This window comes from Nilaparvata lugens, chromosome 3 (genome assembly GCF_014356525.2).
Source record: "Nilaparvata lugens isolate BPH chromosome 3, ASM1435652v1, whole genome shotgun sequence".
In the NCBI taxonomy this organism is placed as follows: domain Eukaryota; kingdom Metazoa; phylum Arthropoda; class Insecta; order Hemiptera; family Delphacidae; genus Nilaparvata; species Nilaparvata lugens.
Genome location: NC_052506.1, coordinates 53,618,610 through 53,690,698, shown reverse-complemented (window position 1 = coordinate 53,690,698; position 72,089 = coordinate 53,618,610). Strand labels below are relative to the sequence as shown.

General features: G+C 35.7%; 4 protein-coding genes across 11 annotated transcripts in view; all 4 read right to left on the bottom strand.

Annotated features, from left to right (window-relative positions):
- Positions 1–2,383: 2,383 nt before the first annotated feature.
- On the bottom strand, positions 2,384–10,479 carry LOC120350248. The gene is made up of 3 exons (XM_039422830.1): positions 10,342–10,479; positions 6,027–6,239; positions 2,384–2,439 (listed from the first exon to the last, which is right to left on the bottom strand). The coding sequence occupies exons 1-3, from the start codon at positions 10,412–10,414 to the stop codon at positions 2,384–2,386; spliced, it is 342 nt and encodes a 113-aa protein (XP_039278764.1). The 5' UTR covers positions 10,415–10,479.
- A 6,553-nt stretch (positions 10,480–17,032) lies between these two features.
- LOC120350247 (hepatoma-derived growth factor-related protein 2-like) lies at positions 17,033–43,655 on the bottom strand. Its single transcript, XM_039422829.1, has 7 exons — positions 43,490–43,655; positions 41,745–41,873; positions 30,865–31,075; positions 27,261–27,477; positions 23,101–23,226; positions 18,778–18,849; positions 17,033–17,068 (listed from the first exon to the last, which is right to left on the bottom strand). The coding sequence occupies exons 1-7, from the start codon at positions 43,617–43,619 to the stop codon at positions 17,033–17,035; spliced, it is 921 nt and encodes a 306-aa protein (XP_039278763.1). The 5' UTR covers positions 43,620–43,655.
- A 19,698-nt stretch (positions 43,656–63,353) lies between these two features.
- LOC120350246 lies at positions 63,354–67,910 on the bottom strand. Its single transcript, XM_039422828.1, has 2 exons — positions 64,690–67,910; positions 63,354–64,623 (listed from the first exon to the last, which is right to left on the bottom strand). Exons 1-2 carry the CDS (start codon positions 67,908–67,910, stop codon positions 63,354–63,356), a joined length of 4,491 nt encoding a protein of 1,496 aa, XP_039278762.1.
- Positions 67,911–70,926: 3,016 nt separating this feature from the next.
- LOC111046895 (cytochrome b5) overlaps positions 70,927–72,089 on the bottom strand; it is a 105,096-nt gene continuing 103,933 nt past the window's right edge. For all 8 annotated transcript variants that reach the window (XM_039424017.1, XM_039424015.1, XM_022332541.2 and 5 more), the window contains exon 3: positions 70,927–71,334. In XM_039424017.1, coding sequence (XP_039279951.1) covers positions 71,188–71,334 — 147 coding nt within the window. In that variant the 3' untranslated portion in view covers positions 70,927–71,187. The remainder of the gene's footprint in view (positions 71,335–72,089) is intronic.

The window sequence follows — 72,089 nt, the reverse complement described above, 5'->3', positions numbered from 1 at the left end:
CTACTTCAGCTATGTGAGTAAATTCACTGTGGGATAGTCAAAACTACTTAAAGAAACTAACTTGACATTATACCAATGAAATAATTGGATGTTCCTTGAATTTTGTTGCAATAAACAACTTTTCTCACATTTATTAACAAAAGCTTCTTCAACAGTAAATTTGATATGGTACACAGTGGGACGTCCCACAGTGTACCACCAATTAATGTCCCACTGTGTACAACCTGTTGTTTTTATGATTCATGGACTGTATTGAAATAACCCTTCATCTGAAGGAAAGAACTCATACATGATTTTGTACCTTAGATAATGCCCATCATTACTAGAATACCAACTAGGAGTCAGGGCACTCCCATAGTAAATTAAAACAATTGAAAATAGGCAGAAAAATTAACTTTTATATGACTAAAATACATACCTCAGGATAGCGAATGCTTGTCTTGTGTTACAACAATGATCTCCAATATGGAGGAGGCCTAGACCAAACTGCATTATGGGTACAGCTGATGAATCAGCTGTGAGCAATACAGCGCGATATTTGAACAGTGTCCCACTGTGTACGGTGGCCCACTGTGTACTGGTCTCCCCTACAATATCCGAAAGATTTATCTAATTCCAAGAACTTTCACCATGATGAATATAACTTCAAACTCTTGAAATCAGGGGAAATCATATAGGAATGATGCAACACTGTAAAGCTGGGTTTTTTTACACCAAAGTTATTAACAAAATGTTAGTAACATAATCCTTATAGATTTTATTAGATTGAACGGAACTTGACAAACACATATGTTCATCATGTGTATGCTCAGTTATGATCAATTTAATAGAATCTATAAGAATGATGTTATTAACATTTTGTTAATAAACTTTGGTGTAAACCCAGCTTCAGCATAATTAGCAGCTTGAGACTTCATGAAGCAATAGAAAAATGACTCATTATTGTTAAAAACATGAATATTGAATGCATAAAGCCATAGAAGTATTTTGTAAAATTGGCTGTTTTCACTGAGTTGGGGATCTGTATAATTTTGGGCATAGTCAAACTCACATACTAAAAACGTTTGATCATTTTCTGCCTTCTTAATAAAAACATTTTTAACCTCTATTCTTTTTTGGTATTTCCTCTGGTGGATCTGGAACAGCACTTTACATGCATCATTTGGATTAATCAAAAGTTTTCCTTTACACTCTGTGCAAAAATCACGTACCTACTTGTACATCACTTTTTGGTCTTCTCACACAGAACTCCCCACCAAACTCTGATTTGAAGTTTTTGAAATAATGAGCATAGATCATTTCAAATTTTGTATTAGTTTTGGACTGGTAGAACTCTTGAAACATAGTGTATAAAGTTCTAATGTTTAGCTCAGGATTGTCAAAGTATTGTAAATATGTTTTATTACCACTATTATGACTAAGTCTATAAGGAAATGATTCCAGTTGTGTCCTCATTAAATCAAATACATTGGATTCCAATTTGTGAGGACGGTATGCATGATGACCCCTTTGTTTCTTACAGTCCTTGTCATTCAGCACTTTTTGCTTTATTGCCCTTATCCGTTTTGGTGTAATATGAAGTATTTGTTTCAAAAATCCCAAACAAACTTTGACACTCAAACCCCCAATTTCAAGGCTATAGCTCCAAATATTATTATGTACCTTTTTAGGCTGAATTGTATGAGTTTTTAGTTCACTTCTTGTCATAGACTCACTTCTTGGAGAGAAATGAGTCCTGAAGTTCTTTACTTTTTTTTTAAATCTAAAAACCTTTCTTCCTGAAGTTCTCTGGGAAACAAATCACCACATTTCCCATTGCAACACTGGGTAACTAAATTAAACTTCTTCTTCATTATTATCTTCCCTGAACGGTTCATAAATTCTTCACCTTTTTGTCTTTTTATTTTAGCACTGTCTCGTTTCACATTTGTGTGATTGTATATTTTATGTTTTTGTTTTTGTTCTACTTTGTTTTAGTACTTCCATGATGATTTCATAAAAACTATGAAATAATAATCTCATGAACATAACACATACCGTAACCTAACAGTTCATAAGCTCACAGAAATATCTGAACAGTGAACGAGGAAACTATTTCAAAGAACATCAGCTGTCACCACTCTAATCAAGTTTATGTAAAACATCAAAGGAAAAAGATATCTATGTGAAAGTTGGCAATCATGTACAGGAAATCATGGCGGTTCGTTTGAAACAATTGCCAGAAAAAGGGCACATGGGTCTAATATGCCCTATGTCAGGCAAGGTCCTCAATCATTTCATGTTTATATTGCTTTTTTTATTGAATATATTTACAATCTTAATTAAAAATTATTCCAGTTGAAAAAGAGTGAAAAGAATGTAGAAATGGATATTTTTTATTAATTTATGGTTGGGTCATGGGGTATGTTCTCTTGCCAATGTGCGGCATATCCTGGATATCTGTAACATACATACCCAGATTCAGCTGTATTCATAAAGAATCCAGCCGATGTAGATGGTTGATTGTATGCCAATGAAGTTTGAGCAGGTTGATTGAACTCCTGTTTTTTTTTTAAATTCTATCTCATTTTTGTTCTCTAAATTGAAAATATCTCTTTTCAATTCAGCCTGGTCCAATTCTGAGAATCTCAGCATGCTTTCACTGATGTCTTTCAAGAAAGTCATCAGTTTTCTCTTCTTTAACATTTCAGGAGTCTTTTCATTTCTCGATTTCCTCTCTTCAATGAAATTTGTTGGAGCTTGACCCAAATGCACAGTTGGAATTTTTCTATTTATTACAGAACAAAGAAGACTACAGGCATTAAATAATTGACATGGTTAAGAGGAAGAACAAATGTGCACGAAACAGCGATCTTCAGTTGGTTACAAAGATGAATTTGTGAGGCTGAGAAGAGAATTAAAGTTTTTGATTGCAGTTGCCAATCAGAATTATTTGCTGAAAGTTGAGTCTGACTTCGGTTCCACTTTTTTAGAAACTCTCCTCACAATAGATGGTCAAGGAATGAAGCATCGACTAGAACTGGATGATGGTAGTAGGTTGAATGCTGATAAATATCTGCAAGCCAGAACAGCTGGCAGGTGTACACGGAAACAGCCGCACAGGGCCAGCAACCCACAGGGCATGAGACCATGGCCTTGAAGAGCTCTCAAATGACATGGTCACAACACCAACCTGGTACGACACCAGCACAGTCCCCTATGTGTGAATGACTGTGCTAATAAAAAGACTTATTGAAAAATAGTAAATAATTTGACCAATACAAAGATTAATAAAGACTGATTCATGAGTTAAACAAATTGATTACAGAAAGCAATGTCAAATTGAAATTAATCTGTACCTAAATAGGCAAGACAAATATTGTAAAAAGGTATTCAAATATGTGGATTGCTGATGGCAATAACTAAAAAGGTTGACAATTAAATGATAATAATGTTACCTAAATAGGCCTCAACCAGCACCTAGAAAATTCTGATAAGAATTGCAATATTAATACAGTTGAACAAGTTTGGTAAAAAGTACAATCTATGTAATAAAACAATATTCAAATTGAAGGATAAAAATCACTTGAAATTGATTCAAAGAATGACTGAATCCTTGAAAGATCTGAATTAAATCATAATGAACTTAAATCAGATAAAAGATTTCAATACATGAATCTTGAAACAAGTGTTCAAGTTAAAGATGTCAATGAGTAAATGATAAGTTATCAAACATTTCAAGGAACAAATAAAGGTTCGAACCCACTAGAACGTACCAGACACAGACCGTGTCAGACCATGCCAGGCACGTAAAATAACAACTATGCCCACTACAACGGATCAACAGCGTTCTATGCCAGTACATTACGTGTATGGTACGCGTATGATACATGTATGATGCCCGGTCAGAAGTTGTTGGGAACGCGTCAGTTAGCAAGAGAATGTAGCGGTGAACTGGTTACCAACGCGGTGCATGCGCGGTTACAACGGGGTTTGCAGGCGTCACGTGCCATGCAAGGAGCGTTCCGTCTCAGACAAAATATACTGGCCGACAAATGTTGACCTGGACGTGCATGGCACACTCTGTGCTTGGCCGGTGACGGAACGGTCTAATGGGTGTATTACATATCAAATGATGCAAAGAATATTTTTTTGCATGTGTCGGTACGGGCACGGTCATGATATGATACGTTCTAGTGGGTTCGAACCTTAAGTATTCACAATGACACAATACTGAAGAGCCTTATTCATTCTCTATTAACACTTTGAGCGCCATTTATGCGAAAACAATAAATAACATTGGTAGGCCACACAATTTTTTACAAACTACAGTGGTAATTATAGTTTTTGAAGTGTGATAAGACATCATCTCCCTCTTTTTACCTTTTTTGAATACAAAATGGCGTATGTATCAAATTGATACATGTGGCCTCATTTTGTGAATGACATGTGTATCAAAATTATACACATGGATTTGTCATGTAAATTTAGTGTACATTCAAGGCAAAGTGAATGAAAAATATATAGAAAAAATCTTGCTTTATTTGAAAAGGGTAAATAGTTATAAAAATTCATTTCAGCTCACAATTGTGGATTTTGAAAAAACATTCCTTACACATGTATTTATATTTTTCACATCAAACACAAGACGATTTTACTTGACTACTTTTTTAGAGCTTATCCTCTGTCAAATTTACTCACTAGGGACTCATAGCAAACACTGCACCTTCCTCTCTTTTCCATGTTCTCCACTAGACAGTGATGCTGTCTTTGAACCCTTCGAGGTATATCTCGTTGTTGAACTTGCTGTTCTTCCAGGACAGCCTGAACAATAGACTGCCTGAAATTGGTGATTGACATTTTATCCTCACCACCCATCAAATACAATCTATGGCTGTTCACCACTGACGTATTAGTCAACAGCCAAAATGCCACTTTCCTGAACCATTTTATACCTTGGCGCAGTGAATTTGAATAGGAAGAAGCCTGATTGGACAGATCAACAAAGCCCTTTGCAGAATTATACTCTAAAATTGTAGATTGTTTCATAACCACTCTGCCCCCAATTGTATTTACTTCTACCATCTCTGGTGTGGCTTTTGTGGAAAGAAATAGAACTTCCCTTTTGTCCATCCACTTACTAATAACAACCTTGCCACACTGTTGGAACTTCATCTCTCCTCTTCTCAGTTTTGCTTTTGTGATAGCAGGAGGGTTTCTTTTTCTGTTCATTCTGAGAGTTCCCACCAAGTGGGTCCTCTTTTTCAACAGTTCTTCTGCCAACTTGATGCTACTATAAGAGTTGTCAGTGTATAATGTTCTTCCACTATTCAATAATGGCTCCATTACCACTTGTGTAGTCTTTGACACTTCACCATGTGGCTCATGATCTTCCTTTCCAGTATAAATTTTGGTGCACCAAGTGTAGCCACTTGCCAAACACAACTTATAAACTTTTACCCCATACCTATGTCGCTTGTTTGGGATATACTGCCGGAATCGTAGGCGACCTCTAAAAGGAATCATCGATTCATCAATCGTCACCATCTCACCTGGATCGTACATAAGCTTGAATTTTGTATTCAAAACATTCACAAGATTTTCAATTTTATGCAATCTATTACCAGGAGGGCATTGCAAATTATCGGAGAAATGGATGAATTTCAATAGAATTTCAAATCTGTTCCTGCTCATAAACTTACTGACCTCATTTTTGAATAGAATATTTTTTGACCAGTATAGTCTGAGTGAAGGCTTTCTGTCAAACCCCATCCACATTACCAAAGCTAAGAATAAACGCATCTCTTCTATACTTGTATCAAACCATGCATTGGTTCTACTGCAAGGGCCTATCTCTTCTAAAACTATCTTATCAACAAAGTATTGGTTAGCATATACATTTGTGTATGTTACAATAATGTTCATAATTTTGTCATCAACGAAACGTATGTAGAAATCAATTGACTTCCCGTCAGTATTCTCAAGCAGATTTTGGCAGTCCAAAGAAATTGCACTTCTCTCTCCACAATCAAATTGAAGAAGGTTACCTTGTCTTACATCAGTGTTTTCATCTTCCTCAAATTCATTGTTGGAATATTTATTTGGATCTGGATCTTCAACATGAGCAGCAGCATTCACGTCTTCAAAATCATCTGCAATAATATTGTTGGGATATCCATCTGGATCTGGATCTTCAACATCAGCAGCATTCACCTCTTCTTCAAAATTATCTGCAATATCTTCATCATTTTCAAGATCTTCTGTAACAATGAAAATGAAGCAAACTATTTTATGTACTACAGAAATTATGAAAAATAATAAATCATTATATTACTTGAAAAAACAGATTATGTAGATGCCTAATTTTTATAACATACAACTCCCTTATTCAAACAAAATGCCCAATTTTCATAACATAATAGCATACAACTCCCTTATTCAAACAAAATGCAACCTACTGTAGCCGAAAAAAAAACAATCAAATCTGTTATTATAACCTACTAACATGTGTTCCCACTTTCGAATTTTTATGAAGGCTAAGAAGAACCAAATAACAAGAAGATGTAGATAAGGCTACCAGATATGTCTAATCTTTGCAAACTAAAAAACATAAAATATCACTATTTCAAACTAACAACAATACAATATGAAATGAAATATGAAACGATGCTGCCGTGGAAAAACCTCCCATGTGCTGGAGAGGCAATTTTTCAGGAGACACAAAAAACGTTCCTGCTGGTATTTTTTCAGGTTCCAGTTTATAAAATTCAGAAATTGTTAATATTTGCTTCTAAACAATCATTTATAATACAAAATTACATAGATAATAATTTAATTTTTAATGCTAATTCATTTTTTTGTATGTAGCTTACACATAGGAGGTTTTGTATGTCATAAATATAACACATAGGAGGTTTCTGAACATAAAGTCAACATTTGAAAATCATCATCACTTTTAATCAAAATATTAAGATGAATAAAAAATATTGTTCAATCATTAAAAAAGGTAAAGCTATTGTTGAATATAACATTTAATATTTGTACCGATTGATAATGTGAAAAATTGTTCATGAACTGTTTTAATGATGTGGTAAGGATTCATAAAAATTGTGATGATCCTTTGGAATGACTTCCTTTAAGTCTTGGAGGCATTTCCATTTTGATGATGTCAATTGAATTGGTTTGTTGTACAAATTTCCAAGTGTAGTGTTTTCATTCCTCTTCTTCCTCCGCTGTGGCAAGTTTTCAAACTCCTCACTGTGTCGCATTTTGAAGAGAATGTCTCCATTGCAACAATAACGTAGACAACAAATGTTTGTAACTGTTGGATCTCCTGCTTTTTTCCTGGGCGCAATGAAGTAAAAGTTGCTGTGGGTTCATAATTTTTGAAAAATGTGTAATCCACAACATGGATGTTGTAGGGTTGTTTTGGTTTTGCCAGCCTCATTTGTGCTATGTAGTCACTTGGAGCATTCAATGGTGGAACAAAAAGTTTTTCCAAAGTCGCATGAACACTGTCGCATTCCATCATGGTATGCCCTTTTTCTAAATACAACTGCTCTACTACGATTGAATGTTGTATTGCAAAATCACTCAGTGCACTGGCCAAAACTTGGTTTCTGTTCTGGTAACAGCATCCATCCGATATTATGGTAACCTTTTGGTAGCTAGTCACATTGAATCCACAGCAGACATCGCATTGATCTTTTCTAGGTTTGTGGATTTTTATTTTTTCTTTGATCAAAACATTGGTGAAAAATGTTCGTTCCACTGGCTTCATACCCTGTTCATCACACCATATTTTATAAATTTCATGCATGTGACTCACTGACCTAAAAGTAGATTCCAAATATATTTGTTTGGAAGAGCTTCTGCAATAATGGCTTGGTACTTTAGGCAGTAGCTCTAACCATTTTCCAACACTCTTTGTCATTGCTTCATTTTTTTCTTTTTTGCATTAGTAGTACAACCACTCTCTGAGTTCTTCTTCTTTTTTACTGTTTTTTCTTCATCAAAATTATCAGTACTGTCATCACTATCACTATTCTGACCTTCATCATCTCGTTTCACCCACCTTTTGAATGTATCTTCACCCAAACATAGTGTGTTGATGAAAAATGTCCTGCATACACATATCCTATCACCATTTGATTTTGACATAAAGATGTCATGCCCTTCACCTTTCACCAACTTTTCTTTGTGATTGTCAGGCAACTTCCTCCTGCGTCGAACATTACTTGTGACTACTAATCTCTTGATGTATGCTTTTTTCTCAGGCCATGATTGAATTTTCCAAAACTTTTTGAAAGAAATTTCACGTTCCTCATCAGAAATCAAACCACACATAAATGACCTTTCAGACTTCTTCTCCACAGTTGTATGATTACAACGAGCTCTCATCTTTCTAGGCTCTTTTAACTCATTGTGTATTATCTTATTTCCTGTTCTCTTGAAACCTATGTATGCAAGTCCAGACTGTCTCTTTTTTTCATTTTTCAATCGATGTTTTGATGTTCTGCTAGGATTCTTCTGTGAATAGTCACTACTTTCACTATCTATTAGCTGAGATTCCAATTGCTGTTGATAAGTCTCTTCATTTTCGGTCGAATTGTGAGATTAAACTGCAATGTCAATGTTGTCTTGATTCATAGTTCCCATTTCTTCAGCAATCTCAATGCCATCTTCATTGATAATCCCTATTTCTTCTGCTATGTTATCTTGATTGATAATTTCCATGTCTTCTGTGATGCCATCTTCATTGATAATCCCTATTTCTTCTGCAATGTCATCTTGATTGATATTCCTTATTTCTTCTGCTGTGCCATCTTGATTGATTATTCCCATGTCTTCTATGATGTCATCTTGATTAACAATCCCTATTTTTCCTACTATGTCATCTTGATCAATAATCCCCTTGTCTTCTGCGATGTCATCTTGATTAATAGTCTCCATTCCCCCTGGCAAATGACCAACACTTACCAGATTACCATCAGATTCAACAATAAAATCGTTCCACACCGGAGAATCTGAGATGAGTGTTCTTTCTTCATTATTTGAAAAGTCTGGATTTGCCTTCTCATTCAATAATTTCAGCGCCAAATCTTGTATTTTCTCACCTCTTGAAGCCATTCTGAGAAAGAAATCAGAACACTATTGTTAGATAATTATGAATTAGTTAATTTCAATTATAATTTTTTTTCAAGAGGCAGAGGTGAATCTAATGTTTGCACTAAGTGAAATTCCATCAAGTACTGTAGGTTGCATTACTTTGAGATTACAAATTGATTTTATTAGGTAGTTAAAATTTGTATTAAAAGCTATAATGTTTATAATTTGAATATTAGGTTTATAGGCAAACTGGTAAGGATGAAGAGTTTCAATGGTTAGGCTAGTCAGTGAATAGAGCAGGTACTTATATAAACAAACATTATCATTTTTAAGCAATTCAAACAATGCTTGACAGATCTAATAGGTGCTGATCTGTTGAATAAGAATAATCTCTATAAAATACAGAAATGAGAACCACTCTATTATGAATGCACATAGAATATTATTTTATTATGAATTTGAATTTGTGTTTATAGTTTGAGACTGCATTATCATGTAAGCTAGTCTAGTGCCTATGAATTGAATTCAAAACCACAATCATAATTTTTGCTGCAGTTGAAATTTGGAATTTATACCTGCCTAAAGCATTCATTATAATTTGACAAGTGCATTCTCATTTAAACCTTTTTTTTAATTGTCACAATTACAAAGCTGAGAGAAAAGTAGGCTATCTGAATAGGTTCAGTGGGTTATAGTGTTGCTTTGGCAACATTCATAAAGATTTTAGAGCAGTGAAGTTAATTATTCCATACATAATACTTCAAAACAATAAACTTACCTTGATCATTTGTAGTATGAATTGATAATAGAAACTCTAATGATGATGAATATAATAATAAAATGAAAACTTCTTTTAAATTACGAGAGCAAGAGACTAGAGAAAGCTCTTCTGCAAAACCTACCACGTGCTCAGTTCGCGGAATTGTTGGAACGGTAATACCAACCATATGTTTCCGAAACACATGAGAGGTTTCACCACGACAGTTTTTTCTTCTGACACATAGGAGGCAGTGGTTTTTATTAAATTGAGAATAAACCGTGGACTTGTCACATAGGAGCTTTTGCCAGTTGATAGAGGATTAGATTAGGCCTTTAACAAGTAAAATAACTCATTTTCGAAAAAAGGTGCACATAGGAGGTGCACTTATGGTGCATTATGAACTTATGATTGCTTGAATAACAATCTTATTACAACCTAGTCCTAAGTCTACATGTTGGGTGAATTTCCATAAATGTTATGAATGAGATACTCACCATCACTAGAAAGGTCCAATTCATCTTCCAAAAGTCTCCTCAATTCTTCATCTGTATAGTATTTCCGCGACATTATAATCTTATATAATAATTATCATAACATCAATCCAACAGATTCGATTTTGTTTCATAACCAAAACAAGCCTCTTGGAACAGTAAACAGCTAGAAACCATCTGATCCGGCTGGTGTATATTGACGTCATGATTATTGAGCTGTGCTGTCCCCTGGTGAGAAAAAAATTGTTGGCCAAGAGTGAAGTAGTACACTAGGAGGCCAGCACAATATCCATGGTTTTAGAGGAAAGATTGTGCATTGAAAGTATACACAAGCCTCAAACAAGTCTATGCACTATGTATCAAACTTATACACATGGCCCAGGTGACCACACTTTATGAGTATCAGAATACTTACAGAATACTATGTTAACATTCAACAAATTGATGATAATACTCAATAAAACTTAAAGGAAAATAGTGTCATTACACAAATATGTGTTAAGAAATAATCATATGTAAATTGAATTGACACTGAATTGAGCAACAATAATTCATACAAGGTGTACTCTTCAATACAATAAATTGAAAAATGATGGTTGAATAAAATGTAGATAAACAAGAAATCAATAGGCTAGATAAACACTTAACTTATTCCCCCTGAGAGAATCACAATGTAATCCAGCCTGTCATAGGCTGCATCAAAAGGAGAGGTCCAAGCTTATGGCCAAGCCGGACTGCACTGGGGCAGGTTAAAAAGACGCCGGTTAGGTGTAGTGGAGGTTGAAGATGTGAGAGACCCCAGTTAGGTCTAGTGGAGCTTGAAGAAACCCTCAGCAGGATTCATCCAGAGAGGTAAGTGATATGTGCACGAATCCACAGTGCATTAAAATGATGGGAAAAGTTCATACACTGAAGTTGAAGATTTATTGGGCTTGATTAATCAAATCTTTGAATAATTTTGATTGAGTGTTCAACAGTTGAAAGAAACGTTGATATATGTTCAAAAGTTGATACAAGTATTTGAGCCAAAATGGTAGTAACATGTTAAAGCTTTCAAATCAAATTCTTTATTCTGCCTGACATTTTTTACAATGTATAAGCTCGTCAAAAAAATACAGTGTACATAATAAGATTACATAACACAATATCAAGAATATATAACAATAGCTCAGAGTATGTATATACAAGTAGGCTAACAGTGAGATTGACAAGAATAGTAACAGTATTCACATGATGATACACCTTACAGTACACAACTTAGTCCAAAATGAGGTGCAGCCCTTATATTGAACATTCAAAGTATTCAGTCAATGAATAATATGCTCTCTCCATCAATTTATTCTTCACAACTTTCTTGAATTTCATTTTAGACAGCTCTTTAACAGCTGAGGAAAGACTGTTGTAAATTTTTATCTGCTGAAATAGGTGGCTGTCCCTTGTTTTAGAAAGCCTTACCTGTGGGATTGAAATATAATTTCTATGCCGGGTTGTGTATTCATGTTTGTTTCCCTGACATGAGTAAGATTCAAAATTAGTTTTGACATGCAGCAAGCTACTCATTATGAAAATAGAAGGGAATGTCAATATCTTCAATCTTCGAAAGCTTTCTCTACATGACTCTCTGTTTCTCAAGTTTTCTAACACTCTTATTGCCTTTTTTGCCATATGAAAACTTTTGAAGCATAGGCGAATACCATAGGATATGAGGGAATGAAAAAGTCCATAGTAAGCAAGTACCAAAGAATCAGAGTTCAATGATAACTTAAGTCTTCTAAGTAGAAAGACAACAAGAGAGAGTCTCTTACACAATTCTATGATGTGAGGCACCCACTCAAACTTCTCTCAAAAGTGAAACCCAACATTCTGACCTGATGCTTAATATCATTGTCTTCTGGAATATTCCTTAAAGAGAAGCAGATACATTCAGTTTTGCTCTCATTGATAATTAGATTATTCGACTCAAACCATGATTTAGCAGAGGCAAGAGCCTCTGACAACTTATATCTAACATCATCATAGTTCGAGTCAGAGCAGATTAAAGATGTATCATCGGCGTAGAGAACAGACAATGTTGGAATATTACAATAAAGGTCGTTAACAAAAATTAAATACAGGAAAGGGCCAAAAACAGAACCTTGTGGGACGCCAGCAACAACATCCTCAGAATTTGAGCACTCATTAGCAACAACTACCCTCTGTTTTCGGTTTGACAGATATGACTTAATTAGTTTGAGTTCAGTTCCTCTAATTCCATAGAAAAAGAGCTTATCATACAAGATATCAAAAGGTAGGCAATCAAAAGCTTTTGTAAGGTCAATTAAGTTAGCTGCTACTATGTTTCTACTTTCAAAGCTGTGAAGAATAAATTCAACAATAGTCTCAACAGCCATTACAGTGCTATGTTCAGGATGGAAGCCGTGCTGATTTTCATACAGTAACTCATTATTTATGAAATATTCATACAACTGCAAGACTAAACATGATTCAATTACTTTTCCAATAATAGGGACAATAGCAATGGGTCTAAAGTTCTCAGGCTTACTTGAGTCTCCCTTCTTGAAAATTTGTATAATATTGTGAATTTGGAACAATCAGGAAAAATACCATCATCGAGCACTCTGTTAATAAGGAAAGTCATTGGATCAATCAAGCTGTCAGAGACTGTTTTTATAATTTTGTTGGAGAGTCCAAAAATATCCTCGCTTCTTGAGAGACTGAGATTGACAATAACTTGTCGAACCATTCTACAATTGACTGACTTCCATTTGAAACCGGCGACAGGAATAGATCTATTAAGGTTCACCAACAAGGCAGAGTGCTGCACCACTCCATTTTGCAGGCTAGAATTACTATCAGAAGATTTTATTGTTTTTGAGACATTTACAAAATAATTATTGAGAACGTTGGGGGCTATTTGAATTTCTGTAAACGGCTTGGAAGTTCCAGATTCTTTTCTGACAATTTTCCAAGCCATTTTACATTTATTTTTTGCCATTTTGATGAGTTCGTCATTTTTGTTGATCTCTTAGACCTATCTATCTCTTCATTGTACTCTTCTTTGTAATTTAAATATCTTAGTTTGTCTTCTAAATCCTCCATACATTTCCATTTATCATACAGAAGTAGTAGATAGCATCGCATCGATTTTTTGAACAAGAGTTAGGTCTGGAATTTTGTTTTTTAAATATTTTATAAGTAAGTGACATAATACCCCATGGGCAAGTAAACTGTCAAGACAAATCTGCTATTGATTCTCCCGGTAGAGACAGGAACTCATAAAGTTCCCAATGTCTGAATGGTATTTGTACCTCAGTTCAGTTGTAATTGGCACTATAGATTACATTGCTTGGACATAATTCCCCATGAGCATGTAAACTGACTAGACAAACCTACTATTGATTTTCCTCTTAGAAAGAGGAACAACCCCAGTTCAGTTGAGAATTGGCAGTATTAATTACATTGCCGGGACTATTCCCCCACAAGTAATGTAAATCCACTCCACCCAAACAGCTATCAATTTACCTACAGCTATTGATTTCCATAGGTATAAGTTTAGTCATTTTTTCATTAGCTTATCCCATTTGGATAAGTTAAAGGTATTTTCCAATTGCAGCAGTAACTATAACAATTTTTCAATATTAGACTATTATTAACACTCTAACCGAAACATGGTCAGAACTGACCTGAACCGAAACATCTGGTCTCACAGACCGGGTCTAAAGTGTTATAGTGCTATATTTGCTATATTTTCCACTAAATATGAATTTAAATATTTTTCATTGATGAATTTCATTATAGTAAAGTATAATGTAGATTTTAGTTGCAAATTAAGTGATGGAAGAATAGAAAAAATTGAAAACATTGATATGTTGGATGTAAGAAAACACACAATACAAAAATCCATGTAAGATATACTATCAGTTACTACTCAGAACAATAATCATGGAGAAATATTTTATCAATGTAGGCTTTATACCAAAACTGAAAGGTAATCATTGAAAATAATAATGTTTTTCATTGTTATCAAGAAACTTGTTTGAACAAAAATAATGTTTTCAGCCTCCAGTTATTCTATTAGCAAGGAAAGTTCATAAATAACTATAGTGGTCGGAATCATCTATTTCGTCAAGTGAATGTTTATTTTGTGACACTTCATTGTGAAGCATCCTATTGATACAAGTTCCAAAGGCTGGAGGTTGTATGGTTGATAACTCATCCATTGTCATCAATTTTCCTAAACCAACGTTCTCTAAATTACAAAAATTAGTTTTTCAAATAAATCTTGTCAATAAAATACCAAAATAATGAAGAAAAAAACATTAGAGAAAAAATTGAATGCTCAAAATATCTGTTAGTCGAAACATCCAGTATTCTAGACCGGTAAAAATTAAATTGTATCTTTGTGAATCTCCTTTCAAAACTCTTGGGATATGTTTAGCACCTCTAATTCGCTCCTCAACTGCTGGCAATGGCGTTTTCCTACCATCTTCAAATACTATCAGATCCTCCTCATCAGCAGAAGAATCTGTTGAAGAGTCTGAGTCAACCTGACTATTTTGGTTAACTAGCCGTTCACCATAGTTGAGCTTAAATGTCCTATATTGTGGTATATCTTTGGCTGCAACTCCATTTTCTCTTTTCTCATTTCTCATTTGCAACCACGAATTCACAAGCGCCAAATCAATGAAGTGTAAAATGCTTCTTACTGTCCACTTCCTTGTCCTGGACCTAGAAGGACAGACCGACAGCATTCTGTCTGCTAGGTCCACTCCTCCCATACACCTGTTATATGAGTTTATCACTTTTGGCTGCTTTACATCAATGTACTTTTTCATTGCCTTACTCCATCTTTGAACTGTCTTTTCTGGCTCTTGGCCCTCATTAGTGGATAGCAAAATAACAGGCTTGTTATCAAGCCATTTTGTGATGGCCATAACCCCATCTTTCCTCACAGAAACAATTGTGCTTCCCCTTGGTCTTTTTTGGAATGTTTTGTCATCTTCCAAGTCATTTTTCTTGGAAATTTTATTTTTCATTATGGTGCCAGTACAACGTAATCCTCTTTTCAGTAACTCTTCTGCCAATTTCACAGTGGTGAAATACCTATCTATGTAGGGGAGAGTCGTCTGGTATCGGACACCTTAGTTTTTCTCATAAAATAAAATACAGGATACTTCAAAATGGGAAAGAAAAGTGTTCAAAACTTACCTCTATTCATATTTCACATGATACTTGATGAATTCAATATACTTCAATATTTACTTCTACAAATAAACATGGCGAAATTAAAAGGATCTTGCAAATCACCTCATTCTAAAAGTGGCGGGTGGTATCGGACATGCTGTAGAGTGTGGTATTGGACGAGCACAAATTAATAATAAAATTAGTTTTCATTGATATTTACATGAATATTGGTTTTTGAAAAAGTATTTTAAAAACATTAATGGAAATTAGTAAAAAAAAGTTGGATGTACTGACTACAAGTTTTTTTTTTTGCACACAAATCACATTTGAAAAATAGTTTTTGTCCTTCCAAATTGGCACATTTTTCATGAGCCCAACCTAGACACCGGCAACATTGGATCCAGTCTTCTTGGAAGGTGTCCTGGCAAATAATGCACTTATATTCTTCATCAGTTGACTGCGTGGTCAGATGGCTGCTGGTGGATGCTGCTGGCATCTGATGATCAAATTTGAGGTCCTTCTTGGCAGATTTCTTCTTTTTCAAATCCTCAGCATTGGATTTTTTCGTAGCTCTGAGTTTTTTCTTTCTTCAATGAGGTCATCTTTTTCTTTTTTCATCCTTTTTCGTTGCATTGCTTGTTCCTTGTATGGAGTTGAAGTCAAAATTTCACTTCGGCATCCCCTTGTTTTGTACTTCTGATTGGATGTGCTTGGAAGAGGAACCATCAAAAGAGATGACCATCAAAACACCTGATGCCGACATTCCAGATGCTGCAGGTACTGGGACATCAGAGATGACTGGGTCCCGCGGCTCCTTTTGGTTCTGTTGTGTTGAATCAGCTTGGTGTGCGGTGGTTTTGTCATCAGTTTCTTCTTTCTCATCAATCATTGATTTTGAAAAGTCCAAGTCCGAAAAAAACATTCCTATAAAGGGGATAAATTCCTGTGCACTTGAAGCCTGCTTGAGCTAGTTGCATTCTACAAATTTGTGAGAATGCAGTATTCACCAAGCCAGCTACATCCTTCAAACCTATTTTCATGTTAGGATATTTTCTCATCCACTGTGAACAAGCTTCATTGTACGAGTTCTTGAATGGTTTCATAACAGCCCTATCCAATGGCTGTGATTTGTGTGATGTGTGTGGCAGTATGCTGAGCATGTGGATATGATTCTCTTTGGCAAATGAAATCACTCTCAAATCTTTGTGGCTGGAGTGTCCATCCAATATCAGTAAAACAGGATTTTTCTCACTGGGTTTGACTCTTTCAACAAACAATTGCAGCCATTTCAAGAAACCTTCTGCTGTGATCCATCCACTCTTCTGGTCATCAAAAATACTACCCACTGGTGCATCTTTTTTCAAGTCCTGATCAATTTGAATGTGAGGATACACAAAAAGAGGTGGAACAAACAAATCACCAGCAGCATTTATTGACAACAACACTGTCACATTTCTGCCTCTCTCCCCAGATGTCAATTTCCCAACTTGCTTCTTCCCCTTGACTGACATCACTTTGAGTTTATTGGTGTGAACACAAGAAACACCTGTTTCATCAGCATTAAATATATTTAAAGGATTAAAATTGTATTTCTCAATCAGTGCTGTTAAATGATCAAAAAATCGCATCACTTGAGCTTTGTTGAACCCAACAGCTCTTTGTAAGCTGGTTGACTCAGCTGTCCTCAATGAGATATCTTTATGACGTTTCATGAAATCATAATAAAAATCTTTCCCAGCCATCTGTTTCTCCCGATTGAATCGATGTTGGACATTCATTTTTTTAGCCAGTTGGTAGACAAGTTTCAAAAACTCAGCTCTGTTGAGGGGCATGAGCTGATTATCAAGAGATTTCACATGGTCATATAAAACTTTTTCAGTCTCCTCATCAAATGTTCTTTGAAATGTTCCTTTATTCGCTGTCCCAGGTGCAGATGAAGCTTCTCCTCCCAATGAAATTGATTTTATATGGTCTCCTAATGTACTTTTTGGGACAGAATAGGCTTCACTAGCTTCCCTTATGCTCAACTCCTTCATTAACACTTTTTCCATAGCTTTTTTCATATTTTCCTCCTTCCATTTCCCACGAATCTTAGACATTTTTATCTGTAAAATAAAAATACAGCCCTATTGAACACTTTTTCCAGTTATTTTGGTGTCCAATACCGCCCTACTTGCCTCTGTCCGATACCACCCGATTGATGTTCAAAACTAACCTAGTTGCCATTCAAAAAGTAGTGTGTCGATTGCAATCATTTCGTGGGTTTCAACTGCCTACATACTAGAATACATCTTGAAAATAGTAATATTGCAGTATACTTACTCGTTTGTCCTGTGTGAGTCCACAAAACTAACTTCGTGCAAGGTGTTTTACTAGGAAAAACAATAAAGATACTGTGACACTCAAACAACACTGAATACTGTCTTCAATATGGCGTGATTTTGTTTACACTATTAGAAGGAGCAAAACTAAATATTGATAAGTGCTGCTACTAGTGTCATTCACCGCAAACACGTGTTGTCCCATACCAGCCACTGTCCAGACAACTCTCCCCTATATAATATGCCCAGGTACAAGAGTTTTGGTAAGATGAATTACTGCAGATTCCCCAAGAGAAAACCCCTCACTTACTTCTTGAGAAAAAGTTGTTTTCCCCTGATATACAATGAAATCACAGACAATTCCTGATGGGTTTGCCAATACAAATCCCTTGATTCCAACCAGATTAGGTTTGTTGGCACATATTGTTTTATGCCACAAATGCTGGAGAACGGTATCATCATCTCATCTATACATATTTCTTGATCCCTATTTTGATCCCAACAACCTTTCAGAACTCTGTTAACCAATGGACGAATCTTCCAATTTCTATCCATGGCACGTTCTTCTTTGGAAATGTCATTATCAAATACAATTTTGATAGACTTCCTGATTAAAAAAAATCTGTTGCATGACATTGCCCCACTAATAATAGGTACTCTTTACTTCTTCTCCCAGTGCATTCTTATTTTTGGATATTGCAAAACTGACATGATGCAAGAAATTCCCAACCACACCTTCAGCTCATTAATTGATAATTGTAGAGACTTACCCACTATATAAACATAGGTCTGATTTGTTCTCTCCACAATTACATTATTTTAAAATATCATCAATATATTGACTAATAAATCTGTCATCATCCCAGTCATCACAGAGGACAGGATTGTAGGCTGGTCTGCTCAGAAAAACTGGATCTGTTTCAAAAGAGTTTACCTTCCAAATGGGTCCTACGTCCTTTTTTGCCCTGGATACCTTTGGTTTGGGTTTTGGTAGTGATGTGGTTTTCTGTAACAAAAAAATAAAAAATTATTTACCTCAAAAATCAATTCAATTTTATAAACATGGATGACTATCATTAATGAATTTCAAATTCCAAAACTAAAATAAAATTGAAAATGTAATAAAATGAATTAGTAATACAAAGAAATCAGTACCCTTTAAGCAAGGATACTAATTTCAACATAGAATAAACAACTGATAACAGTCATAAGTGCATTGTGACATAAGATGCACAGTCATAAGTTTTTGTGTGATTAACCAGAATGTTAATTATTGGTTATTCATGTTGGTGTGAGAAATCCATGAAAAAGGCATACTCCTGATAATCTTTTCTCAATGCATGGAATCAACATAATACACATTGAACAGTTGTAAACTGGAATTTCAAACCTTTCTTTTTCCCTGTGGTGTTGGAAGTTCATCATCATCATTGGAGCTATCAGGGTTCTCAACCAGTCCAGGAACAAAATCGGGATCTGCATCAGAATCGTCAGGCTCATCATCTACAAGCAGTTGCCTCAGCTGCTCAGCATTGTCAAATGATGGATGTTTCTCTTATTCATCATCAGAGATGTCTATGTCCGAGTTGTCCAAATTTAAGAGTTCATTTAGAATTTCATCATCTCCATTCAGTATATCATCCACAGCTGAAAAAAAATACCAAGCATAAAAGTTTTAAATTGACCAATTTTTCCAATCAAAGTTTTCAATCAAATACAAAGGGTAAGTACAACAGGCAAAGCCCAAAACTGTTTTGATTGACTTTAGGTAATTGCTAATATGGTACTGTATTCATCAATATTTTAAACCTATTTCATGTAGGCCATCTTACAATAAATGTGATGGTTTGAATTAATTAAAAAGAAATAACATTGGGTGCAAATCTGAAATAACTGCAAAAATAAAGTGGAAAATTACTTTCCTGAAACATTAAGTGATATAGACCTAATGTCCTATTAAAAGCACAAGCAGAAATCATCATTTTAATTGCTGAGTCCGAGTGTGCTCAATATTCAACCTCCAAGAAATTCATAAAATATAGGTTCAAAATGCATCAGCTTTCATAATTCATATGAATGATAATATTAAGATAGTATATTGGGCTATTTAATGTAGTTTTAACACAAAAAATAGGTACCTACTTGTCATCAACCGATGGTCTTCCAACGGTTTCTTTGCAGCCATGTTGGATTTAGCTCAAAAGTCTGAACAAAGAGGTTATAACTGAACGGGCTTGTTGCTGTTCGCAGCTGTTTAGTATGCTAAATCCAGTAGTGCCAACACTGTCACTTAAAAAAAATCAGAATTTCCCTCAGACTATTTTTTAAGTTGATGTACTGAAAATAGCACATCAGGACTAACAGAGATAATTTTATTTTGTTGGATAGGACTAGTTTAGGGACAATGAAATGTGATGAAAATGGGACATTAGGAATTTAATAAGTTTTATAAAATCTGAGGGCAGGGCTCAGGAGGTTAATTGAAAGGTGGTCATACTGATTTACTTGAAATGCAGCATATAAATTCTTAATCAACTGAGGATTCTTATAGGCCTATTTTGAACTCTTCTAGATTTCATTACATCAAGTTTTAAGAAAGACCCTTGCGAAGCACGGGTTACCTGCTAGTTTTAAATAAACTATCATTTAAAGAAAAATAAAAATCATCTAAAGAACAATACCATCCATAGTAATAATATATTTAACTACACGTAATGATGTTATGTTAATAATTAGTTAGTAATGATGTATGTTTTTAGTAATAATTCATGTTCTATAGTAAATAATTTGCTTTTGAAATGCTGTTCACAACTGTCCACCCACTGACAGTTCTACTACAGAGTGAGATGAAATGAACTGGGTAATTTTTGGTCAAGTAACTTTCAAAAATACAATATCATACTAAATGAAAAAAACTAACCTGGATACCAAATATCATCATATATGACGACCACCCAGTCTCCAATTGCTAAATCGTCTTTAATTTTTTCCTTGTTTGTCTCATCCTCAGCTTCCTCTTCAGATCCAGAAGATGAGTAAACTTCATCATATCGGACTCGTTTTTTTTTGAGGAAATAGCTAAAATTATGTTAAGGCAAACTGTGAAAGAATAGATGGTATCTAACAAATAAATTTACTAGGAAATAATCAAAATAATGTAATGGATTGAATTGAAGAGTACTAGATTGTAATGAAAAGGATACAGTTCTCTCTTTCCAAAGGACCAGCATTGTAGACTCTTAGATGGTAGTGAGAACATTCATCTTCTGCTGAGCATTTGACAACTCAGTAGTCGCATATTTAATTCTGTGGCATGTTTTCCCAGAGTGACTTGATGACACTTCATTGTTCCTTCAAAAGATTTTATTCCAGGCTTGAGGACTTTTTCAATATTTTCAATATCGTCTAGTGACACAGAAAACAGATGTATGTGTGTATTCTCTTCAAGAGCTGAAAACAGTTTCTCAATACTTACAAGGTCTTTCCCTTCAGCTACAAGCCTATCAGCAGTTCTCTTTAGTGTACCACCGACTCCATCAGGTGCCCCTTTTCCATGGCCACACTCGGAATAATTCCATGTGAATCTGTTTGAGGCATATTTTCTCAAAACCTCTTTCATAAGAAAAAACATATTTCTGTTGCAGTATTGCGTAGATGGACTGTTGCTCAGGAAGTGCAGATTATTGAAATCACCCATGTTCTTTTTCAATTCATTTAGAATGGTTTGAAAATGAGCTGTTATAGCTGGAGCATCATTTTTCAAACTCAGAGAGAGTACAAAAAGAGATAAAATTAATTGGTTGATCATATTGTGTCTTGGCATAGGCCACACCAGTATGCATGGAATACATCATTCATTTGAAGGTTCTGTTTTTAACTCACTAATAGTTCGGTATTGATGTGCAATTTTCAAAGTGTGATTCATGAATAGAGGAATCATATCCAACAGCATTTCGACAACATCTTTTATAGTTCTATTCAATACTTCCTTCACTACTCTCATCACTAACTTCTCTTTGCCTCTTATAACTATTGTTTTCTTATTCCTTTTCCATTGTTCAATTTCTATTTCTCGATTTTCAAATTCATAAATTTCAATTTCTTTCTCTTTGCATCCTTGACATTTTCTTTCAATACAACTTTCCTTCGTCCTTTATCCTTCAGCAGGTAGACAACACAGGGCCTTTACCAAACCGTCAATATCATTCAAATTTATAACTTTGAGATCTTCAAGTTTTTTTATTATTAGCTCAATATTTTCATGTTTTACGCAGAGACATGTCTTGCAGTATTTCATATTGGCCTTGAAACCCAAAAAGGACGAAAAGAACAAAAAACAGAATAAGGTACATTGTACTCATATTCAACCTCAAATTTCTTATGGAGGCTGAATAAACTACCAGTCAGAATCCGTCTCTGTTTCTTTACTCTGAACCGAGTTATGCAGTCCTTTTTTCCAGGTTCAAGCCTGCTAACATCGTCCTGCTCAAAAAATTTAATAACATCACGTTTTATTTTTATATTTCTCGTTTCATAGTTTTTCTGTTTTTTAGAGTACCATATCATGTATGCTTTCTTCATAAATCACCATATTCATTTTGTTTAAATAATTGCCTACATAGTTTTTCATTTTGTTGATAAACCTGTATTTTTTTATTATCCTCCCTGATAAAACTAATGAGAATGCTTTCATTGATTTTCTGGAATGTTTGTTATTTTTAAAATTTTCCTCAATCTGACTGCTCAAAGCATTCGAGAATCTCAACTCTCTTCTAACTCTTGTAGAGACCTTCTCCTCTCAAGAATTTTTGGGTTTTTGAATTGGGAGAGTTCTTGTTGGCAACCTCCTTTTTTAGTCGAAAGAATTTTTTCTTGTACTTATCTCCTCGTTTCTTCGATTGTTTCATCTTTTCCTTGAGTTTCTCCAACTCTCGATAACATTTTGATTTTTTTCTCTTTATCATTTTCTTCCCACTTTCTACACGACCTGTGCCCACCCGGCCAACAATGGGCATATTCTTCATGAGTTCTACAGAGAGATTATTATTGCTCTCAGGAAGAGTAAAAATAATGTTGTTACCCACATCCATTTCCCTTTCATTGCCATCTCTTTCTTCTTCTCTCTGCACTTTCTAACTTTTTCTCTTATTTTTTTCCGCTGTGCTCTTTTTTCCCTCTCATTCATTTCCGAAACCTTTTTTATTTTTCCACTCTCCACTCTTTTTCTGTACCTTTCTTTTTCCTTTTGTAAACTTACCTGATAAAGCTCAGGATCTTCTTTCACTTTCTGTCGCCTCTTTCTTTCACATTCCCTTTTAATTTTTCGTATCCTCTCCTTCTCCTTCTCAGATTCCGTATTTTTCTTCTTTCTGCTCATTTTGATCTATAAAAAAACATGATCAGACTCATGTAAATACAAAATATCAAACTCAATAACACAGTAAGATATTGCCAATATCAATTTTAAAACAAAAAAGACACAGATGTTATTACTTTAAGGAAAGGGAAGTTCAGTGAGTCTTCACTCTAACAAAACAATCAACAGTCTAGCTGAGGATGTGGCAGGTGTTTTGCCATGAAACCATAATACAGTACTAGTTTTGTAAAACGTATCTAAATAAATTGAACCTTGGCAATTTTATTTGACTATAGTATTATTTGATCAGTATTTTCCTAATATTTAATGTTAAGATTAACTAATTAGAACAAATAAATAGTTATTTTAAACCTTGTCAAAATAGTGCTGGAGAAATAGATTTCAATAAAATCCATATTAGGTACCTTAGTAAAATAGAATATAAAAATAATTTCGTATGAATTAACCTCTCTGAAGCCTATTAGGCTTTGAATAGCATCTTGTGCAATGTCCCCATGGATAGGAGGAGTAACCACCGTGGATTTCATGATCCATGGGAGGGAGATACATCCATGTAGGTTACAATAATTAGCTATGTGATGTCATGTGCTATATGACATAACCAACAAATCAAAAACCTTTGAGGTTATGAGCTCTGACAGGTAATCATAATTCGAAATGAAACAACTAAAATGTGATGATGTAATATTTGTGATACAACATTTAATGAGTACATGGAGGTTACAAAGAGAAAATGAACTCACCTGCAAATGAAGTCAATATTACGATTCAAACAAAAATTAAGCATGTTAGCTTGAAACAATCATAAGGCAATCAAAACGGCTGGCTTCCTCTTCACTCACGCATGAACCAAGGTCTATAAATATAGGTCATGACACTCGTGTTCCTTATGGAGCGGCCATTATGTGGGGTCTTTATGGCGGTACATTTGAAATATTCCAATCTGCTCATAACAAAACCATGCATTATGCTTTTTAACCCTTTCATTACCAAATTTCAAAAAAGGAGAAAGAAAATTTTTGGTTGATTTTTATTTATTATCCCTTGATAAATAACACATAGAACCACTTTTCAAATCTCATCCCTAACCAGATTTTGATATTTGGGGATGTTGCTTATAAGCAACAATGGGAGGCTACGGGTAAAATTAATGAGCAAATCAGTTCTTTTTTAATTCTGCTGTACTTGTATATGAGAACTATGAACTACAAACAATATAACATATCTAAGAAATGTCAAATGGCGTAAAAAATACTATATACTATACTATACTATATTATACTATACTATACTATACTATACTATACTATACTATACTATACTATACTATACTATACTATACTATACTATACTACTATACTATACTATATACTAAATTACTTCTCTACTTTGAAAATTATTTACAGTACATTAGCCTACTCTTTCACAATGGAATTTCCTGTAACATTTTTACTATATACTATACTATACTATACTATACTATACTATACTATACTATACTATATACTATACACTATACTGTCTACTATACTATATACTAAAATTAGTTCTCTACTTTGAAAATTATTTACAGTACATTAGCCTACTCATTCACAATGGAATCTCCTGTAGCATTTTTTTGTGGTGGTCAGACAAAGATTGACGTTGCATTTTGTGCATACCATTTGAGTTGTTGAAACTTTACACACTTTACAACGACCCTTACCTAATACCATGTCTGGCAGGTGATGCATGCCATCCAAATGGACATATTTTACTGGAAGAAGACTAACTGAGCTCTTCACAATTTTTGGAACAGTTTCACCCTCCATTGAGCTAGGTCTTCCCTTTTTTATTTGGTTCCCACATCTTTACCTGCCATTCTCAAAGAGAATGCAATGTAGGATTGGAATTGCAGCAAGGAGAATTTGGGTGCAACATTTTTTTGTGTGCATTGTCGCCGGTACAATAACCACCCATTCACTACACCCACTGCCAAACACCAATAGAAAATTCTCATGTACCATTTTTTAGATTTAAAATTGACCCGATACAATTCAATCAACATATCTGCCAGGTCAACGCCCCCCATGTGTTTGTTGTATAGCGATACAACATGAGGCCTGGGAATGTTGATGAATTGCTTATTGGAAGAATTGAATCTCCTACATTCTCCCAAAGGATCAATTGAGGCATACGAGGATACAAAGTTTATACTTTTCCTATCAAACCATCTTGTGACTACAGTATTGGAATTAGTTTCCATCCTCCAGTCTGAAGAACCCCGCCCTTTTTTCTTCAAATAAAATCTGCCTCGGAGCTCAATGGACAATGTCCAATCCGGTCATTTCTTGTAGTGCCAATGAATAGCACACCTTCATCTTTCAAGGTTGCTGAAAGAGGCAGTGATGAAAACCAGTTGTCGGTGTATAATTTAAAATTTTTATTTTTGGGTATAGTTTCAGTGAGAGTGAGAACAATGTCCCCACTGAATCCCAATCCTTGGGGCTCACATGTGTTTTTCCCCACATAAATTTCAAAGTCATACATCATACCACTAGCTCCTGCCCTAGTAAATACTTTGTAGCCCCACTTGTGGGGTTTACTCCTAACATACTGCTTTAAGGTCCGTTGTCACTGGTGCGGCTGGAACGATAGTCGTTGAACGATTATCGGTGGACGATCATCGCTCGGCGATGATCGTTGCAGTGGTCATTGTCACTGATGCGATTAATAAACATTAGTTCAGTTGAGGTTCGACTGTTGCTAAGTGAAGTACTGAATGATGAGTTTAAAGAAACGGCTACTGAGTTATTTGTTAGTTGAAGATTTAGAAGATGAAGATATTTTAGAAATGTTAAGTGTACCACGACTTAACACACATAATATATTCACAAAGAGAACAGAAGAAGGTTACTTCAAAATATTAATAAACAATCATTTGCAAGCTGATGAGAGAATGTTTTCTGAGTTCTTTAGACTTTCCAAAGTTCAGTTTCAGTTTGTGTCTAGTTTAATCAATGAGGACCTTAAAAAGTTGTCTTCAAACTACATTCCATATCCAATCACAGGAGATGAGAAGTTAGCTCTTACGTTAAGGTAGGATATATTTTTTATTCTTATTTAATTTTTGTAAAGCAATGATTTTTTAGAATGATTATAAAAACCCATATATTGTAATAGGAAAAGGTTCAAGTAGAGCTTTTGTTTAAGGAGTGAGAGTATAAAGGTTTTATGTTTCGGTTAGGTTTAAATACATCTTTGCATATAAAAACCCAGCCGCATCATGTTGGATTATTTGATTGCAATGATTACCTAATACAACTGAAATTCAAGAATATTTCATGATGTATGGGACCAGCAAAGGAGGGAAGGTTGAACAAGGGAAAGTAAATTCATTAACTGAGATTGCTCATTTTGAAAATAACACAATTTTATTAACACAAGAATAAACAAGCAGACGCATAAGTTCTGTTCTGGTGTTCAAAATGATAAGTAGAAGTAATTAGAAGAAAAATAAACCTGATGTGAGATATAAACTCCAATAAAATGATAATTATTTTTTGATAATTAATTATTATTTGATAATTTTTATCAAATACACTTAGTCTCTTTAAATCAAATTAAGTCTCAATAAACTAACTCATGAAGTTAGTGAACATTGGAGATTTTCCACTGGGCATATTGTATGGATCCATAATTGTTGTACTCTGATCATACTGCTGGGTAGATAAAGTTTGCCCACCACACTGCTGAGTTTGGCCATATTGGGACGTTGATGACATTAAACTGGCATCAGAAGACGAAGGAGAAGAGATCATAAACATTTGGTTATTTGCAGATGTTCCCTGACGTGACGCCCACATATCGGATTCTATATTTGAAATTAAAGTTAATGTTTCCAACTTAGCTCGCTGTTGCAAGCTAGGGGGCATCTTTTGAACAGTTTTTGCAATGCTTTTAAAAAATAAAGTTATATCGTCTGTTTCTTCATCCTTCTCAAGCAGATTCTTGATAATTGTATCTCTCTCTTTGGAGCGTTTTTCGATTGCAAAACAAACTTTATCGCGGAAAGTAGTTTTCTTTGACAGAGTAGTTTCGTTCTTAGACAAGACTTCTTTGGTGGACACTTGTTTCGGAGGCACAGGCTGAGGCGAGGATCGAGCTGCTGCATCTGTTTGCGTTTCTTGCTCAATTTCAGATACATCGAAAGGAACTGAGTCATCATTTTCGTCATAAGCACTCCCTTCGTTGTCCTCGGTGATGTTGCAGAAGCTTCTGAAAACAAATAAAAAATACTAGGTTTACCTTTACAGTTTACAGTTGGCCCAAAGTATCTGTGCGCATGGTTAAAATTAAAATAAATATATTTAGAAATAGAAAATAATAGTTTCTGAATTTCCTCCGATGTGAAGGTTGAAGGCACATTTTCATCCAACTTACATTATTATATTAACTTGTTCACTATTAGCGTAGATATACTAGCTAGTCTATGTATTTAGTCTATGCTATTATCAGAAACTTCACTTTTTAATTAGAATTTTTACCACTCTCACTTGGCTATAAAAAAAATCGCAGGAGATCCACGAAACACAATACTGTATATAATGTGCCATGTGCTACCAATCACTCTCACTAGTCAACTGATAACTGAAGTAATTCTTACTATGAATGTTAGTTCCATTTTCAATTTCTTTTGTTTATCTAGATTTTGTATCATATTTTCAAAGAAAGAAGAGTGGGAGAGTTACATAGAACAAAAAAAATCAAGAATGAATTAAAGGTTGAAATGAATGAATTTTTCTGCTTCAAGCACAAAAAAATATTTTTTTCATAAAAATCATTTTTCCTGTGCGTGGGCACTCATTCTTGCCCTCTGACCGAGTTTTTGGTCAGATAGAAAGGGAAATTCGAAAAAATGATGTAATCGCAAATCCTGAAGACTACCTCAAAATAATAGAGAATAGATCAAAAATTCAGAGAATGGGTGAAGACTGCAGCATACTGGACTGGATGGGTGAAGCCAAACGAGTTTTCAAGTCCACTGCATCCTGGCATTTCAAAATTTCTTGTAGTAAACGGTTTATTTTCAAAAAATCAACAACAAATGAACGTAATGTCCTCATTAAAGGTGAGGAATACTATAATACCTCATTGAATCATTTCAAATCCATTGCAAAAAAAATTTTGAAACAAGCGATATTAATCCCTCTGAAATTGCAAAAGGAAATGCTATGAATATCAAGCCAGCAAAAATAGGGGATGTTGAATTACATCAGCACTTTGAAAAAAAAACGAAACGTTAACTATGAATAAAATTGAACCAAATATGAAAAAAAACAGCAACCACTCCGTACATAGTTTTAAGTTTTGTGTAAGTGTGTGTGTGTGTGTGTGTGTGTGTGTGTGTGTGTGTGTGTGTGTGTGTGTGTGTGTGTGTGTGTTTGTGTGTGTGTGTGTGTGTGTGTTTGTGCGCATGTGTGAATGTGTGTGCGTATGAATGTGTGCGCATATGTGAATGTGTGTGCGTATGAATGTGTGCAAGAATGATTATAAATATTGACATATTGATTTATTTCAATATAATACCATATTCAATTATTATGTTCTTCATGATATAATATTTAAATTTGTATATAAATATTTATTATATATATTCAAGTGTCCCCACACAGGGTAGCCTATAGGGAACACATATTAGAAATTAGGAAACAATATTGTATTTGATTTTTGGAATGCATTTGATTGTATAATTATTTTTTTTTTTTTTGAATAAAGAAAGAATTTGAATTTTTGAAAAACTTCTCAAAACCCATTATGGAGATGAATGGTCCAGCTTGGAAAAATTGTCTTATTTCAAGGATGTTATCAGTGCTTATCACCCAGCAACGGATCCTGTTGATGAAAAATTGAAAACGAAATACAAATACTAGAGATTAAACTTCAATTAAGTCAAAAAATATTTAAAAAACGTAAAAAAGAAAATACAGATACTTGAGAGATTACTCAGAGTCCCACACTCTGTCCAAGTCTTCTTCATCTAGTTCTTCATTTTCATTACTGTGTCTACTTGTTGGCGGCCTTGTTTTTAGGTCCTTGTAGAACTGATGGTGAATGGGCGGCACAAATACTAAAAGCTCCTGAAGGTTTCTGTATTTTGGAGGAGCAATTTTGACTGCCTCATTGTACAATGGCTTGAGCCCAAAGGTGGCACTTGGTCTTCCTTTTTTTTTTTGGTAGTATCATGCTCTTAGTGAGAAATTCTAAGTCTTCATTCAATGACTCTTTGTAATAGAGTTTGAATGGCTCAGATTTTTGGAGTCTTATCCATTGAAACTTACTTATTCCGGGGATCTTATCAATAACAATGTCATTCATGGGTTCCACTGATTTAAAATCATCTTGAGATATTCTCACTACTTGGAATTTGCGACTGGAACCAGCTACCACATTCATCCAATCCTCAGGGACAATGACATATCGCTGTTTCTTTTTGGCATTTTCAATAATCCCAAAATCCTGATCACACTCCATGAATGAGTGGCCAGAAATCAGGAATTTGTGATCAACGGTTTTGATATTGGTATTTTGTACAATGTACATCCAAAACTTGATAATAAACCTGCTTTTGTTTTGGCCGCCACAATTGTCACTAAATGCAATGAGATGAGTGATGTTAGGGTCAAGTTGTTCTGTGAACTTCAACAGGCATGATCCGATTTCTTGTGATCCTCTTGATCCTTCTCCCTCATGCCACATAAACATTGATGCACTGCCATTGCCTAGATCATGAATATCAAGGTTGTAAGTCCAAAGCTGTCTCATGTAATATACCTTTGAACATGTAAGGAGTGGAGTTGGGAGAGTTTTTTCTAAATCAAAGCATATAGCTTTTGTTGTCAATGAGTTCTCTTTTGCAAGATTTTTAGCTTCTTCTTTTGCTGCCCTAGCCTTTTCTGCTTTACACAGATGAAACTCTTTTCTAGTCTTAGCATCATCAACAATGTTCTGGTTTTGACCATTATCAATCTTATTTTGAAGAATATCACACGTATTACAAGTGTCAGATTGAGGCTTCTTAAAACTAAGATTGTAACAGGTAGTAAAGATATGTCTATAGTAACTCTCCTTAACTGGATTTTCAATGTTTTCTTCTTTGCAGTATTGCAAATAGAGCTCATGCATCTTATGTATAGAGAGTTCATTGGAGAGGTACTTTTTATTAGGGTTTTTCAATCTAGAATAATGACTTGAATAATTGGGAAAGGACTCAATGTGTTTTTTCACGACCTTTATGGTATCATCAGATATCATGTTGCTTGGAGCATGTTTCCCCTTCATGTCTGCATAAGGAACACCTGTTTCATTCCTAGCTTTCAAAACATTATCGTAACGTTTCACACTAATGTCCAGTGTTTTTATAAAAAACATTTTGCAAACCCTTTTGTTCTAAAGCTTTAACACTACACTACACTGACATTTTTGTTTTTTGCTGCATCCCCTTGTTTACGTTTTGGAATAAGTTTTTCCATGCATACATTGATAAACGCACTTTGTAAGTTCCAAGAGTTCAATGACCAATAATTTTTAAAAATAGATTCTCTGTCCTCTTCAGTGAAAGATTTACATTTATATCTGCAATTGTGGTCATATGCCTGTACGCACTTAGCTCGCTTCAACACCTTTTGAAATCCAACATACTCTTTACCTGAATCACGTAATGACTTTGCTTTATTTTTCCTCCAAAGTCCTTCTTTTCGTAGCCGCTTTCTTGATCTTGGAGCTGGGGTTTGAGGCTCAGAAGCAGATGAAGTCGACACATTTCCATCTCCATCAGGATTAAAATCTTGGTCATCATCTGTGTTGTCTGGAGGGCCTGGAACAGAAGATACAACATTGACTTGTTTGAAAAATGACCAGAGATATTAAGGTTGAGATTATTAAAATAGTTTAACTGATGTGGGAAAGTATAATGAGTTTACAAGTAACAGCAAAATATTTCGAAGCCACAATACCTATTCAATAAATGCTAGCCTAACCTAGCAAAAAGGAAAATTTTGTTGCAAAAGTTTAAAAGAAAAAGTTTTTTTGGGGTTACATGTAAACTGTAAAGCCATGTTAGTATAGTTTCAACTGAAAATCCACTACCCTTGAGCTTGTAAAGTTTGTTTAATATTTGATGGTATTAGCTTAAAAACTAACATAAGATAACCTACAAAGTATAACCCAAAAGTTATTAGTTTCACTTGAAATAATCATGTCATTTATTGAAATACTAATCAACATAATAAAAATAATACTTACTTGACATCGAGCTTGTATCATCATATTCCATATTTTGAAAATAAACCTTCTGAAATATGAAAGTCACAGAACTGTCAACTTGAAGCAACAATAATATCAGCTGAACGTGGGTTTGCTTGGAACCAAAGAGATGTAAGCATGCTTGCATCCTTCTTCCACTCAGCTGATGGGCCATTTCTGTGAGTAGTATTTTTTTTCTCCACCAGAATGCAGCATCTGTTACATAGTTCACTTAAATCCTTTTGCCACCAAATAAATATATGTTTCATCTTCGCATTTTGCTATTTAACTCATATTATTGGAAAATGTCACTTACATCCCTCTGGTTCTAAGTGCCTCAATTATAATCTTGATTGAATCTGCAAACGAAAACTGTGAAAGTTCAACTGGAAGCTATCTGTAATCGCTACACTGAAAGTGAGATTATATTATGTGAGCCACGTGACTGTTTTCTGAACGCTCATTGGCTGCTGGAGATAGTCAAGTTTGATTCTAGCTGATTATTGTGGAGATAGTTGTTTTTGATACCAACGGTGAATTTCAAATGCCTTTTATAAAGGAATTTAGTTCAGTTTGAAGCCAACAAACATTCTATTATTATAGAGAATCTATTGAAGAATCAGAATGCACCCATAACCCAATTTCGTCAAAAAGTGGAGATAGCCGAGTTTGATACTAGACGGCTCATGTTTCAATTCGAAAAATGTCAATTCTATGTATTTATATACTTCATGAAACATCAAGGATTTTGAAGGCTGTTATAGTGGCGTACATGAAAACCGATTCTGCGAATTATTCAATGCTATTGTGGAAAGTGCTGGTCTCTGGTGATAGAATAGTTAACTAACACGTTGCTTATAAGAAACTATGGTAGATAAAGCACATAGTACCATGCTAACTGTAGTAATCATGACTTTAAGTTGGCGTTGCTTATAAGCAATGTTGGTAATGAAAGAACAATATTCTGGTTCAGATAATATGTGAATTCAGGTTTTCGATTTTTTAATAATGAAATTTCAATAATAAATGGTTCAATAGGTAATTCATTTTTTTATTATTGAAAATTGTTCTTATTCTTGTAACTTGTTTTGATTCATAAAGCATTGAAACAAAAGGCAAACTTCAAAAAGAGTTTGAAGTTCCCAATGTGAAAATCAATTTAGTTCCTAGTTGGAATCTAAATATTATTATTCTATGGGAAGAATTTATTTTACAATTCAAAGCCAAGCAATACTCATTGAACAATAATTATAACAAATCACATCATGTTGTTCAATCTATATCATAACAGCTGATAAATTTGAAAATTGGTGAACTAGGACCCCATAAAATGGCGATTTTGCAATGCATCACGGGATTGTGTCATGACCTGTATTTATAGACCTTGGAATGAACCTTAGACCAGTTATAGAATAGACACGGCCAATTGTATATTCATACTAAAAGTCGATGAAGCCAACATCTACTGCCAAATACACCCATCTTGACGTCACAACAGTGACGTCACGCATCATATAGACATTGTTGTTAAACATAGCTTGTTTTCCATAGCAGATTATCATTTATTTATGTAATTATTATTTATGAAAATGGTAATCTTCTGTGCAGCATATAATTGCACTGAAATTTTCAGGAAAAAAAGTGGAATATCTTTTCATGCGTAAGTTGAAATTTATACACATAAATATTGTAAGTTGTAACTGTTATATTATCCTTGGTTATGATGTAAGTGAACTCATTGCAGCATGACAATAAATTAGTTTTGTATGCTACCGTACCTTATTATTTTCAAAACACATTATAACTTTAAAGCCGATATCACATAACACATCATAAATTAACAGATATCGTTTTTGCCCGTAGCTAGAAATAACCTAAAAACACTATGAATCTGAAATAGACACAATCTGAAAGTTTTCAATACAATGCGTAACGTCACCGTTGTGACGTCAAGGTGGGTGAATTTGGCAGTAGATGTTGGCCTCCGAAGCTAGACTTCCCAGCGTGTCTATTCTATAACTGGTCTAAGAGAAATAATTATAGAAAACATTTTTGAGTTTGTTGTGTAAGTGTTTGTGGTGTTTAACTTACATTGTTGTTATTCAATGCATTGTTGTTAGCTTGGTTGTGACGTCAAGATGGGTGGATTTGGCTGCAGATGTTGGCTTCAGAGGCTAGACTTCCCAGCGTGTCTATTCTATAACTGGTCCAAGGAATGAACAATGGACAGTGCTGCTATCCAGTGTGCATTTTTAGAACTTCAATAGACTGTCCATGGTGGTTGCGCCCAAACCAAGGGACAACTTTACAATTTTAATTTTGGCTATCAAAATGTGTAATGTTCCTAATGCTATTGGGTGTAGGGATTGATTAATATCATTTATCACTGTTATAAGATAATAATAACAATAACAGTAATATTTTTCAATATATCACAAGTCAAAGTTATAAAAACATGGATGGGGACATCCATGGAGGTTACATTCCATGCGCCTATAAGAGCTTTATTTTGAAAAAAAAATTCCCAGTAAATTCTATTGATATCTTGTAAATACGGTCTTGTTTCTTTCATAAAATATTGGTAAGCACTGATAATAACATTTTCAAAGAAAAAAACCTAGAGGGACAAGATATTCCACTTAATTTTACAATTGCCCATGTGAAATTTATTTTACTACTAGTTGCTACTACCATTTTTTCAAAGAATCTCAGTGAGCAATAAATTATAAACTCATGAAGAATATAATTTTGAATGTATTATGATTATTAGCGACTTCGAAGGTAAATATATGTTGTATATGTCTCTCATTTGTCAAAGATATATAACATAATATTTGATCAGATTTGGATGCTGGTCATTATTAATTTAATGTGTTAGGCTTGTCCAAATTTTTGAAATACAACCCCTCATTTCTTTAAAAACTAAAACTTCAATCAGCCGCCATTTTAGTTACAAGTATCATATAACATTTTTATTGGAGTCATCTTTCTTGGAAAAGACCTTTAAAATGATGTACTACACGGAATGGGTGTTTACATTTAAAATATTCGAGGTACAACCCCCCAAGTCAACCCCTTATGAGGGGTTGAAATTCAGTTGTGCTTCAAAAGGCAGAGTATTTGACCAATAGTTTATGCTGAAATTTGCAGTATTATATCTGCAACAGTCTCCAACTTATTGAAGGGTTCCCATAAATATGACTCTGACTCACTCTGTATAAAGAACAACTAGTTTCGACTTTCAAGCCATTTCCAAGTTTTTCTAAGAAAAAAGAAGAATATGTCATTATTTCAATATCAATGGAAGCTATATAAATAGAATTAGGATTTCTGTTGCAGATAGTGTCATTATTATTATTATTATTATTACTATAATTTACATTAGCAGTTCTATTTATATAGGTTTCATTGAATATTTGAATTATTATTATTTTTTGGCTAGAATTAAAAAAAATGACTGGTAACTATTTAGCTAAAATTATTACGTTCTAAAACATGCAGTATTACAACCTTGTATCCCACTGTAATTGATGTTGAATTCATTCAAATAATGTAATTACAGTATAAAACATTTGTACCTGAATTATTGAATTATCACTCAAAGTTGAGGAAAATTAGATAAGATGTATTACTTTCAAATTGATGGTCTGGTAAGCATTTATGAAATTTTTAATATATTCTTTCTTTTCACTTCTAATTAAAAGAGAAACTGTGTTTATATTATATCATATTCATACTCTGCTTTAAATATGTCTCAACTGAATAATTTAATCAAACCTTTGAATGAGGCAAATATTTCTTACATACAGTCTGGGTCCTGTAGTTTTGCCTATCGGCGGAGAGCAACTAGACTACAGTACTACCCATTCAAAAACATCGAACATCATTCTGTAGGTAGCTTCCTCCATCTAGGGATCTAGGTACTCTGGAGAATATGTTTTTTTATTAAAGTAGGAATATCACCCCGCGAACCATATCTTGTCTATATATATAGTATATATTAATTTATCGCCTTTACTTTGTTTTTACATACTATGTAATGTATGAAGTTCTTGAATAAAAATGAATTGAATTGAGTAGTTTCAAAGGCATGGAGGCAAAGCTACGGGACACGTACTGTATTTCATTGTTATTACCCCAAATTATTTTCAAGTACTTCATAGAATGTTAAAACGCTTCATAACTTGTATCTGATACTTCTTAATCATTAGCAAGGCATAAATAAAAATCTGATAATTTTGTTGAATTCTTCATCATAATGGATAAAATAGGTCATTCATTGTGTTCAAATTCACTCTTTTTCACTTTCAATTTCAACTTGGAATAAAGAAAACTTTTGAAGTGAAATACTCACTTTTTAGCTATGACGTCGTTTCGACCTGTTGTTGGTTATCTGACTCAGAAAACTGGCCCTTACTTCAAGGTTATTGATAGTATTTCGACTACAGGTCAAAACGTCTTCAAAATGTTTCACTTCAAAGGTGTTTTTAATTAATCACACCTTATATTAACATTTTTTGTTATACATTGGTAGTAGAACAATCAATTTTGTAATAAATGTTTGTTTCAAATTTATGTTGATAATCATTACTTGTTTTGAACGATTTGTCTTCATGTACATCAAGTTTTCAAATCCACTAATAAAATTTAGCAGGTTACCTTACAATAAATTCCATACTGCATCTGTGTAGATGAAAAATATTCAGAAACTCATATTACTAATATTTGATTGTATTTGTGTCAGATGTTTGTGTACTGCTTCTCTGAATATAGCCCACTCGATATTTTTTTTCAATTTTCCTTAATCAGAAAATCATGATAAAATACACGATATACACTTATATCACGATCTAAGGCTGGGGTTGCACCAAAAGAGCAAATGCTTATTCTGAACAAATATCATTAGAAATCTGGATAAAGCCATTTCGAAAGCTCTGAAGCCATGAGAACTATAGTTTGTGTAAAACAAGTTGAGACTTGGCCCTCCATCCGAAGAAATTACAGGGTTGCCAAATCGTGTAAAATTGCAACTTTCTCAAATTTCCAATCAACGTCAGAATTTGATGTATAATATCATCCCCGATATCCTAGTAATGCTAAAAAAAGTTTCAGGGTTGAAGGATTAAAAGGAAATTTAATTTTTATTATAAAATTGGAAACATCGCAAAGATTCGTTTTTCTTTTGAATATCACTTCTCTCAGAATCATGTAGCGTCGTAATGAGTGATAATTTTATATCAAATGAACTGGGAGACTGTCTCCTTTATATTGGTGTCTGGATCATTTTCATACGACCCATAGTTATTTTTCAATCAATAATTATGTTTGTCAATGTCGAGACATTTCGAGCAGAAAACATGAAATCCTCGACATACTAGAAACGTTTTTGTTTCAAAAGATAAGTAGGTGGTGAAAGCGAGAAAATTTCTCAGAAATAGATGAAATTATTTCTCCAATTGTCAAGCATACTCGGAAAAACGTATTTTGGCCTCTCAGGAGTTTCTAAGTCAAGGATAGCGGCTGAATGGTGTGCCACCATTAATATACTATCAACTGGGATAGCTGGGATCAACAAATTCAAAATACAGAATGATTGAAAAATTCAGCAACTGCAAGCCAGTAGTCCAGTCACTATATACATTGGTGCATGCAATTTATATTGTAGTTCTGATTTCTTAATATATTATTTGGGTACATAAGAGGATTCCAGAACCAATTTCTTCATGCAAAATTTCCTTGTGCTAGATACAGAGTGGCCCAAAAACATCGTATTTTCGGCTCATTTTCCAGTTTTCAGCTATTTCTGCCAAATCTTGTAATCGGACAGAAAAATTTGCTCTCGCCTTTTTTCTAGATTTTAAAATTCTGAATAAAATGAGATCATTCGGAACTCTTTATCTCCAATAAGAACTGAGTTATGATTTTTCAAAAATGAGTGAAATTTGAAAAAAAATCAATTTTGATGAATTTTAGTTCTTGATCAACAATATCTTCCTATTGTTACCATTCAGATGTATAATTCTAAATCCCTCTGGGCGTATTTTTGTGCTCTACAATCTGAGATCACGTAGAGCGCTCTATTTCATATAGATTTCCAGGTACACCTGACAATAATGCTCCTTGTATTGTGAAAAACACCTAATTTTCAGCTTCGAGGCTGTAGTATTGATCGAGGCTACTGATTAGAATCAGAATCCTCACTTAAATCAGCACTATATTGGCTCACACCACAAATGTTTTTATAAAAGTCTCTGTATTTGGGTTCCAAAAATTCTGTCATAGATAGTAGGTCCTTCTTCTTTTCATCACTCAGTTTTCTTTCTTGTAAAATCCGAGGAAGTCCAGTATTGATTGGCAAGCCACTTATTTTCTTCCCCTTTCTAATCACCTTGAAAGCTTTCCATTCGACCAGTTCATTATGGGAGTATTTAATTTCAACTGTTCCTGGTTGAATGCTAACAACCCGCAGATTAGAAACTTTACTTAGTTTGAGGTGATCAGTTTTGATAAACTCTTTGGCTAATGCACCGAAGTCAAAAAAATCATTTTCACTCATCTCAATAACTTTGAAAGGGTTTTGTGGTCTAGCACTTATTGTCACAATGTTCCCCAATTCTTTCGGAATCATTGCCTTCATTGTTCGTTTTCGTTTTTCGATAAGACCAAAGTCCCTATCACAACTCATATAGCTATGTCCAGAAATCAGGTACTTCAACTCTATCACATCGAAGTATCCCTTAGCCACTAAAGAAATAACCGCCATCAAAATCATACGGTTTTTATTTTGAGCAGCACAGTTATCTCACCATATACTACAATATGCCTATTTGTAATAAAACCAGATGACATTACTTTAAAAAAGCAGGAGGCGACTTCACTACCACCTCTCCCAGAAACACTTTCATCCCACATGCACAATGTAGTTGTCATTATTCGAATTATTATAGAGACAAAGATTATAGCATGCTAGCTGTCGAGAATAAAACATTGATGAATGAGTAAGAGTGGGAACAAACAGTACTTGTTGCAGATCAATGTTAACTGCACACATGGAACTTCCTGGTAATTGAGATTGTTTAATGTCATATTCCATCAGATCGTAAGCTTTTTCAGAACGCCTAAGATGGAGTTCCAAGTTTTCACTAGCCTTTTGCTACTCAATGGGGATGGATGAAGCTTTAACTAACACATTCAATTTATCGTACGTTTTGCATGTATCAGTTTTTGGTTTGGAGAATGACAAATTTTTTAAATCTTCTTTAAAAACCGTTGTGTAGAACCGGTAAGTAACACGGGTATCTGGGTATTTTTCTTTGAAAGAAAGGAAAAGTTTATTGTAGTTCAAGTCGGGACCAAGTATTCTTTCGAAGATTTTCTCCTTGAGTAGTGGCGGCTCTCTTCTCTGGGGAAGGAAGTTATATGGTCTCTCACCAAATTACGTTCGTCATCAGTAAATTTAAATTTGTGTTTATTTGCACCTTCTGTTTTTCCCCGCTCATCATTGTACACTAGTTTACCCATTTTCTTCTTTTTCTGAATAGTTTTTATTTGTTGAGAAGTAACAGAAAATATATCTTGGAATGTTTTGCAACAAATTCTAATATGATTGCCAGTTTCATCTGGAATTGTATACGAAACTGTTGTTTGTCTCCTGCTCTCGGATGGACTTTCATAGGTACCATGACGGCGCCTGCCTATGTTTATCAGTGTTAGTCGATTTAGTAAATAATTTCCCTGCTCCTTTTGGTCCAATTTGTAAAACTTTGTAAACAGTTCTAGTTTATAATCACTGGATAGTTTACCACAATCGAATTTACATTTACACGTTTGTTGATGAGATGGAGGAGTCTTTGCAGGAACCAATCTACCAGTTGATATTGTGTAAGGCTGCCCTCTCATTCGTGAAAGCTGTCGAGATTTATTCACTCGTTTGGTTTTTGTAGGGGATGCGGAATCATTCATTTTTCAAAAAAAGAACTCACAGCAAAATATTAATAATGCGACGCGTCACCTGTTAGCACGCATGGACACCGAGCGCTAAACTAACCTCAATATTTAATAGAAAACGGAAGCATGGCGGCGGCACTTACGTTCTTCACCAGATCTGTCAGCCGGTACATACGCTACTAGCGCTACCTTCCAACGTCTCTCCAAACTCATTAATTTTTTCTGGCACTTGGGAGTGTTACCAGGTTACTACCCTTGGCACATACTATCTTCTGAGCTAAAAATCTCGATTTTCACATTTTTGGCACTTACGGTCTTTACCATTTACACTCCTCTGTTTCCATGAAATTTTAATTATTCAGTATGATGAATGGAGGGTATTTTTAACCTTCACGCACATACGTCCAATAAAATCACATTAGTGCATACGTGGGGTGCTACTGACACCCCACCCCATTTTTTCAATTGGATTCAAGTTAATTGCTTATATACTCACCAGAATCATCTCTTTTGACATTTTTAAGTATTCTTGTTAATGGGGCTAATGAGAAATTTTAATTTAATAATATGAATATTATTATAAATGTTTTTTTTGGAAATGAGATCTTGTAGGAAAGAAGAAAGCAGATTAAAGATAAAAATATTAACATTTTATTAGCAGTAGCTTAAAAAAATCAATAATAATTTTGTTTTATTCAAATTTAAGGTATTTTTAATTTTCATTTTAATGAGCATTTGGCTGTTATTGATATTTCACATCTACTTTATTTTCTGTCCATGTTATTCATCATCATTACAGGAAACTTCAGGGCTTTGTCTGTTCTCCAAACATTTTTCACAAATATTTTTCATATGGTTCAAGCACATGAAAAGTTGGCAAACGGTGCATGAAAATTTTGTTTTTTTGTCTGATTTCCTGGGGCACACAACACATCTTCCAGAAGTACGCTGAGTACCAGAAGTCGATGGTTGCGATGGTTCAATCCTGGCTGCTTTTGCTGCTCTTCTTCTAATTTTTGTTGGTAGGTTCTTGTTGAGTGCTCTTTGTTTGATGTGTGGATCCATTAGAGAAAGAGACAGATTATGAAGAAATTTCATCCTACCCAGTAGATCATGTCCATTATTGTAAGCTGTGTAGATGATGAGTGAATTTATTCCAGCGATGTTAATTCTAAAAAACACAACTAAGGGCCAACGTTTGCACTTCCGAGCAACACTGTAAGTTGCACACAGTTTATCAACAGTGTCAACACATCCTTTCGTTGAATTATAAAATGTTATTATTTCAGGCTTAAAATGGTCACCTGTTGAATCAATGCTGCTTGATTCTGGGTGCATGCTCGATAAGAGAATTACATTCTTTTTTTTGGGAATATAGGATAGAAGTGTCATAAATTATCTTTATATGCAAACATTGTACTCTTCTCAGGTCTTTGACTTACATTGGTGAGCTCTTTTGGAATTTGTGGTTTGTTCTTTCATAGCGTACCAACAAAACTCAATTTTCTCTGAAGAAGTTCTTCAGTCAATTGTACAGAACTGAACCAATTGTCAGTTGTGGTATTCCTTCCAGTTCCAATAATAGGCTCAATCAATCTAAAACAACATCTCTAGCAGAATTGGAAATCTTGAAGGGTCCATCAGGCTGCTTACCAGCATAAACCTCCATATTGATTGTGTACCAAGTTTTAGCATCACAAAGAGTTTGTATTTTCACACCATATTTAGCTGGCTTGCTGGGAATATATTGCTTGAAGTGACATTTTCCCCTGAAAGCTGGAAGCTGCTCATCAATAGTACAATATTCAGAGATGGCATACGCATTTTGACAATTGAATATGAACTTAGTGAACATATCTCGAACTGGAGCCAATTTATCCTGTGCCTTTCGCAAATCACGATCATTTATGTCATAAAATCTCAAGCATCGCATGATGAATAAAAATCTGTTCAAAGACATGGCAGTAGAAAATATCTGTATATGCTCCCAGAGATCCTTTAGGTTCTGTTTGCCACCACGGAATGATCCAGCAAGTAGAAGAATACCGATTGCTGCACGTATTTCAATCTCATCTGTTAGTCTACAAAATCTCTTATTTACATAATTAGGCTGCACTCTCATTATATAGATATTTGTACAGTGAGAAATCAGTTTGATCAAATCATCATCAAGTAGCAAATTGAAACAGTCAATTGGTGTTTTGGCATCCCTAGAAACGTGTTTTGGGCCTGCTGACTCAGTAAAAATATTATGTCTTCTGGTTCGAACATTACTATATATGATGGAAATTTACACCATTTAGTTATTTTGTCCTTATCTATCATGAAATCATCTTCTTCATTATTTAGTTGATCATCACTATCCTCTTCACTGTTCGACTCTTCTGATTCACTGTTATGCACAAGTTCTAGATCATCTTGATGTAAATTGATTTCTTACTATTTATTGTTAATTGCCTTTGCTTCAAGAATTGGACAATTGACTGTACTCCAGTAAAAGCATTTATTTCTAGACTATCTAATAAATAATTGTTAAAGATAAGCGATGTGTCATCAGCAAACAACAGAGCTCTGTGATCTTTTAACTCTTTTGGTAATTGGTTCACATACAACAGAAACAGTAAGGGACCCAGAATTGAGCCTTGAGGTACTCCAGCCTGGACCTCCAGTTTTTGAGATTTAATTTTTACTATTTCATTCCCATCCACCTTGGTAAGCTCAACACACTGGTTTCTACCTATGAGATATGATTCAAACCATTTTAGTTCTATACCATTCACACCTACAGTTTTTAGTATTTCCAATAATATTCTATGGTTCACACAATCAAAAGCTTTGGATAAATCAAGAAATATTGCGGCTGCCTTCTCACCTGAATCTATTATATCTATTAGTCTTTCAACAAGGGATACTATTGCAGTCTTAGTAGATTTCCCTTTCTGGAACCCATGCTGTTCATCACATATGAAATTAATTTCTTCCAGGTGCATCAATAACCTATTTAAAACTACTCTTTCAAAAATTTTACTTATTACATTTAGAATACTAATGGGTCTATAATTTTCAACTCTTTCAGAATCACCGCTCTTGAAAATTGGCAAAATTTTTCCTTGTTTCAGATCATCAGGGAAAATACCCTGCTCTAGTGAAGTATTAAGGAGATGCAATAAAGGGTCCAGTAATTCATTTTCACAATCTTTTAAAATTTTGCTTGAGACCCCATCCAATCCTACTGTTTCTTTGTTATTCAAATTTTTTATTATTCTTGACAACTCATCTCTTGATAATGGATGAAATTTAAATACCTTTTCAATTGGCTCAGCATTTAATGTAGTTGTATTATAAGTATTAGTGTTCAGTGACTTTTGGAGATTATATGCAACCTGTTGATAATATTTATTGAAAAAGTTACAAATGTCTATACTATCATCCATATAATTTCCATGTTCATCGATTATCCTAGGGACATTAGTAACTGTATCCTTTTGAGCTGCTCTCCTATTTCTATTAATTACCTCCCAAACAGCAGAGTTAAAATTGGTACTAGTTGTTAATATTTCAGCTGTTTTCTTACACTTAGCTTTCCTCACTTCTTTTGCATAGTTTTTCTTTAGACATTTGTATTTGACCTCACTCGGAACATCCCTCACTAATTTAAATTCCTCATAAGCTTCCCTAACAATATTTCTTTGAGTAAGGATATCTTCAGTTATCCATTCATCTACTTTGTTTAATTTACTTTTTACTTTGACTTTTTTATCGGACAGCATACACTAATGTGAAATCTTAGAGTATCAATGAATTGCTTATATTTGTAATTTAGGTTACAACTGTTATAAACACTACTCCAATTTTCTTGAAGCAGTTTCTGCTTCAAACAATTTATATTTCCTAGCTCATATTGCTGAATTTCTTTCACAAAAGTTTTTTTCTCTGCTTGGATTCTGGCCCTGCAACTTAACATCTAAAATTTGATAGTTATGATCTGATAGATCTGAGCTACCTAACCTGACATTAGAAAGTTCTAGATCATCTTGATGTAAATTGATTTCTTCCTCCTGGTGGCCTTCATCTTCTGAAGAATCAGCAATTCCATCACTTTCATTTTCTTTCTGATCATCATTTAATAAATTATACAGTTGCTGTGAATTTAGACTGTTGATATCCATTGTTATTTTCGAAGAAAACCCGAAACTTACATATTGAGAAGGATAAAACTTGAATAAACTATTTAAAAAAATATATACTTAAGAAGATACGTGGGGTGCTGGTAGCACCCTAGAGCACAAATCGATAAATAAAGACAATACACAATGCAACTGAATTCTGGAATGTGACTAGTCACAGAGAATGACCTTCAGCTGAAAGGTACTGAAAGGCTGAGCAGTGCAGCCAACCTCTAAACCATAATTTCTTTCATATTTTAGCACTGGGGTGCTGTGAGCACCCCACGTATGTGCGTGAAGGTTAAAACTTCAGAAGTATCCGTTGTGGAATCTGTGTGCAAAGAATTCGGCCAGGATTCAACTTGACGAAAGAAAGGGGTTATTTATTAAAACGGCCAAATATCTGTTGCTGCTTTTCCTAATGTAAAAATATCTTCCATAGAAGTAAGGCGCTTTTCCCATGAATCAATTATTCCCAAATAATAGTTGTGTTACCAAAGAAAATAGAAGATAGCTTTCGATAAAAATATTGGAGAATATGCATAATAGTTCGTTGATATTCACTTGAAACTGTCAGTATACCTCATTAATAGCATCAATGCTCCCTATTCAAATAATGCTGACACATTGATGAGAATCTTACTATAATTTGTTTACATTAGATCAGATGATAGCTACTGTTTCGATTTCAAAATTATGATTGCATTATGATGGAATTATATGATTATAGCTTATAATAGCTGTAGTTGAGTTACCAAATTTAGCGATCTTATTTTAAAACATTGCGGTATTCATGGAACATCTGGAAGAATAGGTACAGAAAGTGACCGGATGATAGCAAAATAAATTTAAAATCGATCTCTCCAAACATATGGTAGTTGAACTGATGTTTATTGTGAGGTGATAGAAATGCGACTAATTTCTTCAGCTTCTGTTGCTCTATGTTTCCACGCAGCCATGGCCTTGAGAGAGCCAGTTGTCCTGTCTGTTAATTCCTAACCCGGACTAAATACCACGAGAACCAATCAGAGAAGCCTTCTATGAAAAAAACCCTGCTCTGATTAGTTCTGATGGAATTTAATCATGATTGAAATTGAACAGGCTTTTGAGCTACTGGACCTGATATTTTCATGTTTCAAAATCAGCTAAAAACTATGTAAAAAAACATAATATTCCATCAGCTGGTCCTATTCCCTTCCATCTCATACTATTAAACGAGCAATTTCTCTTTATATGTTTTGATGTTTAGATATTTAGATGTTTATATGTTTGTATTTCACCGGATCTCGAAAACGGCTCTAATGATTCTCACAAAATTCAGAGCATAGAAGGATTATAATATAAAAATTCGTTTGCACTAGGTCTCATCCCTGGGAAAATTCGCTGAAAGACATTGAAAGGATAATTATTATTCATCCTTGGAAAAACAGCTGATAATAATTATTTCGTCGTCTGTTGATGATGGAAGTGAGTGAGCGAGTTCATGTGTATGGGACTGTGTCAAAATTATGACTCAGCTGTTGAACTTTTGTAATCATTCAATCAGGTACTTAGTGCCGGTTGCAAAAAAGCCAGATTATTTTCAAACCTGATAAATTCCAGTAGATTCATCTTTTTGAAATGGTCTTCTCTGATTTGGTTCACGTGAAATTAATCAGGATTAAAATTCAACCGGCTTTTGTGCAACCGGGCCTTTGTGAGGGAAATTTTTGCATTCCTCTGGGAATTAATCTCAATTCACTGTGATTAGATAGAACATTTCTGTATGAACTATGAATGATATTATAATTTCTTCTTTCGTAATAAATTTTTCATGCTTTTGTATTCCAGAGCTGATCTCGGACCCCGATATTGATTTCATTACATGACACCATACAGACCTATTGATATTTATATCAATGAATCACAAGTAAATACTGAAGTTCTCAATTTAGATAGAAATTAAATTAAGTTACATGTTAATTTATATACAAATTTTCATCCCTAAACTTTTGGTTTCAAGCTAAGATTAAAGAAAGAAATCATATAATGGTATAGTCGATAATCAAAGTGATTGAATAAACTCTATTCAGAATAATTCAAATTAACATTAAAATGTCCACTTAAAAATTCCCAATTTAATATTTATGGTAGTAAAGTTTAGGACATGAGAAATCAGCCACATTAAATGTTAGATTAATTTATGAATAGACTCTTATATATAAATGGACTTCCATGGATGAAAGAATCAGTGGATTGGCTGCTTTTACACTTTTGAATAAGAAGAGTAAAGCTGCGTTTACACCAAACTTATTAACAAAATGTGAACACTTGATGAACATATGTGTTAGTCAAGTTTCGCTCAATCTAATAGAATCCATAAGGATTAAGCTATCAACATTTTGCCAATAACTACTCTGCGTTTGGAGAAAGATTTATTTTCAGATGTAGTGGATCTATGTATTTGCGCCTTCGGTGTAAACCAGCTTAAGCGATAGGCTATGCCAGGAATACCAGAATAAGCAAGAGATCCATGGATCAACCAATCCCAAATAGACTTGATTTGGAATTCTATTTTCAATTGCATCAAGCAAAATCAAAAATAACATGATCACTGCTAATTTGATAACTGCCAACGAGAAATATTAACTGCCAATGGATAAAGTCGAGGTCGACTCTTAAGCCCCGCTCTATATTCCACAAAATTCGCTGCAATTAGTCTACTATTCTACAGAGCACTCCCAACACATCAATTAATAATTCAAATGATTAGACTCAATAATTACATGCCAAGCTGTGGCCTAATTTCTTTGTTTATTACCGATAGAGGGCAGATCATAAGATGATTCTAGCAAATAGTAGGTCGGTGATACAAAAATTTGAGCTGATTCTCAACTCTGTGATAACTTGAGAGGAAAAATTGATCATCCAAGTGGCAGCTTATTGAAACAGAAATTTTCATCGTTTGTTGAAAACTAAAGATAGGAAGAGAGAAAATTAACAGCTGTGGTTATAACATTTAGCAATATAATTTGAAAACATTGCATGAATCAATAAAAATATTCCCTGATGTCAAGATGAGTGCATAAGAGCAACTGGGTGACACCATAAGGCATTGCTAACTTTTGTTTGCTTTTTAAAATACACAGTTGAATGTATATTTCAACAGAGTTGAATGTGTTGTTCAAACTGAGGTGATAGCAGTGCAACTAATCATCACACAAGGCCATTCCACACAGCACGTGGCGTACGTGGCTGGACGCGCGCCATGCCGGCCACGCTAGCCACATGCCAATTCACACCGCCACGACTGTTGCGATGCTATACCGGCCACGTTTCCCGTCAGTATGCAGGAAGATGTCAACTACGACGGTCCCGTGGTGTGAATCTGGATTTTCTTTTGGCTTACCTTGGTTTGATGACTCCAACAGCAGCAGTAGTAATGATAATGAGCTGGTTTTATTGTATTCGGTGACAGCACGGGACCAGTGGGTACATCCAATCAATAAAAAAGGAAGACCTATGGCGAATTCCATCATTTAATGCGCGACCTTGAGGCTGACAATGATAGTATACGATAGTATACGTCTAGTATACGTTCTGCGCATGCTCGGACCAAAACGTGGCCGGACACGTTTGAAAAGATCGCTCAGAGAGCGAACGGTAGCCACGCGTGGCTAGTATAGCAAGCGTTGCCGCGTGGCCGTGGCTGCCATGTGAATTGCTTCATTTGATTAGCTGGGAAGCGATGTTTTGAAAAGTAGCTAGCGTGCGACCAGCCACGCACGCCACGTGCTGTGTGGAATGGCCTTTACTGACAACGTTTTTTGAGTAACTAAGTATTATAGAAATGTATTTGAATGAAACTTGAAACGGTCCTATATACAATAACATTTTCATCGAGGGAGAGCACCTTTTCGGATACAAAATTCTATGACAGTGACGAGACTATATTAATTTATTATTCAAGTTATATTCAGCAAGCAATTTTTGTTTGTATGATGGATCTCAAAAACGATTATAACGGCTTTGGTAGAATTCAGGTTATAAATATTTTACTAAAATAATCTGATCATTAAATTCCCGTAGCGAAGCACGGGTACTCTGCTAGTCCATATATATAAGCGAAATGGCACTCACTCACTGACTGACTCACTCACTCACTCACTCGCAGAACTAAAAATCTACCGGACCAAAAACGTTCAAATTTGGTAGGTATGTTCAGTTGGCCCTTTAGAGGCACACTAAGAAATCTTTTGCAATATTTCAACTCTAAGGGTTGTTTTTAAGGGTTTAAAGTTCGTCTCTTAGCATGCATATTCTTCTTCTCTCAATCTCTTAATTATGATTGAAATTTCCATATCATATGTTACTATAGAACTATAATCTAGATAGAGTACCTCTTCGAAACAGTTGTTAACTGGCAACTAAATTAATAATTTTGTCAGGTTGGCATTAAGTTGAGTTGACTTTGTTAGGTTGGCACCAAGTTGAAGATTTAAATGCATTTATCGCGGAAAATTGATTGGGCACTGCTACTTCAATCCTGGGAATATCATAATATTACTAGCCGTCAGGCTCGCTTCGCTCGCCATATCCGTTTAGCCAGACGTTTAGTCTGGACCCCCGACTGAATTGTCCTAACATATGATAAAAATGCTCAAATGAAAAATGCAGGCGAGCGAAGCGAGCCAGCTGATCTCATTTTTGGACGATCCAGTCGGGGTCCAGGGGGCGGAGCCCCCTGGCTAGACGGATATGGCGAGCGAAGCGAGTTTTACGGCTAGTAAAATATAAATTGCAAGCACACCCCTTTTTTATGTCTATATTGTCTGGACTACAGATGATCATAATAATAGTGAAAATGACAACCTCGCCTTGATTAATCCAAGCGGTGTTTCATTACAGCCTTTCTAGAGGCAATCAGCTGCTTGCGTTTGAAATAATTCAGTCAAATAACCTTGTAAATTGCCAGCCTTTAGCATACAATTTGGTACACAATGCATACCATGCAGCCACTATTCTAACTTTAAAATTCCTTTGAGACCAAAATACGATCTTCCGACTACTTTTGACAATTGAAAAAGAATTTCAATTATTTCTCAGAAACTTTCTCGCTTTCACCACCCACTTATCTTTCGAAACAAAAAAGTTTCCAGCATGTCGAAAATTTCATGTTTTCTGCTCGAAATGTTTCGACATTGACGAACATAATTATTAATTAAAAAATATGGGTCGGATGAAAATGATCCAGACACCAATAGAAAGGAGACAGTCTCCCCGTTCATTTGATATAAAATTATTACGCATTACGACGTTACATGATTCTGAGAGAAGTGATATTCAGAAGAAAAACGAATCTTCGCGATGTTTCCAATTTTATCATAAAAGTTAAATTTCCTTTCAATCCTCCAACCCTGAAACTTTTTTAGCACTACTAGGATATCGGGGATGATATTATACATCAAATTCTGACGTTCAATTGGAAATTTGAGAAAGTTGCAATTTTACACGATTTGGCAACCCTGTAATTTCTTCAGATGGAGGGCCAAGTCTTAACTTGTTTTACACAAACTATAACATTACATTCATACACTTTCGGAGACATTGGCCCATATGAATAAAACCAGAGCAAATGCTCATGAGCAAAAGCATGGAGCATAAGGTTTTGCTCATGAGCAAAAGGTAGAAGCAAAAGCATTTGCTCATTTTTATATGAATAAGCTTTACCTTATACTCTTACCTTATGCTCCTGAACTCTGGAGCAAATGCTCACTTATTTTAAAGATTTTTTATCAGCTGATTCGCTTTTGTAGCCTTACTTTGTTTTTATAGCTCACGGAAGCGCTAAATATGCAAGTAGGGTGCACCGCTTGTGTTTGCGTCGTCTGCTCTGTTTTCTATTTATGAATAGAGTTGTAGGTTAGTTGAGTTTAGAATTTTGAAATAATAGCGTGAAAAAATGTCGTCTCTATAATAATCTTCAGAATATTCTTATTTCTTATACATAATAGCCTTCTTATAATCGTCTACACTCTTATCTTATTAAATGCCTATTTCCTATTTTGTGATGGCTATCTTTATAACAGGTACCGGTACAGCTATCTTTTGTATTTATTCTTTTGTAGGGATAATGGTGATATTTATCATGGTTGAATCTAAAAAGAGTTTTATAGTTCTCAACTATTGGTTGTGATCGTATCTGGTATAGTTTCCTCTTCCTCATACGAATTAGTTGAGCCATTTTACTATGAGCAAAAGGTGATAAGCTGCTCTAGACTAGACTCACCTTTTTTGAAGCATTTGCTTCAAAAGTTGAGCATATGCTCTAGTTTATTCATACAATTTTGAGCAAAAGCTTTTACTTTTGAGCAAATGCTCAAACTATTTTTTTGATGAGCATGAGCAAAAGGTTTTGCTCACGTTTATTCATAGAAAATGAAGCAAATGCTCAATATTTTAGAAGTATAAGCAAATGCTCAACTTTATTCATATGGCCCATTATATCATGCTTCTCAGTCTAGGGTTGGACTGAGTTACTTTTATATCCTGAAAAGGGACGAAGGAGAGTGTCAATTTTGTTTCCCAACGAACTTGTCCTGTTCGTAGAATATGTGTTCAAAGTTTGAAGCTCAATCCTTTCTGATGTTATTGTAGAACATACAAACAGACGGACAACGACTTTCGCCTTCAGTAAGTCAAAAGTGAGAACTCGATAACGCTCGTTCAATAACCAGTAACTTTTTTATTTATTTATTCAATTTATTCACAACACAAAATACAATGAGAAAAAGCAATATACAACAAAACAATTACAACAACCATGGTTATATAGTTACTGTAGCCTGGCCATATTTGAAACAAGCAGAGCTCGGAAACAGCCGAGCCCTCACGAAGCTACCCGAGCGCGGAATTTTTACGACCTGACCGTACACTAGGAGCGCGGCGCTATGCGGCTCCGACCCCGTAAAGTCCAGACACTTTTCGAGCTCCGCGCCGCGCTCATAGTGCACGGAGGTACACTTGATCACATGTATTTAATTCGAGGTCGGAAATTCTCCGCGCCGCTCCACCGACCTAGTGCACGCTCTACTTAAGTCTCTATTTAGAGCCACCCAAAGGGCAGGGCGACCGGCCCGCCGCGGCAAGGAGGGCGCCGCGGTCATATAAGGATTACCGCCCCGACATTATCGGAGCAAGTACCTTTATTTCACCTTCACGTTAAACGTCTTGAGCCATTTTCTTATCAACCCATTTCTATGTATAATTAACAATAAAAACTTGACGTTCACTGACTAAACTTTGGTAAATACTTTGATAAAATTCTTATTATCTTATACTTTTTTCTAACGTTGTATTCTGCAGGCTAAAACCTATTTAATTTCAAATTTCCGTTCATATTCCTAAGCCTATTAACCTCGGGGCGGCCCTGGCTCGATTCAATCACCAGTTTTCTTTTGAATTATGTAGTGCAGGGTTGCAAAAATCTTTATTTTTTTATCAGAATTATAAAATATTTTGAAAACTCAATGCAAGAATTGAGAAAAGAAACCCTCTAAAAATTGCTGGGAAGCGCTTGGGAAAACGCTGTAAAAGTGCCTAATAGTGTGCCTCTTGATGGCCAACTGAACAAACCTTCCAAATTTGAATATATTTGTTCAACTCGATTTTTAGTTCTGTTGATTATGAAGGAGTGTGTGAGTGAATGAATCAGTGCCATTTCGCTTATATATATCTAGATATCGGGGGTTTCCTATGTGTTTCATGCACCATAATTTGTGCTCTAGCTCATATGTCAGTCTGTTTCTATGGTTTATGCTCCACAATTCGTGTTCTAGCTGTACGCTCGTTTGGTCTAACCCCAGCCTAACATGTCAATTCTCTTGATACAGCATTTTTACATGTACATCAGAACATATTATGGTATAAGACCTGAATTTGAAAACCAGACAAGTGCCAGGGGCACTTGTTTCATGTTTTTGCAAATTGAAAAAAAGGTTTTTTCAAATCAACTCATTACATCTATATGTAATCAAAATCTTATCCTGATATTCTCCTAAAAAATATAAAGTAATAAATTATTAATGATGTTTAATATAAGTTCAGTTTTTATATTTTTATCATCAAATTATACATTTTTTATTATTTTTATCGAGAAATTTTCTCTGATATTTGCCTCTTTCAAAATATTTCTGAAGTGTATGTATAAATTCATATAACTACATTCTGTATTCCATTATATTAGAATATAGTGTATGATACTTTATTATGGGATCAAATCTCTTACCAATACGCTTCTTTGTTTCAGGTCTCTTATATATGTATATGTAAAATATATGAGTACTTATGTCAATATATTATATGAATGTTATGTTCGCTATTTGATGTGCATTTATTTCAATTCCTCTTTATGTTCTCTTCAAATATTTTCAGATATGAGAAATTGATGTGAAAAAGTAAGTTACCTGTTGAAAATAATAAGTGCAACAGCAGTATCTATTGTACAGTAATTATTTCTTCCTCATCCTTTTTTTTAATTTTTGATTTTATGTAGGCTATAGTAGAGATATTTATTTTGGTGCTCTTACTGGTAATGAGAATTGGGAAAAATTGAAGTGAATCACTAATATCATTATTAATAATGCGATAGTATTGAATTTCAGTACTGTGGAACCTTGATAACGTGGACTAATTGTGGCCGGAACTGGTCAACCTGTCGTCTATAGTCAACCGCACGAAAATAGTATGATGGATATTGGAACAGTTGAGTACCTCCAAATCCCCCCCGCACCCATATACGTGCTATTCGACAGGTGTATTAAGAAAATAATCAATCATTTATAATCAGTTGTGGACTAATCTATTAACTCTAAGGCCGGTTGCAGACAAACCACTATTGCATGTGGGATATGGGACCGACATACCACTGATCAATACGACTAATGCAGAGAAACTTTCACACTACATTCGAGAAAACGTGCATTAGTGCAACAGTTTCCAGATGTTTGTATCATACTCTGGTGTTTTTATCAGATATTTTAATCATACAGCTGTTTTCAAACTCACAGCGACTGCAATAATTTTGGTACAGAAGCTAGAGGAAGTGTAGTGCTCAAACCACAGCGCGCAACGCCATGTGGAAGTATCAGTGCCACTGCCGTGCCTGCCAATGCATTCCATATGACGTGCTGCATTTGTGGTACCACAGATGGAAAATAGTCGCTCCCACATCCCACATGCGATAGTGGTTCGTCTATAACCGGCCTTAGGCTAGGCACACCCCAAGCTCCGTGAAGCTGGCCCCACCCAGTTGAGCACATTTTTTGTTAATAGAACCAAAAAAATGTGCTTAAAATGTGCTCTTAGAATATGCAATTTAAAAAAATGTGCTCATACCATTGTCCTAAAAAAAGAACATTTAGTGGGTGGGGCCAGCTCAGCTTCATTCTGGGCCAGCCAGCTCAAGCCTTCACGCTCAGCACCACCCACACAAGCAATTTATTTGAAAGTGGCACAGTAAAAATGTGCTCTTAGGATATGCATTTTTAAAAAATCGCTCACTCCATAGTCCTAAAAAAAGCACATTTAGTGGGTGGGGCCAGCTCCACCCACTCAAGCGAATGATTTGAGAATGGTACCAAAAAAATGTGATCTCAGAATATCCACTTTAAAAAAAATGTGCTCATTCCCTTGTCCTAAAAAAACACACCGAAGCAAATGATTTGAGAGTGGTACGGAAAAAATGTGCTAAAAATGTGTTTTTAGAATAATATACACTTTAAATGATCACCCTCACTGTGAAACGGAGAGTTTAAAGGGGCGAGGGGGGTGGTGCTGAACAGTCTGAGCTTAATATCATGGCTACTAGTGAAGCAAATCTTAAGAACAAGGTATCAAATGAATGTGCTCGGTAGGTATTTTCAAAATATGCAGTTTTTAAAAAATGTGTCAAATGCATGACTTTGAAATTAGTTGAGTTTCTGAGATTACATGGTGGGGGATTGTTTGTAATTAGACAAATTATTTCATCATATATATTCCAATATATTTTATCGTCGGCAAATAATAAAACATGTTTTATCTGAAATTTTCTCAATTTTTAAAGTGCTATACTAGACTCGATCTTCTGAAGGCTTGTTTTTTCGATCTTCAATGATTTTTCTAGTATAAAAATTTCTTGTTCCATTGAAAATTGTTGAAAAAATTCAAGAAAGCCACTTTTGAATGTTGTAAGTAAATAAATTGCAATCTGTTTTAAATCAGAAAATCAAATATAATAGAATACTGCTCTTTAAATGAAAATATATATTTATAAAATTTTACCTTTTCTATGCAATGATACTCAGTGCCTTAGTGGAAATTCTTCGACAGTAGGATTAATATTATCAAAGTGAGCAATATAATTATAATGACTCATTATAACCCAATTACAAAGAAAGTTACAAATTATAATTAAATTTCCATGATCTACTTTTACCTACTTCGAAACGATAGAGGATGTTCCGCCGGCTATGCAGGTCTCAGTCTTGCTGTTAAACCCAGAAAGGCTTCTCGATCACTCTAGCTGCCACTTAAAAAACAGGAAATCCTATTTTGTCTTTATCTCAAGTGGAAACTAGGTTGTAATGTAAAATAATTCTGCCTTTTTGAAGTGTAGCCTAGTCAACGAAGTGTTATAGAGGGAATAGTTTGGAAGACAATTTTTGGCCCGGCACTTCTGCTTAGGGTAGTGAGAAGGTAAACATATCAAAAGTCCCAACTACTACCCCCTTTACTAAGGGGGTGGTTCAAAGGTACCATTTTTTGGTTTCTCGCATATAACTACAAAATTATGCATTTTACAGACATGACTATTCTATAAGAAATTAAAGCTTACATAATTTCCTACAATATTGATTCAGCAACTTTTTCCATATCTCTTTCACTTTTCGAGATATCCGCTCTATACGATGTGACATTTTTGAAAAAAACACATTCTCCTTCAATTTTATGCTATTTTCGATCTTATAACTTTTTGAATATCGATGGGAAAAATACATTCTGAGCATGAGCTTATAGAGCATCATATTCTCTTCAATTTGATATATAATTTCCCCATGACTGTTGCAGCAGCTTCAGTACGTGTTGAGTGTGAGATCTTCAGTTAGCAAAAATAGACCAATTGACAAAGGAATTTGGAGAGAATGTTTTGAACACAACTTTTGACTTTGCAGCTTTGCTGGGACCAGTTAGGGGGTGAACATATCAAAAGTCCCCATTCCTACCCCTTGCGCTAAAGGGATGAGGGTGGTTTAAAAGTTGCATTTTTCAATATTTTGCTTACACGCTCATATCTTGAGGAAAATGCATTCAACCGACATGACTAACTGTTCAAAAATAATGCTTGATAAATTGTCTACAATATTTGTTCTTTGGTGATTTGTGATATCTCCAACAGTTTTCGAGATATACGCTCTTAAAAGTGTAAAATTGTTAAAATAACAGCTTTTGATCCTATTTTTTGATGTTTCAGGGCTTACAACTCTCCAACAATGCATCGTAAAAATGGATGCTCACTGCAGATTTGTAGAGCTTTGTTTTCTCTTGATGTATTATTTCACTACTTAATGTTTTCCTTCTATTGCTATAGCAGATTCTAGGTGGGGGGTGAAATTTTAATTTCGTAACAATTGATCACTTGACAATGAAATTCAAGTCTGGAACATCTGGTGCACAATTTTTGACTTGTAGCTTAATGAAGAATAGTTGGGAGGTAAACATAGCAAAAATACGCATCTCTAGCCCGTCTATTTAAGGTGTGGAACAGCTAAGTTGACACTTGTTGCAGATTTTGACCCACATCATTGAATCTTCTCTCAAGATTTGATTAACTAGAAGCAATGATATAAGGTTTGGAATGTTCACCACCACTCCCCCGCGCTAAAACTTGAGAACCTCGTCCAATTTCAATGTAATGGAGATGAGCACATTTTTAAAAACTGCATATTCTGAAAATGCATAACGAGCACATTCATTTGATACCTTGCTCTTAAGATTTGTTCCACTATAAGCCATGATATAAGGCTTGGAATGTTCACCACCACTCCCCCGCGCTAAAACTTGAGAACCTCGTCCAATTTCGATGTAATGGAGATGAGCATATTTTTTAAAAACTGCATATTCTGAAAATGCATAACGAGCACATTCATTTGATACCTTGCTCTTGAGATTTGTTCCACTAGAAACCATGATATAAGGTTGGAATGTTCACCAACACTCCCCCCGCGCTAAAACTTGAGAACCTCGTCCAATTTCGATGTAATGGAGATGAGCATATTTTTTAAAAACTGCATATTCTGAAAATGCATAACGAGCACATTCATTTGATACCTTGCTCTTGAGATTTGTTCCACTAGAAACCATGATATAAGGTTTGGAATGTTCACCAACACTCCCCCCGCGCTATAACTTGAGAAACTCATCCAATTTCAATGTAATGGAGATGAGCACATTTCTTAAAAACTGCATATTCTGAAAATGCATAACGAGCACATTTATTTGATACCTAGCTCTTGAGATTTGTTCCACTAGAAACCATGATATAAGGCTTGGAGTGTTCACCAACACTCCCCCGCGCTATAACTTGAGAAACTCATCCAATTTCAATGTAATGGAGATGAGCAAATTTTTTAAAAAATGCATATTCTGAAAAAAAAATTTTAAAGTGCATATCCTGAGAGCACATTTTTTTGGTACCATTCTCAAATCATTCGCTTGAGTGGGGGGGGGGGTGGCTGGCGTGAATCTGGCCCCACCCACTGAATGTGCTTTTTTTAGGACATGGGAATGAGCACATATTTTTTAATGTGGATATCCTAAGAGCACATTTTCAGGAAATTCCTTTGGTTTCATTTTGAAAGAATGAGGTTGAGTGGGTGGGGCCAGCCCCACCCACTAAATGTGTTTTTTTTCAGGACAATGGTATGAGCACTTTTTTTTTTAAATTGCATATTCTAAGAGCACATTTTTTTGTTCTATTAACAAAAAATGTGCTCAATTGGGTGGGGCCAGCTTCACGGAGCTGACACCCCAGTTAGTCAAGACAAGACAAGGCATGATCAGACACGTTCAGTCACAATACTTCACATATTTGCTTATGGTGACGTGTCTAATTTCAATGACTAATCAGTGTGAGTTGCGTCATAAGCAACAATGTGAAGTATTGTGACTAAACGTGTGTGATCATGTATTGTCTTGTCTTGACTAACTGGTGTACGCCTAGCCTTATTTGGTAATGTTGCACTCATCTGTTCCAATTTCCATCAGACTATTTTCTTAGTACAATCACAATCACATAAAGTCATTTTTACACTCTACAATACAAAACAAACCCATAATGGAATTAAAACATCTTCCAAATCGGAGGTATATGTGGAGCAGAGAAAAGTAGGGATACAGTGACCACGATGTTGCCTTGCTAGAATGGACAGCGTTCTGTAATCTTTAGCATTGAGTAAATATATTTAATAATATTATTTGTCTCTATCTTTAGTGAGTGTTCAACACCAACTGACTTACGGGCTGCGCCACACACCAATGGGATGCAAGCAGTATGGTATGCAAGATAATCGCAGGTCGCTCTATTCTGGTTCGTGCGCAACGAACTGGCCAAGCTCAAGCCGAAACAATGGAGCACTGTGGCAAGTAGTTTTGCCACGTGCCCTTGAAACGGCATGGTTCGCGGGATGATATCCATGCATTAGCAAAAACATTTGGCTTGATCATTCCTATAAAGTGGACCATTCACTATCCGATGTTTTGTCCAACTTGAGGTCCATTTATTCGATGTCAGACCAGAAAGGAGCTTTTGTGAGCATTCCTGGTTGTTGGAATACTTCCAGACGAGTTGGACAAGTCTGGTGAACTGTTCCTCTGACTAGTCCGACCTCAAGTGACCGCCGCTTATAGTCAGGTTCGATTTGGAACGTCGGTGGGGATGTTGGTTGGACTGACCAATGGAAGCGTGAGTGGTGAGATATCGAACGTGGTGGTCCAACATAGTTGGACCAAATTGTCAGACAGTGAATGGCTCGCTTTGAGGATGAAGGAGCCACTGAGCTTATGGAAACATTTTCAGTGCAATAGATGTGCGCCTATGTTCAATGCTCTGCAGAATATTCAACAAAAATTCCTAATCACATGATTCTTTTTATAAATTCTATTAACTCTCTACATTTCATATGCTATATAATTATAATATATACATGAATTATCACATTTTTTCTTGATTGGTTTCTTTAAAATGTCAAGTCATAAATTTAAGTACCTCATTTACAAGAAATCGTTCATCAATCTCCAATTTAATTGACACAAGAAATTATTGGCATCCTACAACAATTCTTATGATATTGCCAAAGTTTCATCAATTTCCTGTTGGTTAGTTTGGATGTAACTATGTTGGGAACTATAAGGGAACACTAATTTCAAATCAATTATTATTCTTATTGAATTCTTATCATTTTCTAAATAAGTGAATAGGAATTTTCTAAATAAGGCCAAAGAAGATGCGTACCATAATCATTAGTTTTAGAGGATCAAGTTCCTTTTGTAGCAATCTTAGAAAGTTTTGAGAATAATCAATGTTTTTAATGGGTATTATTGAACTCTAGTGGCCCTCCGCTGATAGGCAAACCTATAAGACGAAAACTGTAGTTTCCTCTCTGAAAGCACTGCATCGAATGAATCTGTTTGTCAACTTGGTAACTGCGTTTGTTTTATGGCTATGGCATCACTATTCTCGTTCTAGGCTGAACTGGCTCTCCATCTCCCTCCAAGATCAGTTTCCCCTACAGGCGAATACGGAAGATTCAATTCTAGTATGAACCACAAATGTTTTCCAGTTAATTAACTTACTTTACTCCATTTTTTTATCCAAAAATTGATTTGGGCTATCTGGAAATTTGAGTTCCGAGTGGTAAGCATATCGAAAGATGTGGTAGGCATATCCCTACCCTCTGTGCTAAGGGTGTGGTGGTTTAAAGGTACCTTGTTTCTGCTTTTGTCTCGTAACTTTTATGTCTAACGGACATGACCATCCTATACAAAATTAAAGCTTACAATTTTCTTTAGTTTTAGATATTTTGGCTCTTGAAAGTGTGACATTTGAAAAAAAAACAGTTTTACTTTCAGTTTTTTGCTCTTTTTTGCCGTTTAACTCTCCAACGATTAATGAAAAAATCCTTGCAGATTATAAGCTTATAAAGCATTATAATCATCTTCTATATGATGCATAATTTTACTATTTAATCCATCCCCAGGACTGCAGAATTTATACAGTTGTATCTTGAATGTGTCTTTTCTGTTTTGCGACAACAGATCATTTGACAGAAAACATTGGTGGGAATGTTTATTACACAATTTTTGACTTCCAACAAGAATGATACCAGTTCTTGAAAGAGGAAATTCATCGACCTGGAAATGTATTATTTATCACTTCATAAATAAGTTGTTGATGTGCCACTGTATATGATAACCATGGTCGTTTAAAATACAGGTAGTAAATTTTCAAGTTTGATGTAATAATTAAACCTGATTCAAAAGCAATCTACTATATAATATCTGTTTTTCAACGTTCATGTTAATAATTTGCAGTCACACCTCAACCACTTATCAAAGAAGTGAAAAACGATCAGCCATCAATCAAGTCAAAACAACTGATTGCTCTTCAAAGGGATTTCTTCTTCTGAAGGTGCAATTTCTTAGTGACGACACTAGCCGCACGGCTGAGTCTGTCTCGGGTAGTATCACGTGACTGGAGCACATAACTTATAAATCCATTAAATTTCATAATTCATTACATTTTTATGTTTAAGTTTATGGCGGCAGATGAATTGAATTGAATTGAATTGATTTATTGTTTCACAAAAAAAAGACTTATAAAACATAAGTAAATGTACTAATTTAAAGAAAATTATATCTATGTTTAAACTATTTCACAAAATAATTGAATCTGCACACACATGGACCTGTCGGTCTGTTCGTGAGTAAGAGTTCGCATAAGTATATTGAAATTTAATTTACACAGATAACTTATCTATGTAATTATTACAAGTGTTGGCTACTATATTGCTTTTATGATTCATATCTAATGAATTTATAGGTTATGTGCTCCAGCCGCGACAACTCAAGCCGCGCGTCTCTATAGTGAGGCTGGGCTTGAGCAACGCGGCTACTGCTGCGCGTCTTTAGTGAAGCGGCTCGAGCCGCGACGTTACAGCCGCGATGCCTTGAAGCTTGAATTGTTTTCTATAGTCTGTATACAAAAAGTTGAGACTTGGGCCCCCATATGGAAAAATGATAGTGCTCCCAAATTGTGTAAGATTGCAACTTTCTCAATTGTCCAATTCAACTATATAAATGTAGTATGTAGAATAGCATTCCAGTAGTGCTTAAAAGGTTGCAGGATTGGAAAGAAATTGATTTCTTTGTAAAATTGATAACATTGGGAAAATATGTTTTTCTTTTGAATATCAGAATTATATATATTCATCTCTCAGAATTATGAGATATGTCAAAATCAAAATAACAAGAAGAATGTCTACTCTCTATTGGTGTCGGGATCATTCTTTTCCGACTTATAGTTATTTTTTAATTAATGATTTTGTACTTCAATGTCGAGACATTTCGAGCAGAAAAAATGAAATTTTCGACATGATAGAAACGTTTTTGTTTTATAAGGTAATTGAGTGGTGAAAGCGAGAAAGGTATCTGGCCTCTCAGGAGTTTTAAACTCAAGAGCGGCTGAATGGTGTGCTATCATGATGCAATAGCTGCGACCAACAAAAACACGAGACTGAAAGTCAAATTTAGTACTACAAGACAACTTCTTTTTACAAATTGGAAAAATACTTTCAATTATTTCTGAGAATTTTTTCGCTTTCACCACTCACTTCTGTATGAATATACAGTAATAAAATCTGAGGTAGGTACCTAGAAATATCAAGATCTAATGACCAATTAATTTTGCCTCGGCATATGACCAGTGAATATCATTTTTCCTCCACCTCCTGTCTAAAGTGTTTACTTTATACTCCCTGGAACTTAATACTAGTGTCACTTTTTCGCTCTTGGGAGGAAAAAACAGGAAAACTCCCTTGAGCGTAAAAGTAACTCCATTTAAATTACATGGGAAGCATCTCTATTTTAAAAACGTACATTTGGAATAGGTTAGAAGGTCTAAGCTCAGATGAGGGAGCATTTATAGAGTAGTCATTAAACCAACTAAATTCAATACCTCAACTAGACATTTGATCAATATATGAAATTTATGTCTTTATATGCTAAAATTATTACAAACTTCATATCACTATACTAAAAAAATGTATAAATTTTTTCTATTCCATGTTATTAAAAAAAACTAGACAACGAATATTCCTCAATAACTAATCAAATTTGAAACGGTAACTTCATCATAGCTGCAGTTGTGGTGGCCATTGTTGTTACAACTTTTGCCGACAGATAGCGCTGTCAGCGGAGAACTGTGATTACAAGCCAGCTGTTTTGTTTACTTTTTAGATTATGTTGTAACACATTGTTTGATCACGTACGTTTTTAAAAGTTATTTTATTTGCAGTTTTTATAAAAATGTAGTAGTCCAGGCAACGAATGCTCAAATAAAGGTATAGAGGGAAAAGTTTGGAACACAATATTTTCAACTCCACAGCTCTTTTAAAGATAGTAAGAAGATTAACATATCAAAAGTCCTCACCCCTACCCCCTGTGCTAAAGGGGTGAGGCTATTATAAAGGTTTACAGATGGAATTAAATAGAGAATGCATTTATTCAAATGCTAATTAATATATAATTATTATTTAACGAAAATCCTAAATAAATGCTGTAAATCACCCCGAAGACTTCTGCTACTACATACATTGACAACAGGGTTAACAGCTAGATGGAAATTCGATGAGAACTACTATCCAAAAATTAGTTGCCAGCCCGGGAATCGAACGCGGTACCTCCCAATTGCTAGTCAGGAATGCTTACCCTTACACCAAAATGACAATCTCTGGATAGCAGCGCTCATTTTATACAAAACTAATTTTTGGATAGTAGTTCTCATCGAATTTCCATCTAGCTGTTAACCCTGTTGTCAATGTATGTAGTAGCAGAAGTCTTCGGGGTGATTTACAGCATTTATTTAGGATTTTCGTTAAATAATAATTATATTCTAAAGGTGATGAATTTTTTGAAATAACACTTTTGCCTTCAATTTTTTCATCTTTTCAGCCTTATAATTTTTGAAAGATTGATGATAAAAATCCGTGCTGATTATACGCTGATATAGCATTAAATTATCTTTAATTTGATGTATATGTTCACTATTTTACGCATTTCCCTACGACTGTTGCAGCAGTTTTAGTGTTGAGAGCGAAATTTTCTATTCAGGCACAATAGATCAGTTGACAATGGAATTTGGAGGGAATGTTTGGAACACAATTTTCGACTTTGCAGCTTTGTTGAGACTAGCTTGGAGGTGAGCATATCAAAAATCCCAACCACTACATCTTGTGCTTAAGGGATGAGGGTGGTTTGAAAGTTGCATTTTCCACTTATTACTTACTTGGTTATATCTTGAGGAACAATGTATCCTATTGAAATAATCAACTACATAAAAATGAAGCTTAATAAATTTCCTACAAGTTTTGTCTCGTAGAGATTCTATATAAATCCGATACTCAAGATATACCTATGTTCTAAAGTGATGTATTTCCGAAAAACCAGATTTTCCTATATTTTTTCGCTCTTTCAAGTCTTATAACTTTTCAACAATTGATGAGACACGAATGTGCTGATTACGAGATGTTAGAGCCAATGTAATGGGCTTCAAATCACGTTACTTAGTAGCTCAAAATAAAGTCGTTACCTTTAAGAAGCTTCTCGTACAAGGATGGCGGGTTCGCAGTGGACTGTAACAGCGGTTTTCTCGTTCGGGTAGGCGGTAGCACGTTATTGTAATAAGAAATCACTTGCACTGGCTGGGGGGAAAACATGGGCCCATGTCGCAGCGAAGAGGTCGTACATTTATAAGTTCTTTCAAAGGGAGGAAAAATTGGTAGCGTTAGTGCACGTTTTAGAACAAGCCATCTTGACAAAACGGAAACGGGCGAAAAAGTAGGGGAGTGGAACAAGCCGAGAGAGAGAGCAGTGCCATCTACAATGGGCTTGGCGATATCATTGCGGCTGATGGCAGTGGCATGTTAGATGGCCATGGGTGAGCGCGGTTGATTCAAAACACACAGCCAACTTACCGACAGATAAAGAGGGAAACTGCCGAAGTTATATTGGCGGTAACATACCCCCCCCCTCAAAAACGAACAGTTTTTCATAGCGGTGGAAACAATCTCCAGCGGGTCGGTGACAATACACAGTGAGAGCATTGCACAAATGACCAGAAAGGTGGCGCAGACAGGAACAGTGGTGTAGCTAGGAGCAGCGGTGTAGACAGAAACAGCAGTGTAGACAGGAACGGCGGTGTAGACAGTAACGGCGGTGTAGACAGTAACAATCCTCACGGATGTGAGCGAGGCGGTCTTCATGCGGTGTGTGCGGTAACTTGTAGAAGGTTTCAAATGATGCGGTGAACTTTGCGTATGTCTCGAACAATGTTCCCAGATGCGCATTTGATAGTGACTACACGTACTAGTCCATCTTTACCAGGGTGTAGCGCAATAATCCTGCCTAACGGCCAGCTGAGAGGAGAGGTGTTGACAGATTTGATTATGACCAAATCGTTAAGTTGCAAGTTTCTTTCAGCGGTTTTCCATTTTGTGCCTCCTTGGACCAGCGATTCCAGAAATATTGGGTCATTCGGTTTGTAAGTCTCCAGCGGCGTGCGACCAATAGTTCCTTCGTCTCTATGGGTTGCGGTGGTGCGGTAAGAGGTCTACCAATTAGGAAGTGCCCGGGAGTGAGCACGGAGGCAGCTTCAGCAGGTTCAGAGGACAATTCTGTAAGCGGTCGACTATTTAGAATACTTTCAATTCTAACGAAAATGGTGTCATACTCTTCGTATGTAAGAGCTGTGTCCCCAATACAGCGGTGTAGCAGTGTTTTGGCGGATTTGACGGCGGCTTCCCATATGCCTCCTTGATGCGGAGCATAAGGGGGAATGAACTTCCAGCTTATGCCGTAGTTAGACAGAAAGCACTTCACTTCAGAGGGCATCGTCTTCAAGAGTTTTTCTAACTCATACATTTTTCTTGCGGCAGATGTGAAAGTCTTAGCGTTGTCTGAAAACACAGTGTGCGGCGCACCTCTGTGGGCAATAAATCGGTGTAGAGCGGCGATGAAGTTGTTGACAGACATCGAGGACAGGAACTCTAGATGAGTAGCTTTGGTGGTCAAACATACAAATATGCACAGATAACCTTTTGTTGTTTGTGTGCGTTTCAATAAAGATGTTTTGCATGAGAAAGGACCAGCAAAGTCCAAGCCAGTTAAATTGAATGGTCTATTGGCGGTGACTCTTTCAGCAGGTAGCGGGGCCATACGTTGCTGTAGGTTGGTGCGGCAAAAGCGGTTACAAATGACACATTGATGTATTATGCGGCGAACTTGATTGCGGGCAGAGATTATCCAATACTGTTGGCAAACAGCTGCTTGTGTGGTGCGGGGACTGGCATGACAATTTTGAAGATGTATGTGTCGAATGATGAGTGAGGATACATGCTCATTTTTCGGCAGCAATAATGGATTTCTAGCTTCACTAGAAATCGGAGCGTGCTCAAGACGACCAGATAAGCGTATCAAATCGTAATCATCAATGTACGGTTGCAACGTTAGTAGATGCTTAGGACATTTTCCAGCTTTCAACTCTGTTATTTCCTTCTGAAATTTATCCCGTTGCACAACTTGAACAATGAGTTTTCTAGCTATTTCAGCTTCACAGGCGGTGGTGTCAATTGAGGCAGGCGTTTCACAGGTTTCAATCTGTTTGACTATTTTGCAGCGATATTCATAACGGGCTGGTTTGATGCGGTTGACAAATCTTAGTATTTAGACAAAAATACGACATAGCTTTCCAAATTTGGATACATGTTCTATAGCGGTATACAAACGATTCTCAATTGGTTCTTCAACAGTAGCGAGAATGTACAGCGGGTTAGTTTTCATCTCAGGTACAATGTTGGAAACAAGATGATTGGACACGGGAAAGTCAGTGGCGAGACAACGAAATGCATTGGTAGTGTGCCACCAATCATGGCAGGAGATGATTTCAGCGGGAGTCAAGCCTCTCGAAGCAATATCTGCACAGTTGTTAGCAGAAGTAACGTGATGCCATGACTCAAGTTTTGTTAACTGAGTAATTTGCTGTACTCTGTTGGCAACAAAAATCTGCAATTTGTATGTGGGTGTGTTGATCCAATCCAAGGCAGTCTTGGAATCGGTGTAGAGTCGAATTTCTTGTAAATCATATTCGGACAGCGTAGGTAAGATGGCGGATAGTAAACGAGCAAGCAGCAAACAACCCATCAATTCCAGGCGTGGAATTGTCATAGTTTTCAGCGGGGCGACATGACTTTTGGCGGCTATGAGACGGCAGTTAACATATCTATTTTCAGTCTCTTCATGAATATATATACAAGCAGCAAACCCCTTTTCGGAGGCATTGGCGAATCCAAGCAGCCGGGTAGTAGAGCGGTTACAGGCGAGTAAACGCGGGATTACAACATTGTCCAAACGGGAAATTTCAGCGGTAATCAGCTCCCAATGAGCTCGAAGTGAGGCTGGAACCTCAGTGTCCCAAGCTAATTGCTGAGACCACAGCGTGCGCATGAATAGCTTGAACAGCATTATGAGAGGAGTGAGCCACCCAAGGGGGTCGTAGACTCGAGCGATGAATGATAGAACGGTTCTTTTAGTGATTTGCCCATTAAAAGGAGAAATGAAATAGCGAAAGTTGTCCGCGAGCGGGCTGTAGACAATTCCAAGAACTTTTGCAGTAGCGTTGTCATCAAACATACAATCTTGATTTTCCAAAAGTTCTGCAGGCAAGTTAGCGATCAATTCAGGAGTATTAGAGTTCCATTTCCGAAGTTCAAAGGAGCCAAGCGACAATAACTCAATCAGTTCAGAAATAAGCGTTTGTGCTTCAGAAAAATTGTTACTTCCTCCCAGCAGGTCATCAACATAAGTTTGACTTGTTAAAACTTTACTTGCCACAGGGAATGCTTCTCCTTCATCCTTGACAAGTTGTTGCAATGTGCATTGCGCTAAATAAGCACTGGAAGTAAGCCCATAGGTTACGGTTTTAAGTTCAAATTCTTTTGCAGGTTCATGATAATTAGGTTTCCAAAAAACATGTTGGTGATGGCAGTCTTCAGGCCTTAACAAAATCTGGCGATACATCTGCTTGCAATCAGAAAGGACAATGTACTTGTAAGTGCGGAATTTGGTCAATACTTGAATAATATTGGACTGCAGTTTTGGCCCTGGTAACAAATTCTCATTTAGTGAATGCCCATTGGTATCCTTGCTGGAAGCATTAAACACCACCCTGATTTTCTGAGTGGGGTCCTTATTTTTAAAAACTGCATGGTGTGGAATCACATAGTCAGAAGCAGATTTGGCAAGTTCCAAATGGCCAAGCTCATGATATTCTGTCATGAAGTTGTCGTATTTCTTCTTTAGTTCCGAAGAATTTTCCAAGCGTTTTAATAATCCAAGGTGACTTCGATAAGCTTGCTTGCGGTTTGAAACAAGAACAGGCGCGCTAGGCTTGAAGGGGAGTGCGACTACATATCTGCCTTCATCATTGCGGTAGGTAGTGGACTCATAGAGCTGTTCACAGAGTTCATCTTCAGGTGATAAGAGTTTCACATTTATTTGGACATCTTCAGTCTCCCAAAACTTGTTCATGACCTCAGCAAGCAGTTCTTCGCGGGCAAACATGGTGCAGATAAGTTGCATCTGATGAAGCGGAGCAGGTGAGTCCTCAATATTTAGCTTTCCACTCAGAACATAGCCAAATATAGTGGCGAAGGCAGCGGGATTTCCTGGTATAATAGCATTGGCGGAAGAAACAAATACATTAGGATAAATGTCAGCTCCGATCAAGAGGTCTATCCTATTGGGTTGGTCAAAACCAGGGTCAGCGAGATCCAAATGTGAAAGTGAGGTTTTGAGCTCACTGCTGATTGGAAAAGCGGGTAGGTCACCAGCTATTTGCTCTAAGACAAGGGCTTCAGTTTGGAGAAAGGTGTTAAACTGCGGTCGAGATAGCAGTGTCAAATGAGTGGTACCTTTTACAGCGGTCGCTTGTTCAGAGATACCATTAATCTGAATGCGTGCGGGCATGATGGTGATACCAAGTTGCTGGGCAGCTCGGGTAGTGATAATCGATCTCATGGAGCCACAATCCAATACAGCACGTAGTAATTGTGATCGGTTGTATTGATCAACAACGGCAACGATAGCGGTGCCCAGTAAAGCAGAAGCGTGTACAGCTTTCACTTGTGCACAGCCACTGAAGGTGTCCGGCATGCCGGTGGATGAACTGCGGGTTGGGGTTGAGATATTGGTCACAGGCGCTGTGCCAAAAGGTGACGAAGAAGACCGTGAGGGACTGGCCGTGTTTTGCGGGATTCTCGAATCGGTACAACATGAATTACTTACATATTGTGATGAGTGTATGTCATCGGTAAACCGCTGTGTTGACATTGGTTCAAATCCTGGTGGCGGGGAGCGACAGCTAGCACCTCCAGAGGTGGAAGCTGGTTGGTAACTAGATATGGTAGGCCTATTATGAGAGCCAGAAGGGTAGCGATCTGGTCGGCGTTCAGCAATTAAAAAGGATTGTGAACTCTCATTATTTTTGCATAGCAGGGTATGGTGATGGATTGATTTACATGCACGACAAGAGGACAGTGAATTGCATTTGGCTTTGAGGTGGGACCCGAGGCATCCGAAGCATCTGCGGTTTTGCTTGACAATATCCATTCGTTTGTTGATAGGTTCCTTCCTAAAGCGCTCACATTTGTACAATGGATGAGGAATGTTGCATAGTACACACAGATTGCTGCCACTTTTGTTTTCAGTAAATTGCGGTTTTACTACTTGTGAATGATCTTCAGTCTTCACTTTTGCGGTTGGTATAGCGGTGTAACTAGCACTAGATAACTGTTCGCTCACCTCATTGATGGCGGTTACCTCCAGCGATTTTTCTTGGTTGGAAATGAATTTCATCAGGTGGTCAAAAGCAGGTAAGTCGTCAGGGCCCAAAGAATTCTCAAATTTGGCTCTTACAGCGTTAGGCAATTTCTGAAGGCAAATCATTGTTATTAAGAAATCAGCATGGTTCAATTTCAAATTAAATAGTGATTGCTTAGCTGAGCATAATTCAATGGCAAAATGTCTAAGTACTTCAACAAGACTGCCCTTCGGCTGAAAGTTTGTGATTTTGCTGTATAAGGCATAAGCTCGATAGCGTTTGTTGTCATATCGGTTATGCAAACTTTCGAAGGCAAGCTTGTATGCATTTTCAGTGTCAGCAAAGTTTTGAACTAAGCACAAGGCGTCTCCACGTAAATAGGATACAAGTAGATAGTATTTTTCATCATTTGAAAAGTCTTTGCAATTATGTACAGCCGCTTCAAATACGTTTTTAAAGGAAGCCCATTGCTCCATGTCTCCAGAGAATACTGGGATGGACAATTGCGGCTTGATAAAATTTGACGCTTTAGATTCAGTAGGAGTGCAGGTATTTACTTCTTCTTTTAATTTAATTTGATCAAAAGTGTCTTGAAATTCCTTTTGAACGTTATCGAATTCGGTCAAAGTAGCTAAAGGCATTTCATCACGTTGTAGGTTGTTAAAATCATCAGCTAATTTTTCAAATTTTTTGTTTAAGTCCAAATAATAATCGCATAATTTTATCGGTATTTCAAATTCATATTTGTTGGCTAAAGCGCAAAGCGACAGCTGAGTGCGTTTTAGCTTGTTGAGCAAGAGTACCTCGGCCATTTCAGTGAAATAACATTCAAAAACAGTTCAAAAAATAATTTTGTAAACAAAATTTTGAGGCTAGGTCGATGTTTCAGTAAAATCGATAGTCGATAGTCGATATCTCGATGATTGATGACGGTTAATGATCGATATTTCGATAGTCGATGCTTGCACGCTACTGATTCGATTCATCTAACCTCAACCTTGAGAAATTCGAAGAATGCGAAAATAATTGAAGATTCATCCATAGGTCGATCGTAATAATTTCATGCGGCTCGGTTGGACCAGAATCGTGTTAGAGCCAATGTAATGGGCTTCAAATCACGTTACTTAGTAGCTCAAAATAAAGTCGTTACCTTTAAGAAGCTTCTCGTACAAGGATGGCGGGTTCGCAGTGGACTGTAACAGCGGTTTTCTCGTTCGGGTAGGCGGTAGCACGTTATTGTAATAAGAAATCACTTGCACTGGCTGGGGGGAAAACATGGGCCCATGTCGCAGCGAAGAGGTCGTACATTTATAAGTTCTTTCAAAGGGAGGAAAAATTGGTAGCGTTAGTGCACGTTTTAGAACAAGCCATCTTGACAAAACGGAAACGGGCGAAAAAGTAGGGGAGTGGAACAAGCCGAGAGAGAGAGCAGTGCCATCTACAATGGGCTTGGCGATATCATTGCGGCTGATGGCAGTGGCATGTTAGATGGCCATGGGTGAGCGCGGTTGATTCAAAACACACAGCCAACTTACCGACAGATAAAGAGGGAAACTGCCGAAGTTATATTGGCGGTAACACGAGATTGTAGAGCATTTAATCAGTAGTAACCAGTAGTAACACTAAGCTACTAAATAGATTAACTATTTACTCAGTAGTAACATTACTATCTGTGTATGCATTGTATGTCTTTTATTTCATAATTCGACTATTTCACGCATTCTCATACAACTGTTGCAGCAGTTTTAGTTTTGAGTGTCAAATCTCAAGATTTGCAACAAGTAACTTTTTTCGAATATCACACTATTTTGTCATCATAAATTGGTAGTGTGCTTCAGTATGAACATTCATTTTGAGTATCTATTGGAACGTCTGCGGAACTAAACACAGGGGGTGTTTCTAAACTTCCTACCAAACAAAGACACTCAAGACTAAAACTGCAGGAACAGTCGTATGGAATGCGTGAAATAGTCGAATTATACATGAAATGAAAGATAATTTAATGTTCTGCAATCTCGTAATCATCACATTTTTGTCTCATCAATTGTTGAAAAGTTATAAGACTTGAAAGAGCGAAAAAATATGGGAAAATCTGGTTTTTCTAAAATACATCACTTTAGAACATAAATATCCCGAGAAGTATCGGATTTATTTAGAATCTCTACGAGACAAAACTTGTAGGAAATCTATAAAGCTCCATTTTTATGTAGTTGATTATGCCAATAGAATACATTATTCCCAACATATAAGCATGTAAGTAATAAGTGGAAAATGCAACTTTCAAACCACCCTCATCCCTTCAGCACAAGATGTAGGGGTTGGGATTTTTGATATGCTCACCTCCAAACTAGTCTCAACAAAGCTTCAAAGTCGAAAATTCTGTTCCAAACATTCCCTCCAAATTCCATTGTCAACTGATCTATTGTTGCTGACAATAGAACTGCTGCAAAAGTCGTAGGGAAATGCATAAAATAGTGAACAAATTGAGTGAACAATATACATCAAATTGAAGATAATTCGATGCTCTATCAGTGTATAATCAGCACGGATTTTTATAATCAATCGTTCAAAAATTATAAGGCCAAAAAGATGTAAAAATTTAAGGCAAAAGTGTTATTTCAAAAAATTCCTCACCTTCAAGAGCGGATATCTCAGAAACTATCAGATATATAGAAAATATGTAGAAGACAAAACTTAGTGGTAATTTTGTGAGCTTCAATTTTGCATAGGATATAAATGTTCATAAGATGCATAGTTCCCGAGATATATGCGAAAAATGAAAAAATGGTACTTTCAAACCACCCCTACCCCTTTAGCACAGGGGGTAGGGGTGAGGACTTTTGATATGTTAATCTTCTCACTATCCTTAAAAGAGCTGTGGGGTTGAAAATTGTGTTCCAAACTTTTCCCTCTATAATCTTTCGTTGACTGGACTATAGGTGGAGGACAAAAATGTTGTGTATATCACGAGGGAAAAATGCTTTTTCTCCCTCAGTAAAATTGTTGCCCTCGGCTTCGCCTCGGGCTTCAAACTTTTCCCTCAGGGAGAAAGAACAGTACTTCTCACTCTAGATATACAAATAACTATTTCAATTCAGCAAATTATTTTCTCCTTAGTAGTAACTTGAGTAAACGAGATTTTTTATCACGGTTTATTTGATCAGGATTAGGATATTGTATTCATGAACACTACTTGGCAAATATTCTAAACAAGTCGAAAATCTTCAGTAGCGACATTATATCGCCGACTTGAGTCAAAAAACCTGAAGAAGGCTCGAACCCATAATGTAAGATTTACTTCAGACTGTCAGCATGGGGAGCATTAATGTTATTTATCGAGCATGTTGACAGTTACGAGTGAATCTCACTTTATCATGGTCACTGATCATGTTAATTTTGTTGCTAGAGAAGTCTTTGGTGTGGTGGTAGAACGCCAATAAGATTCGCCTGGAGATTTGTGGCCAACATTTGCGAATGACCGGCCTCATGGAAAGCCCGAGTAGCATCCTGGCCTGCTTGTTCCAGAAGGATTGTCTCACCTCCAGGATGCTGAAAATTTAAATAATCTATATTTTTTATTTATTTTAATATTTATAATATTTTCATTTAAATAATGAGACAAACATTATTTTATGAAAACTGGGCTTACTATTATGGTGTAACTCAAAAATTGATACTTTTCTAGATGGATTGTCTCACTGTCTAGGGTGCTGAGAAACTTGTAACAAGCTGTAATTGTGTAATACAAACATTATGGCCAACTGTAGAAAATTTCTACCCTATTATTTAATAATGAATTTTTATCCCTTTTTGGTGGAGAGTACCTTAGGGGAAAGTCCTACCTGGCCTGAATATATCATTTGAGTCGTCAATGTGCCTCACGACTGTCCATATTTTAGCCGGGACCGACAATTTAGCGTGCACATCTGCTAACACGAGACGACGAGAGTAACCTGACTAAAAACTTTTTTTAGTAACCGGATTTGAACCCGGGATCACCTCTAGGCTTCTACACAAGCACTTTATCCACTAGAGACTAGACCGCGGATCCCTCCAACATTACACTGAAAAGTAACTATCACATTGCTATTGATCCATTTTTTTTCTACAGTGAAATATTATACACTATTACTTGGAACTTTGAAATTGAAAATGTCTGCTCATTGTAACGCATAGTGTATACGCATTGTTCATCCGTTTGCTAGGCATGAGGAACATTGTATACTTCAAAGTTCCATTGTTCCATTAATACCAAATCATAAGAAGAGTACCGTAGATACAAAAATTTATTTACAATGAATTTC

Bases quoted from the DNA above. Each gene is read 5' to 3' on its own strand.
- LOC120350248 (XM_039422830.1), bottom strand. From the start codon at position 10,414: ATGTCGCGGAAATACTATACAGATGAAGAATTGAGGAGACTTTTGGAA. The intron at 6,240-10,341 runs GTGAGTATCTCA...TCATTGTTACAG, and splicing joins ATTGGACCTTTCTAGTGATG to AAGATCTTGAAAATGATGAA. The intron at 2,440-6,026 runs GTAACCTTCTTC...TGTATGTTACAG, and splicing joins AAACACTGATGTAAGACAAG to ATATCCAGGATATGCCGCAC.
- LOC120350247 (XM_039422829.1), bottom strand. From the start codon at position 43,619: ATGGATATCAACAGTCTAAATTCACAGCAACTGTATAATTTATTAAAT. The intron at 41,874-43,489 runs ATCAAGATGATC...AAATCAATTTAC, and splicing joins GGAGGAAGAAATCAATTTAC to ATCAAGATGATCTAGAACTT. The intron at 31,076-41,744 runs GTAAATTTCCAT...CTTCTGTTCCAG, and splicing joins GGACAAAATAACTAAATGGT to GCCCTCCAGACAACACAGAT.
- LOC120350246 (XM_039422828.1), bottom strand. From the start codon at position 67,910: ATGATTTGCCTTCAGAAATTGCCTAACGCTGTAAGAGCCAAATTTGAG. The intron at 64,624-64,689 runs GTATACCGCTAT...CTAAATACTAAG, and splicing joins GAACCAATTGAGAATCGTTT to ATTTGTCAACCGCATCAAAC.